General features: G+C 39.4%; 1 protein-coding gene across 1 annotated transcript; it reads left to right on the top strand.

The window, feature by feature from the left end:
* Positions 1 to 40945: 40945 nt before the first annotated feature.
* Positions 40946 to 69450, top strand: RAB11FIP2 (RAB11 family interacting protein 2; the record flags this gene model as incomplete). Its single annotated transcript, XM_080348058.1, has 5 exons — positions 40946 to 41298; positions 52289 to 52731; positions 53423 to 53885; positions 65641 to 65686; positions 69223 to 69450. 5 exons carry the CDS (start codon positions 40946 to 40948, stop codon positions 69448 to 69450), a joined length of 1533 nt encoding a protein of 510 aa, XP_080204184.1.
* Between the last annotated feature and the right edge of the window lie 2639 nt (positions 69451 to 72089).

The following is a 72089-nucleotide window of genomic DNA, read 5'->3' as shown; positions in this document are numbered from 1 at the left end:
GACATCCAAAGGATTTACCCAGACCAGAACAACCTGATGAATTAACTTGAAAGGGAATCTCCTTGGAAGCTTTCTTTCATCCTAGGGAAAGCAGGAGGGATCAGAAAAGGAGTTATGCACAGGTAGTATGATACTGAGCTCAAGCAATGGTTTAATGGTACAGGAGAGAAAAAAGAGGTTGATGGACTAAGGGTTCGTAAATAATATCCCCTGTGCATCCACCATGTATCCACACACACAAACATTCTCATATAAATTCGCCCACAATGCAATTTGAAAAAGAGGGTTTTTTTAGAACAGTGCACAGGACACAAACTCCTGAAAATTGTATTTTCTTTAAAAGAATTGAGATGATTTTTAAAAATAAATATGTATTCACAAGATGGATGCAGGTTCATCCTCCAATACACACATTTTTGTGGTTTTATTTTGACTTTTTTTAGTATTAGGTGGTTTTCAAATCTTCCTAGGACCTAAAATACATATTAATGAAAAAAAGCTACATTTAAAATCACTTGGGAAATGAATGAAGTTCAAGGAATTTTTAGTCATTCTCAGGGTATATATCTGAATTTACATTAAAATGTCGCTTTTCCAAGGTGCCTAGGCTGCAAGAGTGATCTAATGCTTCCTTCAGACATTCCTCTCATGTAGATTTGATACATGATTTGCATGGCGTTTGGGAGCTATTATCATCTCAATTGAAATGCTGTATTTTCTGTTATCACCCCCATTACTCATTCTGCAGAGGATGCTTTTGTAATATTTTTAGGTGAGAGAAACCTTGGTCTGGACTGGGGTTTTGGGTTTGTTTGTTTTTCTTTAACTTCTGATTTACCTTCACAACAACACCCAACAATATGCTAATACCCAATGCAACGCTAGCATAGCTCTACATCAGTTTTTTTAAAACCATGAGAAAGTGGGCACAATGCCTTACTCTGCGGTGTAAGGAATGAGGTGATACTCGACACGGTTGCAGACCCTGCTGCACCTTTCCACCTTGGAGCTTCAGACCATGGCTTTTCTTTGGCCAGCACTCAGCTCACTTTCTGGTTTAGACTGGGAAAAACCCCAGTATGACGCACTGACCAGGCACGGACTACTCTTGTGTCTTCTCCAGGCTCAGAAAACCACTGTCTTTGCCTGCAGGAGTCTGACATACCATATACCAAGCAGCCAACATAAAGCCAATGAGGTTTTTCCTTCAGCAGATGGACTCAGCACTTAGAGAAAAATTATTGTAAAGCAACGCTCTCTGTGTATGTTGATCCCACTGAAAAGCATTCTCTGCTAATCTCAATAGCCCTAATTTCTTCAGACATTCCAGAAGGATTTTGCATCTCAGTCTAGACACACTTCACCCTTCTGTTTTGAGAGAGAAAGCCTTTTGAAACTGCCACAGCTCCTTTGTTTTCCTGCTCTGAAGGGCTTTGGTGCTTGTGAACAAAATAGGACAGGCTAGGATGAAGGTGAAGTCTTCAAAGCTCACTGTTTCCCTCTATGTTTTTCAAGGTACAGGCTGTAAATATGGAGTTCCTAGTCTCTTTCTGCTTCTTGTTTCTTTAAGTTCCTTATTAAAGTCAATAAAAGCCTGCAATCGAGTTCTAGTTCCACCTCAGCTGCTCTGACATACTGAGAACGCCCCCTCATATTTCAGTTTCCTACAAATATTCTTTTTATTGTGCAAATTATTCATGTAATGTCTATACAGTGCATTAAGCATTATCCAGAGTCAAGACTAAAAAGGCATAATCACGTCCGTTTCCGTTTCCCTGTATGAACTCCTCTATTCAAGAATCAATCTTGTAGGGTATAAGTACCTTCTGCTGGGATTTCTGAGTATTTCTGATGTCAAACAGAATGAGAACTGATTATAATTGTTTTCTTTTGGTCACACAAGTGCTCACATATGGAAGACAAACAGTACTTTGAAAAGACAGAGCCTTTACAGAGTTAAGGAAGATATTGCCTGGTCTCAGTGGGCTGGTCCCATCATTGTGCTGTGGGTCATTTTGCAATAAGTCAGCAGCATCTTAGATGCAACAGCACTGCAATGCACTTCATTATTTTCTTACCTTTCCGTACAGTCCTCCTGAAAAATGTCACAAAGTGTGACTCATCACATCTGCATGAAGTTATGAAAAAAGTAAGCCTTGTTAACCTGCTGTTTGGAAACCAGAACACTTTTATCAGTTCATATAATTGCTAACCCCTTATTCACTGTTCAACACTGAAGGGTTCTTTGCCTCCTAAGATCCCACTAATTGCTGACAGATTTGATTTCTCTGTGACAGCAGGAGTCCTGTTTCTGGCCTTTACATCAAGTAATTGCTTTATTTTTCTCCCTCTGCTCTGAAAAACGGAATTCCCTTCTCCCCTGCTTGAACCTCTGTAATGACTTCTTTCTATGTTATTAAATCCTTGCCATTTAAATCACATTTAGAGATGTTTTGAATAACTGATTCCAATTATTAAGGCTCTTACTAAGGAGCAGCTGAAAACGCAAGTCATTACTTGCCCATAGACAAGCAGCTACACCTTGCAGCAAAGTCTCTGGTGGACTGTATTTTATTTCTACGCAGTAAGGTGCAATTTATACTCACAGGAGGCGGGTGTTCAACAAATATACAGCTGCTGGAGTTCTCATGACTTGTCGCTTGTGCAAAATAGAGATCCGATTTTATATTTATTTTATAAAGAGCGCTATTCCTTAAAGAAATCATCCGGTCCTTCCTGCAGTGGCTCAGGAAGCTTGCTTGGAACAACAGTAGAGATGAGCAGTTGACCGATAAATGACCCATGTAAGGTTACTATCAAGAGATCTAATAAAAAAGCATGGCAGGGTAAAAGGAAACATGACTACAGGTCGTACATTCCTTCCGTGAAGTATGACCAACTTCTGTTGTTCTTAACATTGTTTTTTACACAGGTCACGATTCCTTGAATGTACTAAGAACTTCCCAGCAATAACAGTTTAGTTCAGTTATTAATCATACTTGTAATCATTAGCGCCTTTGTAGAAAAAAAACTATGTGCCAAGAGATGATTATTTGACAAATTACTGCAGGGGCTCAGCATAATAGCTTTGCTGATACAATCAATGTTGAGCCATTACAAAAAAAAAGCAACTTCCAAACTGTTTATGAAAAACACTACCCTGTCAACGAAAGGGACGTGCAGTTGTCTTCACAAATGCAGACTCAGTTCCTTTGCATATACAGTTACCACCATGACACGTGTAAGCAGCTAATAAATTAAGATAATGCATAATAACAAAGGAATTTGCAGTTGTCTGTAATTCATGGGTTTATTAGGAGTGTGAATGCTGCAAAGTGAATTCTGGCTGAATTTGTACTGGAAGCCACTGCCTGATGTACTGGGAGTCTGTGTGCAGCTCCCATCTTCTGCTGGTACAGGCTGAACTGGCGCCTTGGAATCTGTACAAGAAATACATAATCCCTTCTGTATTTGGATATTAACTTTCTGGTACTTCCTTCAGTCTAGCCCTGATAATTAGCCCTGCTAATATACACAAAGGCCCTAGTTTACTTTTGACCAACAGGGTAAAGCTACCACCAAGTGGAATAAAAGGTATGCTGATAAAAGCACAGCCTGACCACTAAACTTGCATCAGTGGTCAGGCCTTCTGCCAGCACCGCTGAGCTGTAACAAGAATCTCTCCTTCTTACAGCCTCGGCAACACAGAAACCAGCACAAGTCCTTAGTTTTCAGACCCTACGGCTGCATATGGTCTGTGCAACAAAATTTACCTCTCAACGTGCAATGATTGTTTTAATGCAACACTATTTTGCTCAATAAGTAGATACATTCATGCCTTAATATTTTTATCGTATTTGTTCTGGAAAGTTATTTGGTGTAGTGTAAGCTGTTCCTATGTTTTGGTTGGAAGTATACTGTGCTGCTTCAGATTGCCTGGAAGTGTGAGCAGACCTGTATCTGTACGTTTCCTTATAGGAGCTGCTCTATTTTCACGTACAGATACATAACTATTCACTAAGGTCCAACTTTACTGAAATAGATGAGCATTTCCCCATTGTTTTCCTTAGGAAAAGATATGGATCCAGAACCTGACTGCCAGTACTAATATTGCCTCAAAAATACTACTTCATGCATATAAAATTATAGTTAATGAGCAAACTAAAGTAGGTGGGTTCATTTGGTATTCGGAGATAAGTTTCTTAAATGTGTAAATTAAAATAAAAGTAAATTTTTTATGAGTGTAAGGCAGCTGTATTCTCTTCTTTTGTGCTGATAATATTCACAACTTACCCTTCCTACGCATAGAAATAAAAGATTGAAAATACCTGCCATTGTTTTAAAGAAACAGCCCTATATCAAGAAAAGTAATAGCTGTGATGCTAATTTTGTTCCTATGAGCACAGAGCAATTCGCCTTGAGAAGTGTATGCAGTGCATTGTCTGGAAGGTCTCAGCCACCGGCTAATGAAGGGACTCACCTGCACATACCAAGCACAGCCTGAGATAGCTCAATGCTGAACGTCCTGCTTTCATGTGTTTTAATTAACCCCATTACTGGTTTTAATTAGAGATGCTTAAGAGAATTATGTCTGAGTTTTGATCTGCTCTTTCTAACCCAGCAGCATCCAAAGGGGTCTTACTTTTTTCTCTCCCGTAGAAATCACAAGTCAGCATTTCCAGAGGGCTGTTCATGCAATTTCTGTGTACGTGGGAAACAGCAGAAGGGTAAAATTTTCCCGCCTGCCCTGTGCAATGCCCGGGAAGGCAGCAGCCTGGAAGCCAGTGCCAGAGCTTGGCAGCAGCATCGTCATGCCCAGGCTCCCCAGTACACCAGCGTGGAGTGTTGCCAGCTCGGCACTGGAACCAGTTATGTAGCTGTACCTTGGGATACCTGAAATCAGCCCCATAAGGGCATTCCAAAACGTTTTAGAAAAGAGCAGCAACGTTATCAAAAGAGGCAGGATGTCAAAACTTCACTTTTGAAAATCTCCCCAGGAATCCCATCTATCTGCCTTTTTAGTCACTTTGAAGGTTGGTGATTAAATCCATACTTACAGTGTGATTCTCCCACACATGGGGAGCAATGGGAGCTTTGTCATCACCACTAATGGGGACAGGATTGCGAGGAATGAAATATGCAAGGAGTATGTGAGGGGGGGTGGAAATAGGCTTGAAAATCATGAAATGAAAAGAGCCAGCAGAGTTTTTAATTTTTGTTCATGCTTTAATTACTGAAAACGATAGAAGCCCTTTGCCATTTTTAAAACGGTTAAGTTTAAAAACGTCTGGGGTTGTTTGTTTGTTTCTTTTGGGAACGACTTACAATAACCAAGAGATATAAATCAACCCCATGGTTTTGCTTTTCTTTTCTTCTGCAGCCACAGCTTAAACAACCAAACAGCGGGGCAGCATCTCAGCAGCCCGAATCCACGCCGAGAGCTCTGGGAAGGCTGGTGCCGGGCAACGTGTGCCAGCGCTGTCAGGAGGGACCCAGAGATTTGCTGTGGTGGAGCTGTCTCACAACACACCCTCCAGGTTAGGGGGCCCACAGGGCCTCCCCAGGAGGCAAATTCCCTGTTGCTATTTTCTTGGGACCTTTCATTCCTTGGTTTAAAAAGGAGCGGTGCTAAATGTTGAAGTTAGCCCAGATTTTGTGGTTATTTTGAGTGAAACTCTTACTCCAGTTTAGCAGCTCCATAGGGCTTGGTTGAGAAATGTATTAGGTGGTGCACTTGAATCTTCTTGGGGAGACCTTATTGTGGCCTTTCCATACTTAAACCAGAGCTGTAAGAAAGATGAGGATAGACTTTTTAGAAGGGCCTGTTGCAATAGGACAAGGTGTGATGGCTTTAAACTAAAAGAGGGGAAATTCAGAGTAGACATGAGGAAGAAATTTTTTGCAATGAGGGTGGCAAAATACTGGCTCATGTTGCCCAGAGAGGTGGTGGATGAACCATCCCTGGAGACATCCCAGGCCAGGCTGGACGGGGCTCTGAGCCACCTGATCTGGGTGAAGATGTCCTTGCTCATGGCAGGGGTGGCACTGGGTGAGCTCTGAAAGTCCCTTCCATCCCAAACTATCCTATGATTCTATTATATTCCTCCATCTCCAGATCTCTCTTGCACCTTCCCTCTCTCCCGTATCAACATTGGCCTTTACCCTGCTCCTGTCTCTCATGGCATGAGAGCCCACAGTGCCCCCCAGTCCCCACAGATCCATCCCAAACCTGATCAAAGCATCCGCCTTGGGTACTGAAGGTAGAGCAGCTGTGCTGGGTGGGAGGCTGGTGTGGGCCAGCTGCTGCATGGACACTTACCCAGTGTGGTCGATGAAATCCTTCAGGATGTCATGGTTGTCTTGTCTCTACTGGTCACAGGGTCTGTCACAGACTGTGGTTTTCTCCAGGATCCTCAAAAATGGTTTTTCTTCAACCATCAGGCACAGAGCATTGATGAGCTGGCAGATGGTGAAAATCCACATCATTCTCTAAAGACAATTGAAGAAGTCCCAAAGCCATGGGACCTGTCATTGGACTCTTCATCCATCCCTTTGTTTTTAAAACGTTTGCTCCATCCACAAAACATGCCAGGTTGGCCAAGAAGCCCACTGGCACTGTTGGTGTGTGATATGTGAAACCACATCTTGCAGAGGCTTGTGCTTTACGCCGTGGTGCTGGCACAAGCTGCAGGAGGAGGCCAAGGCAGGACCAGGTCGCAGCTCCCTGGGCAGCTGGGCTTGTGGAGAAGATTTCTGCTGTTGTGTCTGCAGGAGATCGGCCTGCCTGCTTTCTCCCTTGGTGTTTCAGTTTTCTGTTTGTAAAATGCAAATAGTAGCTCTTCTGTGTCTCACAGGCATACTGTGAGGATAAATGTATTAAAGGTGTGCGGTAGTCAAGAGTCCACATCAGGGTAAAAAAAGGGAAGATAAATACGCCTGTAGACACCAAGTAGTCTCTTTCTTTGATTCTTTAATGCTTTTATGGTCAAAAAAGAAAGCTTGAGCTTTACAAAGGCTGTCTAGCAGTTCTAATATTAGCATCCTCACACCAGCTACTTCTCGTTGGCGATGTCTGTTTACATCTCTGCGTGATGCTGATGTTGTTGATAACATCTTCACATACGATAACCCAAACTACAAACCTGGTTTGTGCCTGACAGTGAAATGGTTTGAAAAAATGAAGCAAAACACAGTTCAGTCATCTGAGAACGTGAGGAGAGGAAGATGACACCAACATTTCTATGTTAAATGAAGAGACGTGGAAATATTTTCTTCATAGGAAGTGATTGAGGGAAGAATATTGTAACTTGATAGAGAATATTTAGTAGAAATGTCAGTGGATATTTTTTATTCCCTTGGCATTGGTTCAACGAAGCTAAGAGCATCTTGTGATAAATTTAACGAAAGCCATTGCTGGATGAGCCCCAGCTCTGGGAGTTGTTCCCTCCCTGCTGCCCATGGGACCAGGATGCAGCCTGGCTGTGCAAGGTTTTATTAATACATACCCTTAATGTGGCCATATTCATCTGTACTGCAGTGTGAGTGATTGTGCAATCAATCACCCACACCAGGGACGAAGTTAAGCTGCATGTACAACTTTACTGTTCTCCTTTCTTGCTTCTGGACTCTTACCCACACAATCACAGCTGCCTCAAAGGAGGGTTAGTGTGTTGTTTTGGGTTTTTTTTTCTACCCTGGAACATTTGACTAAATCACATTTGCAGATATTTCAAATTTTTCATTCACGTGACACCTGAGCTTTATTTACTTTTGAAATAAGTCATCTCATTAACAGAATTCATTATCCATTATTACTGTCATGTCATTCTCGTAATAAAAGGAATGACTGTAGAAGCATTCAGTGGCTTAGCTGGTAGCATAGTGAGCTATTATGCTGCAAACGTGCATTCACGCTGTACATTGGTATGCCAAGGCTGGCAGAGACTAGGAGCATCAATGAGGTAATAGTCTTAATCTCCAAGGGGAGGATTATGTTGTGCTGCACTGCAAATACCTCCTACTGTTAGCAGGATAATACTTCAGATGAAGCTATAAATTGTTCAACAAATAAGGACAGGTGCTGGGAAGAGGGTGTAGAAAAGCCCAGCAATGTTCCACCATTATCTTCAGATAAGAGGAGAAAAAACTGTTGCTCTCACCACTAAACTATTATCGCACTTTCTCTATTTAATTTGCCAGCATGGCATGGCCAGCCACTTAAAAATGAAGTGCATCTATAGCAGTTGGGTCTCTTCTTCACAGAAATGATATTTGCCTTTGTTGACTAAACAAATGCTGGTTGTAGATATGTGTGGCATGAAGTGATCATGGGCAGGGAGCCCCAGCTACACTGTCCCACCTCCCTGCATGACCCTTCTACTCCACAGAGTGCTATGACACATCCAACCCTGCCTAGACTATGCTTTTTCACCCTTTTCCTGTTCAGAAGAGCAGTTAGTGTTCATTGCTGAATGTGGCATGAAGAAGTTTGTAACGGCTCCTTTTCATGTTTTATAGGCCTGATATTCTAGGTTCACCTTCACTGGCGTGGGAAGTCACAGGCCACCAGTTGAAGGAGATGTATGTGTCTCCTTTTGGTAGTTTGCTTCCTATCCTGCAGCAGGTCCTGGCGTGAGAAGGAAAAAACAGATGAGAAATCTCATTTACTAGGAAAAAGAAACAAAAAAGGAGCACTTTCCCCAACATCTTTTGCCTTAGGATGTCAATAAACATCACAAAGGTGGGCAACTGGCATTAGTCCCATTTTACAGAGGATTGATAGGAGATAACCAATAAAAAGTATTTAAGCAGTGCTTGTGCTGGGATAAACTTTGTGCAGTGGCCACTGGAAGATGTTGCTCTATCACAAGGAAGCAGAGGAGAAGGCATTTAATGGCAACGTACAGACAACCAGTTCAGGGTAAAACGTGATCAGAGGTTTGCTCCTGATCACACACTGAGTTTTGCAGGCAGCGGTGATTTACCATGGCCACAGAACTCATCCCTACTATTATCTTGCCATTCTTCCCACTACTGCAAATTGTGCTTGGTCCAAAGCTGCATCCAACCACACGACAAAATAGTGGTGATTTTGAGTGGGAAGCAGCACTTTCAGCCCCCATATGCCCACCTGTAGTTAAGGGGCCTGTTCTTTGCCCAGACTACATCTCCTATGATGCACTGAAGACCTCCTTTCTCTCCATGTGAAACAATTTATTGAAATGTCCAAAGAAACGTTTCCAAATCCCTGGATCAACAATATTTAACATGTTTTGACTGTGGAATATTTCAGCATTTGCAAACATTGTCCTGTTTTGGGATTACAGCAAATGCTGAAATATTTATCTTGCCCACCAGACTGAAATACCTTTTAAAATTTTATCTAAGCTCAAATTTGTTTAGCCCAGAAAAATGGGAAGAGAGACCTCTTTTGGGCAAAATCTTAGCAACATGTGATTAAAAAAGAATTCAGATTGTGGGTCTGACTCTGCTCCCAGTCACGCTGATGGAGGCATTAAGTAATTCCCTCAATAGGAGTGGTCTTTCCTATGTGTAGAACCACGATAGCCCAGAAGAGGATTGAGCACACAAAGCAGTTAAAGATATAACTAGACAGGTTTGTCTGTCAGAAGCAATGGAACAGATGGAAATCTTGAGGCATTGGTTTAGTGTTGTTCCTTCCTCTTCAGAAGGTGTGGGCAGCAAGCAGCTATCACTTCTCCTTGCAGAAGGGTTGGCGTGCTACTCATTGCAAACTGATTTCATCATTTCCATGTCTGCATCTTCCTTTCCACAAATTAATAACTTTTTTTGTTGTCATTTTTCCCCCCTCCACACAGGTTTTTTTTGTTAGAAAATAAAATGGTTCTCATAGTAATTGCAACGTCTAGGGGAAAAAAAAAGTCTACCCCTTCTTAAGCCCTTTGCTTTGCAGATTTGTTTAATACTCCTCACCAAGTCATAGCAGCTTGTTATTATATAACTCAAACCCATTGTTTTCTTCAAGTTTCAGGTTGAAATTGTGCAACCTTGTGCCTGAGCATGTCCACTCCAGCATGTGAGTTCTGACTCGGCAGCTCAGAGAGGAACTGGGGTTTATCTTGAAGAAAGGGGAACTTTCCCAAGCCAGGACTAAACTGGATTTGCATTTACACCAGGTGTAAAGGGTCTTTATGGTGACTGTAAATTTAAAGCCACCTTAGCAGAAGCAAGAGAGGGTTTTGTAAGTCTCTAAGCAGAGCAGTTTGTCTCTAGTTACCCTGCGGCCAGGTGAGAGAAGCTCAGAGAAAAGCAAGAGCCAGTTAAAGACGCACTAGGATCTAAAAACCAATAGCAAACCCCAAACAAACACTGCTTTACCAATACTGCATCAAACTACCCAGTGCATTTCTGTCCTTCGGTTGGTTTTCTGCAGTCTGTGGAAAACTTCAGAAGTCTTTGCCACTCTGATTTAAGATATAGTGTTACTTAAAACCCCCTAACAGTCAACTAAATGTCAAAAGATGAAAAAAAGAAATCCATCAGCCTCTGTTTTTTATAAAAATATATCAATTTAATAACTTGGTTTAAAGAAAAACAGAATGATCATGTTAAAATACTGCCAAATTTATAAACTTTGACAGTCCCACATACTGAGATGAACAGGCAAATTTATTTAATAAGAAATAAAATACATTTTCTCCCTGCATTCATTGAAATAAAAAGACAGACACATCTGTCCCAAATTTCTTTTAAGGAACAGAATGGCTGCTAGTAACTGGAAAATAGTGCCTTTCTTTTGGCTTACCTCAAGATAAATTTACAGCTTCACTGTAACAGTATCAGAATTCAAAATGTAATCAGTTCAAGTAGAATGAGATCAAACACTTCTGTCCACATTAACTCTTTGATGTCACGATTGAGCATCTCAGAATGCAAGATGTGTATGTGAAATGCAAGAAAGTTTATGCGAATTCTTGCTGTTCTCAAAGTTGAAAAATCTGCGAGGTCTGTTACATGAGGTTTGTACGTTCCCATAGAAATGTGTGGTGAGTATTGTAGAAGCCTTCCCCAGCACAGGAGTTACACATTTACATAATTTTTGAGAGATGCAGTTCTTACCCTTGGCAAGATCTCACAACCTCATAGTCCAGTAGCTGCTTGGAGACTTAAACCAACATTCTCAGAGAGAAAAAAGTCCCAGGCGTACTTCAGTGCAAGGTGTTTGTGCACTTAGAATACTAACCCGTTTCAAAAGCATTTCAGGAAAAGGATTCTTCTGTTCTTCGCATCTGACCTCAGAGGAGGGACAGTCCACCCTCAGCCCAAAACAGCTCAGAAAATGTAAAACAGTATTTGCAGCTACACAAAAGACAGAGAACACAGTTGTCCTTCTCGAGCACAACAGGTAGAGCTATTACACGAAGTCTCCCTACACCTCCAGAGCAAAGGATTTATGCAACGTTCCATGTGAAATGGAAACTCTTCTTTCTGACATTTTGCTCTCCTCCTAGACCAGACATTTCTTTTGATCTAAAGCCTTTGGTCCTCTCTGTTTCCTTTGCTTCTCAGATGGTACCAAGGGGATACCAAGACAAACCGGCAGGGAATTGCAGTCAGCAATAGGACAAAGGGGCATGGGCTTAAGCTCTGCCAGGGGAAATTTAGGCTGGATATTAGAAAGAAATTCTTCACAGAGAGAGTGGTCAGGCATTGGAATGGCTGCCCAGGAAGGTGCTGGACTCACCGTCCCTGGAGGTTTTTAAACTGAGATTGGACATGGCACTTAGTGCCATGATCTAGTCAATGGACTGGAGTTGGACCAAGGGTTGGACTCAATGATCTCTGAGGTCTTTTCCAACCCAGTCAATTCTGTGATTCTCTGTGATTCTGTGATTCCTTATTTATGCAGTTAGAATCAGATCATGCAAGCCAAACAGGCAGAGAAACAATTATTTAGTTTTATGCAACATTCCCTCTATAAAGAGAGACCATATACTAGCCCCATATTTTGAGGACCTGGGCGCTAAGAACCTGAACTTTAAGAAAAGTTTCAAAAACTGAAGGCAGGAAAGGTGTGATAATACCTAGCTACGATGGTGAACATTCCTAATGAGGAGCAAGAAGGGGTTTACTAGGGGTAAATAAGGGTCATGTAAAGGGTCTATAGCTCCTCATTAGCACTGCCTGACCAAGTCCTTGTTTGTGGGTTGATGTGGTACAGCTGCAGCTGCCCAGCGGGGCTGGGCCGCCTGTGCCCTGGCACACGCTCAGCTTCTGCAGGCCAAAGAGCACTTTTTGGTCTAGCCTGAAACAGTTCTGCAAACACGGCAAGCTGTATGAGCAGAAATCATTCGATGCCAGTATAAGCTGTGCTTCCCTGAAAGCTTTTGCCAGTGTGAAGTGTTCTTAAAAACTGTAAAAATAAAAACCCCAAAAAATGTCACACCCTTAGCTGGCATCGGCATGCGTGCAGATGTTTTAAAGATATATTTGGCCCAGGTTTGCTTTTGCTGGATAAGACTGTACCAATGTAATTGAAGAATGTTATGTTAATAATAAATGTCATGTTTATTAACGTATTTAATAACATTAATAAACGGGAAGCTGTCAAACTGGTGTTACCCTGAGCAAAGACCATAATAACACTAAGTAGTAACTCCAGGGGACCACGTGAAAACAAGAACCTTTCTTCTGATGGAGGTACAAAGTACTGTAGCTGGAAAACAAAGCAATATCTCTCCTACCTTTGTGAAGAGGAACTTTGAAATAGGGAACGTTACTTAGATGGGGTCTAGAATGTACAATGAAAGCAGGGAAGGAAAAAGAAATGAGCATGTACTATAACAGGTCAAGGTCTTTGGGTTCCCAAAGGCTGTTTATTTGCTAAAAAAAGTGCTTTGCTGTCTATGAAACAGAGATATTGTATGCACTTGTTTATTGAGAAGCACCTAAAGTGATTTAACCTGCCACGGTGAAATGAAGACTTCCCAGAGGTAAAATTAGTGGCTCTGAATATACCTGGCTGGGACAAAGCACGTGTACTCCAGGGAGTATAGACAGGCCAGACTCTGCATCTGCCCAAGAAGTCGGAATACAAATCCTTGAAAACCAAAATTAAAAAGTAATTACCTGAATAGGGGTCAGAGAATCCATTTCTTTGAAGACAGCTTATTAGAACAAGAGAATATCAGACAGAGATGACAAGTATGACCTGCCATAATCCAACTAAACCACAGCTGCATATAAAAATGTACTGTTTTCTTCTTCAGAGCTGCCTGATTTCCAGAGCATTATTAGCACTGGAGTACAGCTTTGCTCTGTGGCAAACAAATGATCGCCTACCTTCTTCAGAACTGGCATATAATGAGGGCTATAAACCGGGGAGACTAAACAGCTGTGATTCAGAATAGACCATTTGTCTCACTGCATTTGCCAGTTGAGGTTTGGAGAGGGGAGGGTTTACATATATTTTAGCACCATAATTTTTCCTATTCAGACAGGACTGTTGTGTGTTGTTTTTTTTTTCCATAATTGCTTGCAGGTTAGAAGGACATTTGGACCCTGACCAGACAAAGCTCATGAGTATTTCCAAGTCAAGGGCTTGGAAGTCAATAGGATTACTCACCTATTTGAGAGCTCAAATGAGCGAGGGAGGCAAGGTTTGTAGGGAAAGGTAATGTGATTTATGAGGAAAACTGATATCACTGGAAAAAAATGGACAAGCTCTCATGGACACAAGCTCTAAGTGCGAGCCCTGTAAAAAGTGTTTGTTTCTGGTGCGGATCAATTACTTGGTTCACACCTTCTGTTGGTTTGAAACACCTCAGGGCCGGTTTCCTCCCATTCTGAGGCACTTGGCTGCGATGCCTTTTCCCACAGCCTCCTCAATGAGATCTGATCTGATCTGCTCTCTAGACCTACCTATCTGTTTTTTTCCAGGACACCTGAGGCACCTCCTGAATTATGTGCCTATAATTCAGGGGGATTTAGGACACCTGACATGTCATGTAATGTTACACAATTACATCCCAGATCCTGGCTTTCAACATCTAAAATCCAGCAAACCTAGACGAGGTGATTTCAGGCTGAGTTTCTTTGTGGTTCCATTATGGGGGTTTGGACAATGATTAGCTGTAACACAAAGCAAGTCTAAAAAACCTGGCTCTGAATTCTCTATATACTCAATCCTCTAATCCACCCCCACATAATCTGTTCTATCACACAGCCCTTGGTGTAGGTGTGTAGTTCAGATCTGATGACTGAACGCTATTATGTGAACACCCACACGGTGCTTGCAGACAGAACGGTGCTGCACAGCAGCCAAGCTCCAGCATCCTTACTCCCCAATACCCCTTCCCCCCCATCTTTTGTACACCCCAGTGCCAGGGAATCGCTTTCCACAGACCAGACTGGTGTCTGTGCTCCACTCCCTGATCTGAATTTGCTTTAGCAAGTGGAAGAAGGTTCTTGGGTTTGACATTAGCAGAGCAGCAGGCTCCCAGCTCCACAGGTGAGAGGGGAAAATATGATGTACTGTGCTTCGTATTGCGCAAACCCACGAGTCTTTGTGAAAATGAGCAAGAAAATAAGAGGACGGGAGATACAGATTTCAATTCATTGCACGTTCCCCAGATATTCCACTGCATTTGACATACGAGGTCTTCATCTACTCCAGATCCTGTTGGGTAGATTTAAACCCTACTAGAAGTTATGTTGGCAAGATAACTGCTCTTAAATGTACACACACAAGCATATTCTCGTTTCTTGTTTTTGAGGGAAAAATCACATCTTTTACTTGCATATAGTGCACATGCTTAGTTCCTTCCTCCCTCCATATAATTTATTTATGCTAGAACTACAACTTTCAAGCTAAATGTCTTCTTATGCCCATTTATAATTTCCAGCCTTCATATTATGTGCTAAATGCAGAGCTCCTGAAAGACAAAGGACTGGTGAACAAGTGTTACTGCCTGCCAGTAAAATAAGTTGTGCTGCAGAAACTTAGCGGGAAGCTTGTTGAGTACTTAAAAGAAAATACCAACAACCTCCACCCACCCAAATATTAATTGAACAACTTGGCCAAAAGCCTCGTATTCTTACATAAATCTACTTTATTATTAAGAAAAGGTGTACTATGGAAGATTCAGTCTCTAGAATGCAGCTTAAGAAGTCAGGAAACAGAAAAAGGGAGATTAGCAAAAGCAATGTCAGCGAGACATAGGACAATACAGGCCATAGATGTTATTTATCTACAGGAAAACCTTCTAGTTTGAAATCTAATTAAAAATTGTTACCAAATATCACATCATCTGATTCCAAAATCTGATTCATCAGCTCAGAACTTTTTCATATCACTGAGACTGCACAGGTGCATACAAAGGTATAATTTGAATTTGTTTCTTATGAAACAGCTCATAAGTGAAAAATACCCTGTTTTAGTTATTATCATACATATTTTTCTAGGTGCCCGTAACAGCAAAACGAGCTTAAGCCATTCACATCGTTAAAGCTTTGGGAGCTGACCAGGCTTGATACACAGGCTCTATGAGACCATAAAGAAAATGTCTGCGAGCAAATTCCTATCAAGAATGAATCAAAACTCTGTGTGAAAGGTAATTTCAGCATCTCTGGCCTAATGCAGTAATGCCAATTTAAGTATATAAGATAGGTCTCTTTCCAGTCTTGGCCTAGTTGAGTCAGCGTGACTTCTGAGGCAAAACAGAGGGCTCAGAGCAGGAGTCCGTGTGCACTAAGGAAAGAACAAATCACCCTCTGTCATAAATCAGCTTTATTCTTACAGCAGCCATCCTCAGAGGTTCCTTTCTTGAGCTCTTGGGGTAAAACCAAAGCCATCAAGCTCTTGTTTAGGCAGTTCTGAATCAGGCTGGCGTATTTTGTCCAACCACACACCACTGACCCAGAATCCCAGACAAATGACCAAAGTCTTTCTGTTCAGGTAACATTTCCAACATATTGTATTATAGGAAACCTAGGTGGGTATTAGTCCTTTTTTTTAACTATTTTTCCTAAGTAGTAACACATCCTCATTCTAAAAGTCGTGATTGCATCATTGAAGAGCTGGAGCTTGTGCCAGCTCTCTGGATTAGCAAATCAAAATAACAAAATTGTGAAATATCTTCCCACCACCATGAAAATAAATTAAAAAAGCAGGGGGAGGGGGCTTTCCCAGGCATTTGCAGTAATGATCTTGTTAATCAACTCTGGTTGTCTAGTAAGCAGAAAAGAACTAATTATATGACTTTATATGACTTCTTTTTTCTTTCTTTTTTTTTTTTTTTTAAATTTCAGAACAAGCAACATATGATAATTGTTGGTCCTGGAACCTTAAAATACAGAATATGCTATAATCCAAAGTTCATTATGACTTCGGGCACTGGTAATAATAATAATAAAGTATTACGCAGTCCTAATGAGCTTCACATCTAGAAGGTAAATACTTAAAAGCCATGGTACATCAGCAAATCCAGAGGCAGGAACAGAGATTATTAAGGTTTTAGGTGGAGGAACATTATGAATCTTGTTTCTAAATCAGCTCTAAATCTGATTGCAGAAGAGCTTGATTTCAAAAGAGATTTGTTTTTCAACAACATGGGAAGGACCTGCATTTCGGATACTTTCTACCACTTCTCTATTGGTATTCCACAGCAAAAAAAAAGAGCTTGAAAAGCATGAAGAATTAAACAAACAGAAGTTAAAAGCTTTGATCATGTAGTGGAAATAGGAAGCAGACAAGTGTGTTGTGTTTGCCTTTATTGTTTTTGCCTCAGACCAGGAAGGCTGAAATTCAAAGTCATTGTTTGGTGATTTTTTTTGTTTACACTTTCTACATAAAATGCTTTGACCATCTTGGTTCACTTCTTCATACGGAAGGACCCTCACTGCAAAAAGCAACCAGAAAACTGCTGTTGGGTGGTTAATATTATTAAATTACCCCCTTGCCCTTAAAGCCATGAATAGGATCTGAGACATAACTTTACATCAGTAATAACATATAATCTATAACTCTAGTTATCGAGTCTAACTACATTTACTCTATAACTCCAGTAAATTTATTATTGGTAACCAGTTAAGGGTTGCAATGGGATGTTGTGTCTCCTGAAGGGCCAGGCTGCATTTGGTCACCCACCCTGTGCCTTGCTTTGACCTGGAGCAGTGCAAACCTTGTGGAGGAAACGGTGAGAGATCATCTTCAGGGCACCCTGGATTTACTTCTTGGGAGTGTCAATGGTTTAACAGTCCTGCTGCAAATGAGATTTCAGTCATGGTCTACCCACGTTCCAGCCATTGGACTGCAGAAGAGAGGGACTAGGGGAAGACTCGCTCTTTGAAACACAGATTTGGGTTAGAAATTCATCATGTGGAACTGACTTTCCTACCAGTTGTGTTTCTGAATGTCTGTTTTAGCTGGTTTGGCTGCTGTGAATCCTCTTGTCAAGATGCTGCCTCTCCACAAACCCCAGGAGCAGCACAGGGCACCGAGCCCATTAGTCAGCACCAATATTCTCTTTCTATAATGCTTGACTTCGGCTGTAAGTTGTTTTCTGGGTTTAGCACTGACAGGAGACAAAGAGTGACCTGTCATCTTATAGAAATGAGCCTGCTCCTGCAGCAAGGGACTCTGGGGTGAATGTTCTGTAAAACTAAGGGTGGAAAAGACAAGAAGAGGAGAAAAGCATCCCAAAGAAGCCCCTAAATTGAGGGAAAGGTAACAGCTGGATTGATGTTCAAGTGCTTCATTTTGGGGTTTGCCGTGAATAATTAAGTGCAATTAATAAATAGTGCCCTGAAGATAGGATCAAACTGACTTTGGGTGTGGTGCTTAATCCTTCCTGAGATGGAGAGTAAGGCCAGCAGCCTATAATGGATTTAACTAATTCTTTTAATTGCAGCTTCATTTGCCTGATCTTTCTAAATGGTATTAATCTAGTGATTTGCAGAATAAGCACTTGGAAAAGACTTACCAAAATCACATTAGGATCTCAAAGATATATTTCTCTTCTAAGAATTTTTTTAGTGGCAGAAGAGATTTCATTGACAATGCAAATTCTATTAATTTGGCTAAGCATTCACAGTCTTTGTTGGTATAAAATAAGAATTTAAAATGTCATTAACAAATTCAACCTTTAGAATCAACGCTGGTATTGACAAATTCTGCAAGGTTCCTAATTAGTTATTTATAGATTAAATATTTTGCAAAGGACAAAACTGCAGCATTTTGCTCTCATTTCCATGCTGGGTATTGAAGCATTGCACAGATTTCTGCATCTCACGGAAGCATTCACAAGGAACAACTCCCATGTGCTGGCAACCACACTGGAAGACGACGAGATAACCACATTTCTTTATCCCAGTGTGCCTGGACAAAAACAAATCTGCACAAGAAGCCTTTAAGTTTAAGGAAATTGTAGGTAATAGAAGTTCTAGGTCACATCCTCAGGTTTTCCATATCAGATCTTCCCTTCGCTCCCACCACAAACCACCACTCAGGTGTTCAGTTCCCTTCTCTGAAGAGCTCCTGAAGTGGAACCTGGCACGGCTACAACCATTAATGAAATATTGAGATGTAGACGATCACCAACAGTTTTCTTCCTTGGGCACAAAATTATTCTCTGACAGTGGTTTGTTGAAGAAAAAACTAATGAAGTGCAGCTCATGTAAGAAGAAGTGAAACTTGATTAATGCTGTTGAGTTGCCAATTTTGACTCTTGAGCTATTTTGAGTTTGATCTCGTTCAGAAGTACTGCAGAGACAACATCGTTAGTGCTTTCACACATGCAAATAAGTGACGAAGTTCCCCCAGGCTCAGCAGTGCAGCTTTGACCAGCTAAGCCCAGCTTTGCTGGGCCTTTAGCTCATGGGAAAGAGCATTCTATCTTTTATTTACAAGCTACGAATAAGATATATAAAAACAATTTAATCAAACACAAGTAACATGGGCTGTCCAACCATGCACACAGCTGTGCTGGCTTAATGTACATTCTCACTGCTTGTCCTTTTCTTTCCTATGGTTTGCTGCCTGCATTGCTGTCTTTTGCCTTCAGTTAGACTGTAAGTTATTAGGAAAAGCTTTTTTTCCCCCTCTGTGTTTGTACAGCACCAAGCACAGTGAGACTCCAAGGGCCGCTCACCATACTGTACTATTAATAATTAAGAAGAGTCATTATTTTATTCTCATTATCAAATCAAAGAAATAACGCTGCTTCGAAGCTACACATGCTGCTGCAAGTAGCAAAGTGCTTGTGATACCCACGGCCCTTTTGCTGCTCTTAGCTAGCCACTAACTCACTTAATTTTGTGTAGTTTAGCACATTACAAGATTGTTCAAGAGTGCCATAAATGATGTCAGGCACCATCAGAAACCACTTCAGAAAATCATTGCCTGTAGCCAGATCAAAAGGTGAACACCTGGAAACTTGCAGTTCTGGGAAAGCAGAATAAATCTTTCTTCCCCCCCCTCTCTTTCTCTTCCTCTTGGAGATTTGTTTCTTTTTGCCTTAAAGAATTTGAAAGGTTTATTTACAGCTTTTCAAATGACCCCTAATCTATTTAGAAAAACATAGCATGGCAAATTCATCTCGGGTGTAACTCCATTTGTTGACTTAAGCAGCCTGTGCCAGAAGGGAGCCTGGCCCAGGAGTTCCTCTGCAGAGAAAAACAAAACATTTGAATACAACACTTAATTGCCTTGTTGAGTCCCATCACAGACTGTCCTGGAATATATTTATTAAAGGTAATTCTTTTATTTTGCTAAGATTGTATCAGTATCTGAAACTCACGGTATTAGCTTTAAACCTTGTCTCATTCCCCAGGCTATGCTGCTTGAGGCTGATAATTTTCACGGCACCTGACAACATTTAAAGAGACATTGTATTATGTAGTTTAGTGAAATCTAAGACCATAAATAACTGGGAAAGTTGCTTTATTCTGTCACATATCAGCAATATAATTAATTAAACAATTCATCAGGGTCAAATTTTGGGAAGCATTATAAAAAATTATTTATTGTAGCACTGCACACTTTATAGATCTGCAGGGAGCCTGTTGCAAAGACACGCAGACTCAATAAGTAATATTAAAATGATGTCTGGTACAGATAGTTTAATCAAAAGATAATTGGCTTTTTAAAGCTTACAAATTTCTGGCATTCTTCTCTTGGTCAGGTACATGTTGATTCACTGAGTCCCTGTTGTGATTTAACCCCAGATGGCAACGGAGCCCCATGCAGCCCCTCGCTCAGCCCCCTCTCAGCAAGATGGGGGGAGAGAATTGGAAGGGTAAAAGTGAGGAAACTTGTAGGTTGAGATAAACACAGTTTAATAGGTAAAAACTATGCACACAAGCAAAGCAAAACAAGGGATTCATTCACTAATTCCTGTTGTCAGGCGGGTATTCAGCCGTCTCCAGGAAAGCCGAGCTCCATCATGCGTAACGGTTACTTAGGAAGACAAATGCCATCACTCCGAAAATCCAAAACACGGCACTATACCAGCTACAAGGAAGAAAATTAACTGTGTCCCAGATGAAACCAGGACAGTCCCAAACCATGAACACAGAACACTCTTATGAACACAGAAAGCCCAGAAAAAGAGCCTGGGGCACAAAAAGTCACATCAAAATTGGTTGCTGCCACTTTCCATGTGATACTTCCATAAATATCCAGCAGAAATGTGGCTTTCAGAGCTCTCTCTGTATGTTGTATATGGAGCAGAGGCACGGGGAGAGTGGAAGAACATTGGGGGAAAGGGTTGGCAAAAAGGATAAGAGACAAAGCAGAAAGCAAGGAGAAAATTAAGAAGCGGCAAAGATTGAGATGTTTTGAAAAGCAGAAATCAGCAAGTGAGATTAGGAGGTAGAGACAGGGCCAAAGAATCAGTGGACAACAACCCTCTTCCCTGCATGGCTGTTGAGTGAATACGCCAAGTTATTGTATGAATCCTCGCTCGTCTGTCCCAAGAACCTATGATGAAATCAACAGAAAACTGGCGAATAACTTGTGTATGTTTAGGAAGAATCAGTTGCTTTGTTTTCATTTGGATGCTAATAACGTTGCGATGGAGTCGAGGTAAGCTGGGTTTTGGTTTTCTCAACTACACAAAGTTCTGGACAGTCATAATTATTTTACTGTGAAAGGGAAGCAATAAGCTCACGTTAAAATGTGGCATTTTTTGGTAGATTTGTAGATTTCCATCCCTTTTTTCTGACTTTAATATGTGAGTTGTGCATACTGTATTATTCTGGCCTTTCACCATGGCTTTAGTCATATAGATTAACAATTTATAAGAAAATCCTGAGGCCACAGAGCATATGCAAGCACATATCAAGCTGAACTAGAGACAGCCCCAAGAGGGAAATTTGTTTCGAAAAGGAAAATTACCTTCCACGTGCAAACAAACTGATTTGCAGAAAAAGAACTGATAAAACAGGATTTTTAAGTGAGCCATCCAAACCTTTTATCTCTTTAAAAGAAAAAAGGCCAACTTCTTGCTAAAGAAGCTGGTTGGGCACATGCACATGCATTACTGCTCAAAAAAAGTTGGTTTACTACATATGCTAATAATATATGTGTATTATTAGCTACTACATATGCTAATAATTTCAGTCAGGACTAAAATATTAAAGGGGGAAAACAATGTTCTGTAGAAGGCTGGTTTGATATATCCAAGAAACGTTTGAATTTATACACTGAGACAAAGAACACTTTTTCTCATATGAAACAACGGCAAGTAATTTAAAAGCAACGAATATAAACAGCACCAACCCCAAACAACTCTTTTGAGATAAAGTAAATGAAACGCCCACATTGTTTCTGTAAATGTTTCTGATCCAGCGTCACCAGGATTTTAAAACGGATTACATGAGAGCAAGATCGGGCTCTGTAGCAACTATGGTGCTACAGACTATGTTTTGATCTAGACATTAAAAGTCTGAAAACCTTTGTTTTCACTCTGGTGAGCTCTCCAGTGCAAAACAAACTTACAAACCTCTCAGTAACTCCAGGTTACAAACAATAAACCTAATCCGAAAAGAAACATTTATATCTTTCATGTTAACTGTAATAGCAGCTTTATTCAGTTAGACCTCTTAAAGCTTTTAATTAAGCGGATACTTGACACATAGTTTTTATTTTGTTTTTATAATAGATGTACCTTCCAAAAGTTTGAAGTGCTAAGTCATCTGAATATAGAGTAATATTTCTCAGTATTTGCCATATAGTTTGTACAAATTAGTATTGCATAATAAATAGATGTTTTAAATATTTGTTCGCAGAGGTCTTTCCTTGAACTTAAGCATAAGTTATCTAAACAGTTGAAAAAAGATTTATAGTTATGAAGAGGCCTATATGTCAGGCAAAGTTTTATGATATGTTCCATAATAAATTAGCAATAAATGGATACAGGTGACTGTGGAATTTATGGCCTTTAATGTTTTAATGCTTTGGTAAAGAAAAACCTATTATTAGGGTCCTAAAGGGTAATACAGGAATACCATCTACAAATTGTCAAATTAAATAGTTGTTGCCAGGTATTTGAACAGTGGAACATTTTGGCTTAACCAGCAGCAGGGGTAGACAGCAAAAATGTAACAGAAAACTGGATCATTTCAGAAGTACAAATGCAAATGTTATGCTGCAAACCTTAACCAGTGTGTCACCTCTGCTCCAGTCGGACTGAAAATGACAGGTCTGCTCCTTCACCATCTCGCATTTGAAAAATCTGTGATTATCCAAGTAATCTAAGGCTACTCGTAGGGCTCTGAATTACCCAAACAGGTGAAGGCTGCAGGATTCATCCCAGTTTAACTGATGGCTAAAGATGGTGCATGAAGCACACGGCTGAGACCTTTTCAAATGTTTCTATCCATGTTTGCTTGACTGCAGGAAATAACACACTGTGCGAAAGAAGTGGATTTCACTGTCCTAACACCATAACCTCGGGTAACGCTGGAAATTGCCCTAAAACGCTTTGGACAAATGCTGAAATGAAACAATGTACCTACCACAGCCACCTGCGAACCCTTTTGCAAACATTCTTGTGTGGTTAAACCCCACCAAAACACAAATATATGGATACAGCTGATGAGAATTTGACCAGAAGGGAACTCAAACCTTTGGGTCAAAACAGGGATGGTATTTGGTGGGGCAAAACAAGAGAGATTTGTCTTTGAATGCAAATCAGACCTGGCAGTAAGGAGTTAAGATCCCAAATCCACTTGGCACCACCTGCCCACTCATGGGAAGCAGCCTCCTATGGATGTAACACAGACTCCAGAAAATGGCCAAAATTACTTTTTAAGATTAGGCGTATCCAGGCCATTAGCACGATGTCTGCACATTAACACATCAGCACAAAGATAGGGCAAGTGGGAGGGGGAAAGAGTTACGCCAAAGTGCTCCGCGACTGCCGTCGGGGCAGTTCATCTCTAAAAGGAAACACATGTTATCCAGCCCTGCTCCTAATGGGGTTGGACAGTAATTAAAAAATATCTTTTATTTGGAGAGCTGGGTCTTGAAACTACCAACTCGCACCATTAATCTTCTTGATCTACTGCAAAGATCTGCGGCAAGGGTCAGTGAGCAGGATCTCTGCCATTCGTAGAGGGATGAGCACGCTGATGGGACGGTGAATTGCAAAACAGATATAGTCATTACACACAGTTATCAATTAATAGTGGTTGGGAAAGGGATTGTACGGTAACAATTACCTGAACGCATCACCATCTGTTCTCGTATCATTGAGCTGCCACTGGTAAATCACCTCAAAAACCACCAGCATCTCCTCAGAAATAAAATTTATGTGAGGCAATTGCACGGAGCAACTTGTTGGACTGAACGGGGAGCTGGAAGAAGGTATAGGGAAACACATCATTGCCTTCAGGCTGTCTAATTCAGAGACAGCAGGGAAAACCTACTGCTAAGCTGGAAAACTGGAGATGTGCTCAAGACATCTACAGGCCCACATGTGGATGGGTAAAATGGGTCATCTAAACTGCAAGCGCGACCACGTTAACTGTGCCATAACAGCTAAAGGAGCAAAGCCGACTTGTCTGTCTCATGCATTCACGCAGGTCTGCTCCAGCAAATCGTTATATCCATTTGATTTGCCCCAGCTGGGGAAACCTTCTGGTCTGAAGCACCTTGACATCCTCTACCAGTAAAACTAAGTCTGCAGAGGGGCTGCTACTGGTGTAACCAGGCAGAATTTGTGGTCAGGGGAAAATCTATCTGTAACCAGAACAGTCACACAACAGTGTCTCAGCAGAGGCTGGAGGGCAGTGTTTTTGGCAGCCTCCAACGCTGTCTCCGAAGATGTATCAGTTTAAGCTCTGTTGTCATTCAATTAATCTCCAGCACGGCTTCAGTAAAGAGATGCTCTCCACTCCAGATAGCTGGGATAATCGTTAATTAACCCATTAGTCTTACTCACTTCACAGTTCCTTTCCTTTCTCTGCTCCACTGTCGTGACACCACTAGATGTTTTTCCTTATTTTGACAGGGCTAAGAATCTACCTTTTTTATTTGTTTGTTTGGGTTTTTTTTTATTTTGTATTGTGTTTTGTGTGTGTGTGTGTTTGTTTGGTGTTGTGGGATTTGTGTGTGTGTTTTGGTTTGGTTTTTTGGGGTGTTGTGTTGGTATTGTTGTTGTTTTTTAAGAAGTCAGGATGTTTTTCAAAAGAATGTGAGGAACACCTGTGTTTTCATGTGGAAGCTGTTTTTATCTTCATGCTGTGAACCGCTAACTTCCAGATCACCTTCCCGTCCATATGTCTATCAGATGTGTTCATCTTGCGCTGGCTTGGCCAGGCTGCTTTATTTTCCCTGTGAACTATGAGCTTATCTGACCCTTAGCAATGCCTTTGGCAGGTGAGTTTCAAAGCTATGTGCTCTTCAGATAAATCTCAGATGCTGTGCTACAGGTATGACCGCTGTTCCCAAGAGTCTTCTGCTGTGCTCCGGCCCATGGGGCCACCAGTCCCTGCTCCCCAGGGCGCCTCACCAGCTCCAGCAGCGTCAAATACTATGGAAACTCTAAATAATTGCTGTGATTCCTTGTTATACATCACTTGCCCTACAAATAGTGTTGGTATCACTGTAGAAGATAGATTACTGAATGAAGATCCCATTATTATTTCCTTGAATCTTTCTCAGGACAGAAAAAACTGAGATGATTGTGTGAGCAAAGGACTGATTAGTTTAGCTTGAGCAAGCATCCCCATATCTGGCTTTGGGGTGTAATACAACCTTTCTGTTGTCTCTGAAGTATAATAACTCAGAAAATATAGGGGAAAAGACACCCTCAGATATTTTTTCTGCTTAGACAACAGAAGCTGGTAGACTTGGATCTAATCGTGATCCCTCTTAGGTTAATAGTGTTTTTATGACTGACTTCAGTAGCTATGAGGAAGAGTCCACATTCACAAATACTCCGGAAAGGTCGGTTCACAAGAACACTCAGCTTCTGGGGACAGGGAAAGAAAAACAATTACTATGTAATGACAGTTGATATCTTCTTCTAAATAAAAAGTTGAAAAAAAAATAGGACAGGTTTTCTTGTTCAAGCCAATCTTTATTTAATTTCCATATTTAACTTGCATACCTGCGTACGACTGCTACACAACACCTAAGGTTCTTCATTGTAACTACAGGCTTCTGAAATATGTTTTTCAGGCTATTCTGCCTCTTGTCTTGTATTCCACCATGATAAATCTTTAAACATATTATATAGCTACGTTTCCTGAGATTTCCAATGTATGGATATTTTAATGGCATCTACAGTACTGTTTAAATGAGCATAAAGAAATAAAATCTATGGATTTCCAATGCTTCGAAGTTTAAAAGCAGACTGAAAAATAAGGAAGTGAGGAACTGATGAGGTATAATGAGCTACAATTGCTTTTCATTTGGGATTTGCAAACATGGTTAAACCATTGGAATCTCTTCTTGCATTCAGACATGTTTTTAAGAGCTTTAAAGATTCTTTCTTTGTACAGATGCTGCGTGTTTGGAATGGTGTGAACCAAAGCCCTACTCTAGACTCTTCTGTTCCAGTCTGTGGCTGTGCATCATAACCCAAATTCTGCAGCTGAGGTCCCTCCCTGTTACATCCAGGATTGCCAATTATGTAATTGTATATACAGTGAGAAGACAGAAGGAAGGAGCTGCTGTTTGCACGATGAGGAGGAAGATGCTGAGACACAGCAGTGTTTGAAAGAGTTGCTGTACATGTACCACACTGATGGAAAAGAAACAAAAGAAAAAAGAGGAATGTCAATTCTTATGATTTTAGACACTTTGGGAGTTGGAGTCAGCATAGAAAGAAAAAAAGGCCAATGATATTGAAAAAAAAATGAAAAATAAAGCAAGACAGAGAAATGAATGAGTCAGCCTCAAGATCTGTGATGGTGATGATAGTTCCCACTCACTCAGTCACTGCTGCCAAAAAAATAAAGTGTCTTCTGATACCCAAAGAGAAACAGGTAAGAAAAGCACCAATAACTACAACTGTATCTGCAGAAAGATAAACTTGCACATGCAGCTTCCCTAGCAAGCAATGGTCTGAAAGGTCTGGATTACTGTCTGACTGCCTGGGTTACTATATTTATAGTCTATTTTTCATGTTAAATATTTCCAAGTTGGTGATAATGGATCATTTTTTCTTCTCCTCTCCTAAGGTGTGCAGCAAGCTGAGTTTTGTATCCAAATACACGTGTCTCATTTGATATTGGCTTAACAGCTACTTTCCCAAATACAATAATTCCCAGTCTCAACAGCATTTCTGCTGTGATTTATATAACAGCCAAGTTCAGGGACTTTTTTTGCTTTCTCTGACAATATCTCCTTGTCCCTCCCTTTTTTTTTTCTTCTTGTTTATTTCAACTCAAGACAGACTTGGGGACAAAAGTGGAAGTTATGCTAATGAAATTCTGTGTTTCCCGCTTAAAGATACTGGCATAATCTTTCAGTAACATGCTTATTGCAAATTTAAGCATGCAGGATCTCAATTCAAAATTATTCTCACTCTCAAAACTGAAACAAATACATAAAAATGTCTAGAACACCAATTTAAACCACAGCAGAGAGCACCACACCTTGAAATCAACTGTCAAGTTCAAATATAATCCTGAAATTCCACCACTAAAGACGCCGTGTGGTGAATCTAGCTCAGGATTTTGTCTGTAGATGCACTTTATCAAACACCCCAATGCTGGGACTGGGAGAACAAAGTGAGAGCAGAGTGACCTCCCCAGGAACTGAACCGACTGCAACCTGTCCGGAGCTGGACGTCTGGTTCTGGTTTTATTTCTACAAGGCTGAAGTTAAACTATATAAACTGTCATTTCACAGAAGAACGTACGCAGAGCCCTAACATTTGCACTGCCTGTCTTGCTGCCATCGTTAAGAGAACCTACTGCCTTGTAAAAATGTAACTACACGTGTTTCATAAAAATCGATATAAAAATAACAACACCAGGGTACTTACATCTTTCTGGAACAATTGAATTCTGAAACAAGCATCTCTGGTTCTTCCTCCCGCGAATGGATCAAATTACATTTCACTAGGTAATAAAGTGTGGTACAACTGCCTGCCCAATCTGTTTTCATCTTGTCTCATACAAAGTCTCAGATATACTTACTCATTATTCAACCTAATGGGCCTGCGTTTGGCATATATTGAATGCTAGCGCTCTCCGTGGAAGCTGCAGAGGTTAACTGCTCTAAACAGTCTCTTTCCTTCCTTTCTGGGCATGTTTTCACCATTAATAGTAGGAACAACAGAACTGAATACCATAATACCCTAGAATGAAGGTGCTGGTACAAATGACAGTGATGAAGTAATAGTAGCGGGTTTTTTTTGCTTTAATCTCTGATCATCCCAATGGAACTTGGCCCATACCTGGAAACATTTTGAAATGCGCCAGGGAAGGAATCTGCACCTGCCAAAATGCTTGCAGAATTGAAACTCCACGTTATGAAGCATTATTAGCATTCTTTATTCATTTTATTGGTAGCGTTTGTGTGATTGTGGCTACGCATGACAAAAATGAACACGGTCATGGAGACGTTACACCATTCGCTCAACTGTCATTTCAGTGCAGGAAAATAATCTTTCTAAATACAAACGACTTAATTTAAAGTTAATTATGAGCTAAATCATGGTCATTGTAGTCCTGTAAGTAGTCCTGCTGCAGCAAGTTAAAAACAAAATTAATTTTGAAAGCACAAGCTTGAAAAATATTTGTATGTAATTCGCAGGCTTTACAGCAAGGAATGACACAAATTGTTAATCATCCTGCACAAAACTGAATAAACCGTTGATACAGTTGAAATATTTGCTCTGGTTTTGCGCTATAATGTATTTCCAGTCCCTGCACTCAAAGTAGATCCATCACATTTTGATGTGGTTGGGCTCTTTTCAAGGTGTGAAATTGGTAAGAACCAACACCAAAGGGAAAAAACTGATTTTAATACTGTGATGTGCCACTTGAAGCAGTATTACCCTTTGGCTTTGAGCCAGCAAACTCCAGCGAGAACTATTTTATAGCACATGACTATAATAAAAGATATTTAAACATGGCCTAACAATGGATTAAACTAGTAAGACATAGTTTGTGTTAGATCCCAAGGATGAATATCAAAAATAGAGGCAATAGTTTTGAAACAACAGCCAGCAGTGAAAAGTTTACATCTAATATAAACCAGACGGTCCCCAAAATAATTTGTGGTTTATTTAATTCTTACCGTTCATCTTGTGTTCTTTTGAGTAAGCTAAAGTAAGACACCCGCCTGAAAACACCAGCTGGTTTAGATTTTGGTTCTGGATCTCTAGTGATCTGAAAAACTGTAATCGGCATCTGCAAGGGTGGGAGTCATTTCTGTACACAGGAAAAATATGGGTTTTCGGGAGGGGGGGGAAAGGCAGCTTATGAGAAGGTGCATTTTGGAGAAGAGAGAAAAACCAACCTCGCTAATATATTATAATAAATTACTGTTTTGTCATTATCTGGTTATATTTGCACAAACATCAATTGCATGTGAGGCCTGAAAAAGAATGTCTCATTGCCTTTAATATGCGCTGCAGTGCGCACCCATACAAAATCATTACTGTAACAAAACCAGCTGCGTGTAATAGAAAGCAAATGATTTACAATGTTACTATAAGAAACTACTTTATTTCATATTATCATAAAAAGAACAGCACTGGAAATTTGCATGACAAACACAAGAATCCAGGAAATTCCAAATCTAATTCGTTTTTACGTTTTAATAGGTATTAACTTACAGAGGTGAATTGTTAAGAGCATTTCTTGAAGAATATTTCCAGAGAGTTTAGCTGCAATATTGGAACTCGCATTTAGTGAAATGCAAGCTACTCCTGTAGATGAAGAAAATGCATATAAGCCTTAAATAGTGGATTCACTGCTAGATGTAAATATATATATTTGTTTTTATCACCATGCTATGGCTGAAGGTTCAGCTCTATCAGGGAATCTCTCAGGTCACCAGGACATCACTCCTCTGAACAAATATTGCTGGATTAGATGCTGTTCTTAAAATTTCAGTTCCATTATCAACGTGCACAGTTACTCTATTCAGTTATTGTGAAATTTTCACAAATAAACATAAGCAGTTTCAAACCCAAGTTCTGCCCGGTCATACAGAACAGTTGGGTTACTCAGGTGATTCAGCAGATTACGAAGAACCAGCTCCCATGAGTAAGGACGCAGAACTCGATCTCACACGTCACAGAACATGTTTTTGTGGTATTGAGGAAGGTAAGCCGATTTTGTGTGACTATCGAAGGAGATAACAGCTGTTACCAAAAAGGTGGCAGGCACGTAAAACAAAAACTAAAGTCTTGCACAAAGGAAGCTTTATAAGACCCAGGCAGGACTCAAACAAATGTTCAATGAAAGTCACTTTTATGGCTTTGCTTTGGTTTATCGCAAGGCAGTAATAAATGTGTCTCATTAAAAGCCAGTAAAAGAACACCACCTACACCACCAATTGCTGTAACTGCAGATATAGCAGATCTGGAATAGTTACCTAAAGACCCTCATTTCCTAGCATTTAATGCTTCCCTGTCCATATAAACTAGCTTTCTATGGATTTAAAGACTGTTGGATGCTAAAAGCAGCAGCTGTTGCTGGGAAAACGACACTTTCAAAGCCCCGTTTCTTTCTCAAGGTGAAGTTTGAGGGAGGTTGAATGAATATGGAGCTCTCCTTGGGTAAAAAAAAAAAGAAGCCAGAGGAGACCATGCCAACAGAAAGACAAGCAATTGCAATTCCCCTATTCGGGCTAGAGCGTAAGTGTTGTGCCTCAGCTTTATTGCTCAGCGGGTCAAATTCATTCCTGGTGAAATGGCAGTTCCCATGGTGAAGCCGCAAGAAAATTCTGAAACCTTCTGGCACCTGTCAAGAAACGGGGATGTGAAAGTGGGGGGAGGAACTGGCATGTAGAAGCTGGGATTAAGGGTGGGAGCCACCACATAAAAGGTTATTCTTGTTCTAGTTGTTAGAACTTTTTTATTGCGTAGAATTTACATACATGCTTATTAAGTGGTTTAAAAAAGAAGCCTGACAGATATTAAACAGCATGCCACACTCTTTATGCTGCTGCCATACAGATGTGTCCAAAGCATAAACAGACTTACAGTCAGCACTCGGTTGCTCTATGGGAGAGTATCTCTGTAGTAAAATTCTCCAAACTTTTCAGGACAATTAACTTGAGAACTGGAAAGTTTCTGCCCCCCCCGCCCCAGATTTGATCCTTTGCTTGATCTCTCACTGCTTTCCAATCATTCAGGGAAAATATATAGCAAGTGTTTTAATACCCTAGATCGAATTTCCTAAACCTAAGCTAGCAGTAGAATTACTAGGCCAGGGATTCTGGCACAAGAAGTACAGCTGTGTGTGAGCTGGTGGGAAAACTACTGGAATATCATGACTAGTCTTGGTGTTCACACTTCAAAGAAGCCATGGAAAATTGAAAATAGATCAGAAAAGAATGATCTCAAGATCTGGAATATCTGCCTTGTAGGGATAGATGTATGCAGCCTAATCTGTTTACTTTATCAAAAGAAAGGTTAAGAGACTCGATCGTGATATATTAATACCAACATGTGGAGAAGATTTGTAAAGGCTGTCTAATTTAGCATATAAAAATGAATCAAGACTGAGAAGATGAAAATGGTCAAATTCTGATTTTGAGTAAAGCAGATTGGATTAACAGTGAGGTTCATTAGTTATCAGGAAAATTTCTACAAAAGGATTGTGGGTTCTTCAACCCAGAAGCTTTTCAGTCAAGCCTGGATGGGTCTGACATCAGGAGACTGGGGTTGCTGGGAGAGGAATTTTGGCCAGGGCAAATTTGTTACTCATGATGATTCCTATGACCAAGTACATGCTGGTGTAGGTCAACCTTACTCAGTTGAACTAGTTGGCAAAAATCAGTGTTGGTATATGAACCATGGTAAAACTTACATCCTGGATGATCCCCTGTTCACAGGATCGCTGATGCTCTGGGAAGCCCTGTCAGCTGTGCTTGGCTTGGTGTGCAGCTCCCTCTTTCCTTCCCGATACACTCCGTGCCTGGACTTTTTGCAGAAAATACAAAAACGGAGCCAGGTAATTTGCTTTGTCCAATCCCACCGGTGCCAGCACAACCCAGCTGCTCTAATCTTCCTTCTACCTCTCTCCCTCTTTTCTCTCACTGGCTCCTAAATCTCAACTTGCTTGCAACTGGAGAGAAAGGTCTGGGAAACTGTCTTATTTGGGAACATATGCTGGATACCTAAATGCTAAAGTGAATCTCTGTTTCTGCGATCTTCATATTGTCTCTAGGGACAGAAGGACCCGGGCAGTGGCAGGACACTCTACAAAAGATCCTGAGATAAAATAACCAGCTAGAACATCTGATTGCCAAGGTGGAGCATTTAATTACAGGGCCTCTTCTATCACTGGGAATGAAGGTAGACATGCTGTTGCACTAGAATGGGGGAGAGAAAAAATGAGATTGAGCAGCAGCAAAGAAACAAAGGCGAAGCTGAAGGAAAACGAAATATGGAGATGATTTAAAATCACTTATGAGACCTGTGCCTGCTAATGCATTTTTTCAAATGATTATGACTTACATAAAATACATTCAGACATCTTCTTCTCATTAGAAATACTAAGTTGAAAAAGATATAACCAGTATCCCAGTGTGTTCCTCTTACATGAGCTTTTGAACCACAGCTACGAAGTTGCATCCAACATTGGTATGCCTTAACATCATATGTTGCTGGATGATAAGACATCTGTGTTCTTACATGGACAATCATATTTACTCCAACATCAGTGAGAGTGTTTCTAGAGAACAATTGCTGATGTGTTAGCATGGTTTCTATTTTTCTGTTGAGACTGGTACGCTTCATCTTTGATTTCATATTTTTCTAACAGATGGGAGTTTCAAAAGAGCTGTTATAGAGAGGTTTTACTGTTATTCACTGCTCTTTCACTGTTAGATAGCCAATGCTCTCAAACATCAATGGAAAAAAGAGGGAACGCCATTGGCTTAAGCCGTGAAGATGCACTGAAAACCCCAAGGTAATGACCAAAGTAAGAAAAAAACTCATTTTTGCCAAGAGTCGGTCCATTCAAAGTGGTGGATGAAGCAGCTCAGAGGGTGACACTGTTAGTATTGACTTTTTTAATGAGGCTCAACCAGAAAAAGCTCCGGTGTCAAACTTGCATAGCAATTCCTCTTTCAGGAGCAAAGACAAAGGATCGTGAAGCGCAAAGCCATATATATCCAACAAAAGGTTGTAACACCAGATAACTGTTTTCATTTTTATTTACTCAGACTCCAAAAAGACCTAAATCTGACTGTATGGCTTTGCTTTCATCCACAGGTACATTCTCCGAGCGCAATTCTAAAGCGATAGCGGACAAGCTGACAGAAGAGACTCAGCAGATTTCCAGTGCAGGGGAAAGGGCTTCAGAGCTGCAAATAATAATCAGAGGCTAAATTCTGCTCTCTGTCACACTGGAGAAAATTCAAAGTAATTACCCCACTGACTTCAGTGGAGTGATCCTAGATTTATATTACTGTAGATGACAGCAAAAATTGGACCCAATATAGAAATAATTTATCTAAGGCCTTAAGTGTAGTTGCACAATTCAATCTGTAAATAATGCCACTAATGCACATATGGCTAATTTACATTGAGACTATGAGAACATACCCAGTGCTGATTTCCAGGACGCCTGAAGCACTAAGCAATGCCAAAATAAATTTGCAGTATTCCCATAGCCCTTACAATACTTCCAGCTTTTGGTGTTGGGAAGAAGATGCACTACAGATATTTTGGAAAAGTGAAATTGTATCTGTTGTGTGACTAGGTATTGGATAATTCTTACAAAAGAGACATAGGAGGCTGCAAACAGCACTCCACGTCTACTTGCATGAGCTCTGCAAGCTCTCTCCTCTCAGTAAGTTGTTCTTATCTAATTTGTCTCTTACTGGGAGCAGAATTTTAGGAGCAGCTTGAGTTTTCTAAGAATAAACCAAGCTTCAAAGGAAGGAGGGTTGTAAGCAACACTGGAGAAGAGTGCTTGGAGTACATACGTTTAATGCACATAAAACTTAACTACAGCAATTTAATTTAGATTCCTTCTCTAATCACATATTTATATTAAGACCTCGCTGAAGCCAAATTGAAATTTATATTGCTAGGAGGCAAAGATGATATAAAATCTGAATTATTCATCAACTCAGCAAGAGAAAAAAATTCTCCCCAAAATACCAAATATTGTTCTGGGCTTTATACCAGCTCTGCAATGTGGGGTGAAGATTTAGAAAATCCATGTCACGGTTTAGCAGCACTTGTAAGGAGACATGTTAAGTCTGAGTCTAACAAATACATCTACACTCCTTCCTTCCTAAAATATTTTATGTTATATTAGTTTATTTTACTCTTTTGTATCATCAGAGAAGAAGGGTTCTCCTGTTACCAACATGCGGGAGGTGTTGAGACCCTGCAGTTAACTGCAGATTAATCACGGCTGACTCAGTGCTGCAGGTGGATTCCATTAGACCCTTCAACAAGAGAAAAGACATGGGGTAGTCCTCTGGTAGGAGAAAAAGCCCTGGGAAGAAATTTTGGGGGCAGCTAAGCCTGGGAAAAAGTCTTGAGAATGAGCAGGAAGTTTAAATGTGTTGTTTTAGTTAAGAAGACCAAACTTCAAGGAGAACTTTTGACTCTTTTTGAGGAGCACACTATGCTTTAAGGTGGGTAGATATTTTACCAGCTTATTGCAGCTGCTCATTTAGTACACAAAGCAATGATGGAAGTATAACAATTTAATCTTCTCACAAATAATTCCGTTGTGTCTGCCCTCATATGGCAGCCTGCTGGTGTTGAATGTGTAGGTCCTATAATGTATTTTGAAGTCCTAAGGAGGAAAAAGAAGCAGAAAATTTCAGACCTTCCATTATTAGAGCTTTTTTTTTTTAAGGTATAATTTTTTGGTATTTGCTGAGATTGTCCTTAAGAGAGCTGATAACTTTGGACGGTTTCTGAGGTAATGGTCTCGGCGATCCTCAGAGACCTATAAAAAGAGAGTAAATGTATGAGTTATTTAAACCCAGGAAAAATACCTCTGAAGAAATCTCATACTCACACAATGATAAAAAACTTCTTTTTTTTTCTAGTTAGTTCATTAGGAGACCAGAAAAAAAGGTCATAATTTTCAAGTTGTTTGTTTCTTTTGCTAATGTTTCTTAGGTTCTGTCAAGCATGAAAAAGCCTATTCTCTGCAGAGGTGGCCAAGTTATCCTTGACTCTCCTTTTATGCATTGGAAATGGACATGAATAATAAAAGTTGTTTGTGACCTTCAAGCATGGGACACATATTGAAAACAAGAAAAGAGTGTGAATATTTAAGTCTGAAAACAGCTGTCATGTAGCCAATTTCAATTTCTAACGTAACTCTTCAGTTTTGACCTGCCATTTGTGTTTCTATGATTTTTGGGTACTTCTCTAAGAGTCAGTTTTAGGAGAGCTAAAGGCAAATTTGAATTTAGCCCTTAGCATTCAGTTTTAGAAGAGTTGCATGTGACTGGTCCTGTCCTATGTATTGCTGAGGATAGTCTGAACCCAGTCAGGTCTATGGCCTTTCAGGGTGCCTGTATGTATCCCGTAGCTATTTCATGTTAGAAGTGCTCAAGGAGTTTGTGTGATGGGGACGCTTTGACAGAAGAGCAACGTTTTTTGCCTACTTCCCATTTGTGCAAAAGCTGCTGAGAGCTGGGTGTCCTCATGTCTTTAAAAGACTGAACTGAAATCTAACCCAGGCACCTGACTCACATCTTGAGACACAGGCAGTTTGGGTCAAATCTGGATGACTGGCAAGTTTAATTATAGCATTTGATGACTGTTTTACAGCATTTAGGCCTCTTTGAACTTCACAATGGATGACAGTGTTGAAAGGCTGTGAAACAAGTTCAGCTAAAAACGAACCAAAAAGATGACGCTTCCAACACTCCTAGTGGTACCTGGTGTTTATTTGAAGTCTGACACTGCACAAAATTTTAGTGTATCAGTGGCTCTGCGTTTCTGGTTGAAAAGTACCAAATTTCTGTCAAAACTATAGACAATTCCATGGGCATCTGCCTGATCTCAAGCCCTCACTCCCCTCTTTAAAGATACATTTCCTTTGTTATGTCTTGTATGATCCTGGTTATTGCTGTCATGTAAAAAAGCCACCAAAGATTGAGGCAGGGGAGACACAAATTGCATCCTAAGCAGAGGGGAGGATAAACCCATACCTGGCTGGAGAGAATACGGGCACAGAAGTGATGACAGTGGCTGTACCCAAGAGCTGGAGGATGAGATCCCACTTCTGAGATGTGCTGTAGGATTAATGTCAAAGGTAAAACAGAGCACACGGAGCAGGATGGTGCCAATTTCACCCAGCCTCAGAAAACCACGAATGCCTGGGGATGCAAAATTTGGGTTCGGGACAGAAACATGATGAATATTCATCTAGCTTTTCAATATTTACTTCAAAATACTTCCCGTTAATGGATTCTTCTCAAGCCAAGAGAGCAGACAAAAACAGTAGCTTGAGAAAAACTTTCCAATGCACAGTGGTGGGTTTGAGCCCAGCTATTTGATTTCTGCAATCAATTTAATCCTAGTGAATTCCTGGAGAAGTCACTAATTGAAAAAATAACAACAGCTAAGATAAAGTTAACAGACAACAATGCTCAGTCTCAAAATTTGCATAGTGTCTCCAGAAAACGTGCAATCGGGACAGTTGCAAAAGCTACTGGAAGTTAAGAGTCAGCTGGGCAAAAAGGAGTAATTTGTTACATTTTTGTGCAAAACCAGCCTGTACCTCACAACTGCATAATGTTCTAAACAAACACAGTGCCTGAGATCTGCCAACAAAGAATTATTCAGCAAGTAATTTCAAAGAAGCGATAGCGTTTTCACAAAAAATAACAAAATGCTTCCTACGTCATAAACAGAAAGCAGGGAGAAATTAATTCACCAGATTATCTGCCACGGTTTCCCACTGTAAGCACAACTGCTCTGATCCTCTTTAGCAAGTACGCAACTGGAAATGAGAAGCAGAAGATGGAACTGTCTCAGCAGCGCAGGCAAAGAGATTTTCTTGCATTTTCTTTGCAAGGGCAGCCAGAATATCAAGCCTGATGTTTAATCAGATGCACCGTTGGCTCAGGAGGGAGAACTGAGAGGCTATTTCAAATTGCTGAAATTGAAAATAATCCACCATAATTCTTGGAATTCCCTCTTCAAAAAACAATGTAGAACTCTTGGGCCAGAAATGCCTGGAATAATGTGTAATAGAGATAGATGGCACACATGAGGATTAAGGTTGTGTATTAAATACACCATAGATATCCACTGTTGTTCTGCGATAAACAGTTTTTAAACTCTCCCTCGTCACTGTATTGTGTTTTCTGTCCAAGTCCACCCACTCTGAGGATGTTCTATCACAAATTTTCCAGTCCTTGTTTTTGTTTCTTTTAGAGAGTTTTCAGTTCAAAATGTTACATTTGGAGCTTAAACTCAAAAGTAGCTCCTTTGAGTGCTATACTGGAGTAAAAAGGATTTCTCTCTGAGGACGGTAGCTCCTGTACCGTCCTCTGCATTGTCCTTTTCCCTGTCCTCCCACCACCTGTGTAGAGTTTGAGAAAGACAGCTGAGAAAAGCAAGCCCAGAATTCTCACTGCTGAAGAAAAAGCCATCAAAGCTGGAACATCTGGCCTCAGAAAGCGGTTCCTACATGTCTGATTTGCACTATCTGTACTGTGATCCTGGTGGCTGCTCCAACAGCCCCTCTTCTTGTAGATGATGTCCCTCTCTTCTCTCGTGCTGTTAGTTCACTTAGCTGTTCCTTCCTAAATAAAACTCTCAAAAGAACAAAACTTTTGGGATTAAGAAGCATTTTGCTGATGTGAGCTACCTAGAAGAAGGAATATGATGACCTTGATACATAAAAAACTGTAAGCCCTTTTCACAGAGAAAGCACGAATTACAGATCTTGGCAAAACTCAATCTAAGAAAAATTCCACCCTTTACCCAGGAGGCATCTGAGTTTTAATTATCTCTTTCAGAGTCCCTAGACTTTCCTTCTCTTGTATCTATTTTTGTCTGCTCATTCTAATCAGCCAAGGGACAGTGAAATGGGTATCTGTCCATTACTTCTGTCAGCTCCACAGTATCCTCCCCACGTGAACTGCTGTTTGGTTAGCGCCCACTTCAAATTCAGGCAGAAAAAATGGTTTCTCAAAGATTAGTCATCCTCATTAGCATTCCCACTGTACTGCTAAGGCGAAGTATTTAATATTAATGACCACTTATATTCCCGCGCTGTTTGTCCTGCATCCGCATTGTTTGGTCTCAACATGGGGAGGAAAGCAAAGCAACAGTACGGTCTTGTAACCAAAATGGTGCACAGAAAACAAAATGGATTTTCGAATATTCACTAAATCACGGAGAGCGATAAGCAAAACCTACAGTGCATACAGCCACTGAGTGGTGGCGGTGGTTTCGCAAGCGGGAATCTGAGTTGTTTCTGGATTATGCTCTAACATAGTGCCAGGGGACACTGTGTTGCTGGAGATATCATTATTTCTCCGAGATGTTTTGTCATTTATATCGCACGTTACATTCAATGAGACAACAATGTCCCTATTCCAAAGAGAGCGAAATCAAAAGGCTGGATTGCAACTTGACCCTAGAGGGGTCTAAGAGGGAATAAAATATATCTGGTGCACCTTTGAACGGGATTCACTTGGAGCGCAGGGCTGGGGGAGTTGAGGGCACATCTCCCCATCGCCTGCTCCACCAGCTGTGCAGAGAGTCATGAGAAAGGCTCTGCTCTCCTCACATGCCACATTGCACACAAGGAGTAGAGGCCTAATAATCTTCTTATTTTTGAAAGCAGGAAAGGCAGATTGGGTATTGTATGGATATATTGTATGCAGAGGTACTAAAGTTCTTCCCCTGTTTAGCTGCATGCATATGTATTCCAGTCAGATCCCATTTAAAAAGAGACAATAACGAGAAATGATAGAATATCAATAAAAGACAAGGAAAAAGCAAAATCCTGCCTGTTGTTAGAACCCATAAAACTTAGTTCCTAAGACACAGCATGCAAGACATGATGTTTGACTTAAATTTCTGATTAAATAAATACATTCTGCCTACTGGAAATTCATATCTTGTTTTGATTTGACGAGTGCATCATGATTGATTTCGATTTAGTGCAAGGAAGAATATTCTATTAAAACAGAATTTGTTTGTGGTAAAATCCATTTAAGAAATAATGTGATGTACAGCTGTCTCCCTGGTTTCCAACAAGAACCCCGTGGCTTTCCCCATGGCCTAAGTCTCCTGCAGAATGCTGTCACCAGAATCCTTCCAGGCTTTTCCAGCCTGAAATAACTGCTACTCTTTCCCCAAGAACAGCAGTTTGGCCTGGAAGCTTAATTGACAACTCATTGCAGAACATTTGGGAAAGATAGCTGAGGGGGGAAAGCGATTTTCAGGTGAGGGGGATGGTGATTTATCCAAAAAGTTGAATGTAGCCTTAATTTGACCATTAGTATCTCACCAATACAAACCATAGCACTCGTAACTCTTTAATCAATTATTACCCTAGATAATCCATTTACATCCTTTTGTCTACATACATTCCCAAGACATGTTTTAACGTTAGCATTTCCAACTGGGCCATCTACTTTCCAGCATCAACAAAAATCAGATACGGTGTGGAAGAGGAAAGCAGTGCCAGGACTGTGTTCATTATCACAGCATGCAGACAAATATCATTCCTCGTCAAAACTTAAGGGCTATTTAAGTATCGTGGTTACTTAAATTGTGTACAGAGATAATATGAGCTGGGACTCAGACTAATGACTCTGTAGACCAGTGATCCCCAACCTTTTCTGACCCCGGACAATAACTCGCTCAGCATTAAGTGTTGTGGGCAGCATCATACTTTATTCTCCCTAATGGCCTTCAGCTTTAACTTTTTAATTTCCTGTAGGTCTCAGCAGTATGAGAAGGTCTCTCAAGCTTTTTGTTGCTCACTAACCCGTGAGCCACGGGCTGGGGACTCATGAGTGAGGGGTGGTGGATGAAGTATTATCTGACTTGGCTGCTGATTTCCCTGCTCGTTATGGTGTGTGGGGGTGGGATATGGACCCTTGCAACCCTAATTGCACGTGGGCTTCTCTTCTTTTTTTGCAGAAACAAAGTCAATACCTGTGACTCTGCTCACAGGTGTGTACCGGCACACATACACATGTAGCCTCCAGGTGTACCATCAACAAAATTATGCACCTTCTAAACATCTGAGAATTATTTTCGCTTTCTCATTTAAATAGAATAGAATAATAGAATTGCCAGGGCAGGTGGTTGGGGTGGGAAATAAAGTAGTTGCTGAAGCGGCTGGCGGCAGGACGGGCTGACCGAGAGCTCCCTGCGGAGCAGCGTGAGTCCATGGCCACCCCTGCACCTCTAATGGCTAATATTAAATAATAATAACAATAGAGGTCTACAGCAGTTCCCTCCTCAGCTCCAGTAAAGATCTCTCTCCCTTACACAAAAAGTGGTGAATTAATTAACGCGCCGGGGCTTTGAGCGGGGAGGGGACCCCGAGGGCCCGGCTCCCCGTTACCCCCGGGGGAGCCCCGGCCTCTCCCCTCCGCCCGGGGGGGACCCCTCGGTGCTCTCGGCAGCGCCTGCCCCGGTGACCGGGACGGGAGGGGACGGGAGGGGAGGGGGCGAACCCTGCCCTCTGCCCTGTGACCGCCGCCGGCAGCATGGGGAAGGCGGAAGCGGCGGAGCCGGCCCGTCAGGCCGGGCGGCGGCGCGGGGGGAGCGCGGCGAGAGGCTGAGGCGGGCGGGAGAGACGGAGGGCAGCGCCGTGACGGCCGCGGCAGCCCGGCCCGACACCCCCACGGGGAGCGGCGCGGCGGCGACTCCCCCCGCAGGCGCTGCGCACCGAGCCGCGAGGGGCAGGGGGAGGCCGCCGGCGGCCTGCGGGGCCTTTCGGGCCGGGCCGCGCTGAGGGGGCCGCGGCGCTGCGGGCCGGGCCGGGTGTTGGAGAGGCCCTGCCCGGGGGATGCGCTGGGGGCGGCGGGGAGCCGGGCCGGGGGCAGCCGCGGGAGGGGAGCGGGGAGCCCGGCGGCGGGAGGGGCGTCGTGAGGGTGCTGCGGGGGGACCCCGCGGCCCCCGGGCATGGAGCCGCAGGTAGGGCTGCGCGGGGAGCGTGAGCAGCGCGGGGTGCCGCCCGCGGCCCGGGGCGCCGGGGGAAGGAGCGGGCTGAGCCCCTGACAGGTGTCTCCGCCGAAAGTGCCCTTGCGCAGCGTCTCGGAGACTTTGGGACTCGGTGTTTGTCGTTACTGCTGCTGCGATCTTCAAAGATGATGCTGGCAGAGCAAGCCCAGAAGTGGTTCCCGACTCACGTGCAGGTTACGGTCCTTCAAGCTAAAGGGCTGAAGCCAAAAGGTAAAAACGGCAGCAACGATGCCTACACCATCATACAGCTGGGCAAGGAGAAGTACTCCACCTCGGTGGCCGAGAAGACCCTGGATCCCATCTGGAAAGAAGAGGCCTCCTTCGAGCTCCCTGGATTACTCATGCAGGAGAATCCAGAAAAATACATCTTGTACCTGATCGTCATGCACAGGTCGCTGGTGGGGCTGGACAAGTTTTTGGGACAGGTGGCGATAAGTCTGAATGATATATTTGAGGACAAGCAAAGAAGGAAAACAGAGTAAGTGATGGTTAGTTTTTTCATTATAATTTGTGTTACTTGTACACTTGCACTTGGAGGAGGGAGTAGTAGCCTTATTATCAGCATATCTTGAAATTAAATTATTATGTTTCTTCTGTGATGTGTTCAAAGCCCCTAATTTACACAGTTATGTCATTGCGGCCTGACCTCTTCCAGAGAGAAGTTTGCTGTAATCACAGTCGTCGCCCTGCACAGGGAGGGACAGTCAATAACATCAGCATTTTTTGACAAATTCTTATGTGCATCACTCTTTATGGTCTGTTTTTCTAAAGGGTTTTTCTTAATTCTGCTTAGGGCCATATTATCCTTCAACCTGTACCTCGCTTTGCATCACCTATGAGACTCGGACTCCCTCGAAGCTTGGTGTCGTTCTCTTTATAAATGTTTTCCTTCAGTTACTGCAGGAGTCTTTAAATATTTTATATTTATGCTTTAGCGGTCAACAGACTGTGGCTTCGCGAAGGTTTACCACAGCAGCACAGTGTTTTTCTGGTCCTTAGGCCGCGATGCTGCAGGCTGCTCTGTGCAGCAGGCCTCACCAGAGAGGACTGAAGAGACATTTCTGCTGTTGCAGTAGCCTCCATGGTTACCTACATAAGCCTTTGTCAAATCATATTGCTGTTTGCCAGCAAATTCTGGCACTGGAATGCAAGAATAAAAAAGAAGCATCACAGGAGTTTATTAGGCTGACCTGCAAATGTATCTAACTCTGGGTTTTTCAACTAAATTAGTAAAATTGTAACAATTTCTCATGAGGACATGGTTGCACAGAGATGTTGGGTACCAGTGTAATTTATCCTCCAAAGAGTATGGGAATAAACTGTAGGTGTAAGAGTATTGCCGGCGTGCTTGTGACCATGTGATTTCTGTTTGCTTTAGCAGTGCTTGACCCACAGAATTGGTCCAGGAACAGCATGGACACCTCCAAGTTAGGGATATGTAGGCAGTGATGTATGAGCGCTTCCTGCAGTGGTAAAAATTGCCTGCCTCAGGTGCCTTTCCTCCTTCAGTGCTTCTCCAGTGGAGCAGAAAGGCTCCTGTGCCCAAACCTCAGGTGTTAGAATCTGGTATTTCTTCTGTTGGTGACGGTGGGTCTATGGTAGGATGCTGGGCTTTGCATCAGAGTGAGCAGTTGGCGCCATTGTCCATCGCTGACTGGGCTGGGGAGGCGGGAACCTCCAGCAAAGTCAGAGTGGGCAGTTGGGGGCAGAAATCAGTACAGGAACACCAGCCAGGTCCAGTTTACCACACAACTGTTTCTGCAGAAACCATCTCAAAACTTGGTCCTGCTTATGTGCAGTGGCTGAGGGTGAAGGAGCAGCTGTCCTTGCCCTGGTATTTGGCTATTTTTGTGAATTAATTTTTAGCAAAACAGTCTGTTCACCAACCATGTAATAGGAAATCGCGTGTTCATGCAGAATCTTATATGCATTCATGGTCTGAAGCAGTATACTTCTTAATCGCTGATCTTTTTCAGGACAAACCAGTTATCTTGATGCAATACATGGTAATGCTTGTAGCCTTAGGGTCTTAATTTCTGTTTACACTTACTCAAGAAGTGCTCTTTAGAGATGCATCTTAAATATTCTTTAATCATCAGTTGTAATTGCCTTGCAAGTCATAGGCAACTGCTCTAGCTTAAATGCTTAGCTGCTCTACAGAAAAAAAAGGTGAATTAATCAAATAGAAATGCTACTAACTGCAAAAACTTTGTAAGTCTGGGTAGAAATATGTATTTAGAAGCTGGAGGAAAATATGTTAATTATTCATGTATTACTGTGACTAACAAAACTTCTTTTTGAGGAGCCATCCGCTTTTGCACCAATTCTAGTAAAAGTAGTACTGAAGTCTTAAAAAATTACTGCAAAAATTTGCAAGTGAGGTAATTGACATAGTCCTTGCGCTAGTTAAATTAACATTTGTATCTCCTTGGTATTTTTATGTGGAGTTGTGCTCAGCTTCGTAAGCGTTCTTTATTTTTTCATTTCTTTCTCTGAAGTGAGAGAGAGGAACTTGCACCATGTTCCCAAGGCCACCGCTGAAGTGACCAGGGCTCCCCAAGAAAGCCGCTGCAGAACAGGGGGAAGCTTTTCCAAACAGCTCACGTCCTATTTTCGAAAGTTACTTGAGCGTTTAAGATTAAAAGTTGGTGGGTGTTAGGCTTCTGGAGCTGAACAGCTGTACTTGTAAAATCTTACATACATGTAAAAGTGTGGATAGGCGGTTAGTGGGATTTTTGGCAGCACGTACTTAATGTCAATTTAAATTCTTATGAGATAGGAGCCACAGAAAGCAGCCCGCTGCTTAGAACCTAGAAAATGCCCTGTTTGAAAGTCACTTCTGAAAAAAACAATTCAAAGTCCTTAAGTGTTTAGATGTTTTGGAAAAGTTACCGGGGTTATCTGCTCATGTGCCTTCGTGGAATGCGGGTGTGATGTTGCTGACTCCGTGGAGCTGGAAATGTGGATGCAATATTTGTGTGTGCATGTGGGAGGAGGGCAAACTTTCAAGAGTATATTTGCAAATGCGATTTTAAACAAAATGCTCTTTCTTACTCTCCATTTATTAAATCCTTTTTGATACAAAATATTCCGAGTCCTGTGTTGGCAGTAAACTAAGAGTAATATATTTGGACCCAAAGACCTTTGAGCCGTGACTGTGGTGTGGGAACTGAGATACCCAGTGCTTTTCAAGACCAAGTCCAATGTCTTTATTACCAAAGCATTCTGATGGTTGAAAGCTATATTCATTGTTTCAGAAACACTAATCTGTTTTATTAAGCAATGTTTTTACTTTCAAATATGTTCAACAGGCTTGTGGTGTTATTAAATCCAGAGTTATTTTCTCATGTTGATGTAACCTTAACATTTCTTGCTTTGTTTGGGGATGAATGAGATCCAGTTATTTGATGAAGTGTCTATTGGTAATATTTCTACTTTTTAATATATTTAATAGCTTCCTCTTTCCAACACAGCTGTACATATGGTGCTGTAAGAGACAGACTCAAGAGTCACCAGGGTATTGCAAAAAAGATATTTAATATTCTGCACAATGCTGAACCCTGTCAGCAATTCCCTAGTGCTTTTTTAGTAAGGAGGTACGAGAAGTGAAGGCTACCAGCTGATTTTGAATTCCTAGGAAGACTGTGGGGTGTGTGACATTCAGCTCTTTGCATTTTTTTTTTTCCAATTTAATATTTTATACTTTGGAAGAAATAAGTTTAAAAAAATCACTGCAGCTTCAGAAACATTATATTTGGGAAAAACAATCCCTTTTTTCTCTATAGTTTTTTTTTGTTACTTGTCACATCTTAAGAAAAAAACTCTCAGCAGTTAAGTTTCAGGCAGAGGCCTCGTGATAGGATTTGTGGGTCTTGTGTTCTAATAAACTTGCTCCGGCACAAGATTTAATGAAATGAAACAGTATATATTCTCTAATTTGATAGTGAAAATTTTGCACACACCATCACACAACGTTATTTCGTTTTCTTTCTGAAACTGATGATTTTTCGAATTCTTAAAAGTGAGAAGTCCTGGAACTGTGAGATCCAGATGTGGCTCAGATGGTCCCTTACAAGGTCTCTTCCAGATACTTCAGCCAGAGCATCTGCAGGATCCGAGTTCATTTTCTTGTTCTGTTGGTGCAAAAGTGCCCATCACACTCTGCTAGCTCTGTAAATTTATGTCTCTGGCATCTCTGCTGTAGTTGGAAATGCTTGGGCTTTTTTTTTACTTCTGCTCTTTTGTCCAGAGTTGAAAACAAGGATCCAGATGCTGAGAGATTTTACTGAGGTTTTTTTAACAGTTCAGAAAGCTCGGGAGATGCTGCTTTGTTGGAAGTATATTTAACATAAGTTTTCAGATCTTGGATTTCTGACATGGTTTTATTTTTTGCAGTAAAATCCTGTGTTTTTTATTTTTAAATTCATCCTGAGAAATACATGACATTTTTTTGTCTGCTGTTGCAGAAAAAATATGCCTCTTTTGCTCTTGTAGTTTAAATGTAAATGAATGTGTTGTATTAAAGCACATATACGTTTTTGTAATCATTTCAATTCTGTTATAGTTGCCTTAATGCTGCTGATGATCTGACTGCGAAACATCAAAACAAATTTTTGAATGATGATGGAATTAAAAATATTCAGTTACTGGCATGTCTTAATTTACTGAAGTATTTTTTCAGTAGTTTTTCTTAACAACTGTGCTTATTTATTTATTATTAATTTATTTTCTTGTGTGCTAAATGAACACGGCCATAGAAGAACAAATTTCTTTTAGCTTTCACCATGATGTTACTTATTCTTGTTACTTTGTCCTTGTTACTCTCTAATTCCACACTATTTATTGTCCATTTCTTTATTAGCTTTTCCGGAGAGCTGATTTTATTATACGTTCAGCTGATTTAAGATACAACACTTGTCCAGAATGTTATAAATTTGACCAGGGCGGGTGATTGTAGAGTTTTTATTTCTTAGGGAAATTTTGTTGGAGGAGGTATTTTTTTATTTGTGACTTATACCCTTTCTCCTTGGTTTCTTTAATACCTCAACACCCCTCCAATTGCAGCAGTGCTGTACAAAATGTTTACTTGAGAATAGTCCTGTGAAGGAATCTTGGCCTGATCTGAGATGCTTCTCCTCTATTTACATCGATCCTATAAAATAGTCTAAAACAGCTTCTCAGCAACAAACAGAATTAAGGATTGACCGCGATCAGTGTGTTGTACACACTTATTCCTTAGTGCTGCTGAGCTTCCTGGAAATTGTGGGTCTTCCTCCAAATGAAGGTGAATTCCTTCTTGGCAGCCTCTCGCTTGTGCAGGGACAAGCAAGAGACAGATGCTCGAGTTGGTACCTTCAAATACAATGTGAATTAGGAACAAGCAAACAACTAGTAAACAGATAGTCTATATCATGGGCTCAGTGCTTGTTAATGAACAGTGCCTTTTTAAAAATAATTCTATGAAACAACACTTTATAGCTATTACTTGCTATTTTTGAGTCTTAAATTTTGTTTAAACCAGAAAACTGCATTTTAGATTATTTTACATGATTAAATAGTAGTGGAAGCGGCAGGCTGGAACAGAAATTATCAAAATGTTGTGGTTGAAGTAAGAGACAAAACTTGTTCCACTCCAGTCAAAAGTGGGAAGAGGAATAACTCAGAAATTTGTTAAAGGCACAGAAATCATGAGCCTGGAGGATCCTTACAGGTTTGTGTTGCTGCTTTCATGGTCCACTCAGTAAATGTAATAAAAAAGAAAGAAAATTAGTAGTGAGGAACAGAAGAGAAAGATGTTTATGGGGAAAACAAAAAGTTGTGCCCAGTTGTAGCTTTATGGGAACATAGCAATATTTTCAAATTATCTAGTAATATTCCCAGCATTTACACTTTGACAACAAATGCAAGCACATCCTCTAAATAAGTCATAATTCTGAGTCAGTCTGAGTGCCATCTGGATTGAAATATTTCTCTGTTTTCTGTGTATACATCCATGCTTGTACACACAGTTAACTGGCCTTACTTCTCTTACCTTCAGTTATTTTGTTTCTAAGATAAAAGTTTTCACACATAGTTTTTAGCCAAAACAATAAGTGAACTAAGACCACGTTAATTACTTTGATTCCAGTTGATGTTAGTTAAACCCTTAGGAAGAGTGTTGTGATGTGTCAGTTCCCACGTGTTTTGCGGTGTTACATGTCCCTCTGTAATATTTATTTTTAAACTCTACTTTGTATATCTCATTTCAGTTGGCTTCCAGAAAGTAATAGTATTCCTCTTTGCAAATGTCATCACTTATTTTAATAAATAATCTGTTTTCTTCTGCATTTCTCTTCTTATACAATGTAGACTATGGTCAGCCCCTTGCCTTAGTTTTCCTACTTATTGACTTGAAGGGCAGTCTCTTGATACGGTGTCTGAGTGATTTATCACAAAACATACTTCTGCATTTTTCAAAGTGCATTTGCTGCTAATGAAAATTTTAGTTCTGGGCTTTGGATGTTGTTTTTTATCCATTACCTGTGGACATTTGTGTTAGTGGAATTTCATGAAGCACATTTCTTCAGCGTGTCCAGCTTGAACATAGTAATCTGAGATGAAAAGTACTTCTCTTCCCTGACAGCTGATGGGCATGTTCTGTCAGTGTGATTTTGGTAGTTTTAGGAGGTAGGAAATTCTCCCCATCCTTGTGTAGCAGATTGAAGCTGCTTAGCTGATTTTTCTTGTAAAATCAAGGTTAGAAGCCTTGTGGATGCTGTGATGATTTTGCGGCTTTTTGCACGATTCCTTCAGTAATTCATGAATTGAAACCAAGATTTTGCAAAAGTCTTTGGGTCCAATCTAATGATTTCATCAAAGCAAAATCAGATCAGTTCAGTAGATATTTGCGGGTAGGGTGAAGGCAGAGCGGTGTATTTGAGAAGCAGCGAAATGAGTGAGGAAATTCTTCTAGTAATTTCCATCTTCTGCACCGACAAGAAGATGGAGTCAGAAGGTCATCTGTCATGCACAGGTTTAATGCGCCAGCTAGAAGACATCTGATTCATGTTGAAATTAGTAGACAAGTATCCCAGTGGTTTTGGAGGGCATTAAAGTTTTAAGTATATGATTAAAATGTAATTAAAATTACATAGTGGTATTTCTTACTCATACTATTTTTCTTACCCATACTGTCAACCTGGCCTGCTCACTCTTACATGGTGAGCAGAACAGGTTGAGGGATGCTGAGGCTTAGAACTGTCGAATTCCATGGCAGATTTGGAGCATAAGACATCACAACATCAGGTTCCTGCAATTAGGAGAAATGAGATATTGTTTTCAAAATATTTATTGAATGCAGGATGAAGGGTGCAATGAGAATAGTCTAGAGGAGCTAAAGTGAGTTGGAAAACCACATTCATGGGAAGAAAATGAAATCAGGAAAAGAAGAGGAGAACAGGTGAAGAAATTGTGTTGGAAATATGTTTGTGGATCACTAGCTGTTTAGATGGAATAGGCAGGCCAGAATTTTGTAACTTGCTCATTAATAGTAATTTTGTTTTCTCCTTCACTCTTCCTGTCTACTTTTTTTTAAGGTAAAGTGTTCAATATTGCTGGTAGTGTGCAATTTACTTTAATAGTGTGCAAAAGATGGTTACTGTCTTTCAGAGAAATAAAGGAGTTTGCTAATTGTAGGTATGGCCAAAGCTGAGTAGTCTGCTCATGGTTAGACAATAGCCGTGTTTCTTTAAACTGAGGTTTAGTTTTTCAGGGCTGACTGGGCAGCAGGATTTTTCAGCCTTGAATGTTGATGCTCTGTTTACGTGTTCCAAAAAATTGTGAGCATACAGAGTGGCAATTTATATAATACTTACAAAATAAAAACTATCAGAAACCTGTGCAAGACAGGTGAAGCCCGTTAGCGCACTCAAAAACAGATGAGAAAAAGAAGCAAGGGTTGTTCTGATGGAAACCATAGGGTAAAAGTCGAAATTAGAGGGTGTACGGAGGACGTTGTCCTACAGAACATTTGAAGGTGAGAGCAAGAAGCATGAATGTGATTCGGAAGGCAATGGCACTTCCTTTGAAGTTGGGAAAATTTGCCAGACTTTGTACAAGGTCTGTTTAAATAAGGACTGTCTGCAAGACTGGATGTAATATTTGGTATTAAATAAAAGGGCATCTGCTCTCATAAAAGCCACCCTGTTTTGTTCGTGTATGTTATTGGCTATTTTCCTACTTTGTACAGGCTTTCTATAGAATAAGCTCATGGCAGCCTGACAAATGGAGCATTTATTGTGGCTAAAAGTACTGTAAACAAAACCAAAATAGCAAGTTTTATTGGCTTTTATAATACATTACAATTTTTTAAATTGGCAGCGGTATAGTGGAATTTAGTATTTTAGGACCCAAATGTTGTTATCTGAAAACAGTGGACTTCATTTTCCAATTCTTTTTTCTATTATATACAGCGCTGTTTTTTTCTATTTGTTGCTCACGCCCATGTGTTGTAGAAACAGATTCTAATAAGAAACATTTACAGAGCCAGTTGCTCATTCACGTGCAGCTCCACACAAATGCATTGCCTGTATTTGTTCTCATCTGTTAAAAAAAAAAAAAGTAATTATTTGCCTTTGAATTTGAAGAAAATCATTATTTGAGTCTGCTTCTCATATTGTCTTGTTATGAGCTGAAGCATATGGAACCTTCATTATGACTAAAACAAGATAAACTCTCCAAGGTAACAAAGAAACCTCCTTGAAATGCCTACGAAAATTAAATATCCGTGTTTTATACAAAGATTTGATCCAGCAATCATTATTCAAATAGGAATTCCACTGAAGTCCAGAGGAATTTTGCTGGGGTAAAGAGTTGATGGTTAAATATTGTTGGAACCAGTAGTAAGGCTGGGCCTGGTCCCAGCAGGCCCTGTCCCTTCATGGCTGTGGTACCTTCCTGTGGCAAGGCGAGTTTCTTTGTTTTCCCAGCTGAACTTATTATTAGTATGAATTTCTTCAAACTCTACCTTGAAAACTAATGTCCAGGCTGCAAAAGTAATGAGGATTAGTTGCGTGCTGGAGTTCTCCTTCAGAGCTGGCGAATGTCAAAGTAGTGTGTGGAGATATGCCATTAGGAGAGTGCTGGTAGTGGCACAGGGTGGTTGTTGATTCATGATAAAAATATTAATAATTGAGTTAAGCTTTAAAAGAAAATACTTTCTTTATATTGTGCTACAAGTCTGCAAGCATCATATATCAGTTATTTTTTTTTTTGCTGATTCCTAAGTATGATAGAAACATGAAAATTTAGCAGTTTTATCAGAAATAGAGTATTAATGTTTGAGACCTGTGAGGGGAGGGAAAGAGGGAGAAGAAGAATATATTTTATTACAGCGCAGGCTGAGCCATTAAATTTCAGTGTCAAAACCAGAGATCCTCTGCCTATTAACCCTCTTAAAACACTCATAAGCCTTATTTATATTTATGTTTATGTTAGTATCTAAGGAATCATAAGGACTTTCTCAGTTTCAGGGAGTGTTTTGGCTTGGAGGTTTTTTTCTGCACAGGCAAGATCTGTCAGGTTGAGATTTATAAGCAAGGGCTTGCTCATTATGGCTATGTATTCTTATTTTTTTTGGAGAATATATGAACACGTTTTATTTTAAAGAAAGTAGGCTATCTTATCTTCCAGGATTTGTGATGTATCACAAAAAGAGATTTACTCATAGTTCTGTTGTGTGTGTTTTCTGTAATGACTCTATAGATGAATTAAAGAGTTTCTGGAATCAGTTACCAAGAAGTGAAACATTATTAACTACAAGGAAAAATGATCCATCTTCTTCAGGCACATAACGTATTTCAGGTTTTGTGTTTCATTTAAAATACATAAATGGAATTACAGCAGAACAAAAACTGTGCTGCTAAAGGTTTAATTGTCCTCCTACCAGTTTGAACTTCTGGATCTACTGGTCTGGATTCATGTTGTCCAAGACAGAGAAGGTCTTATATTTCTCCATTATTCTGGTTTAGTAAAAAACATCTTGGACATCACAAACCAACAAAAAAAGTTACAATACTCTTTATCCTTTTGGTATTTCTTTGGCAGATCACTTTTACAAATACAGGGTGTTTCAAGAAGGTGGACCCAATTTCAAAGTAATTTCAATTTGAAATTGGGTCCATCTTTTTGAAACACCCTGTATTTTCTTGGCTCAAAAAATAGTACCCCTGCCTGAAAATTTGATTTCAGCTGTCACCTTCGGAAATATTTATGAAATCTGAAAGGAAATGGAGGGTTATTTTTCTCCTTTCCTGACCTTGTTTGCCGTATTTGGCAGTATTGAATAATGTATGTGCATCTGTGCTGATAAGCAATTTCATTTCTTAGTCTCCAGTTCAAAAGTTACTTCGTGGTGATAATACACTGTTGTGTTAGCACGTTGTATTACCGCGCATTTCTCCTGACAGTGGCTTTAGAGCAATTCTTTGGAGCTGGTGAATCTGAAATATGCCCTTGTGCCCTTTTTGAAATGGGAAAAGGCTGTTGGTGATGGATGTGGGGAAGTATTTGTCTCTTGGTCATTTGTTCAGGTGAAGCCATAGAAGGGAGATTGAGCAGTAATTCTGCAGATGCTTCCATGGGACAGCAGAGCAAAATAGGGAATGAATAAGACGCTTCGATAATCATAAAGCCTTTTTTGGACCTGGCAAGGAAGGACACTTGGCGTTTTGAAACAGATGATCACAGCTTCGATCTCTTTTCAATGAGTGGGGGTTTATGTCATGGTTCCAGAGGCTGTGGAGGTGTTTCTGAAGTTAGCCGTCCCTTCTTCTGCAGGTCACCGGTAGGACTGTTAGATACACCTACACGTTCTGCCACTGATGCTTGTGGAGTCAACAGCAGGAGGGGTTGCAGTTGCAGAACCAAAATGATAATTGACTATTCAGGGGTCTCAGATATTTCTGTGATAGTGCAGTTGACACAAATCGTAAGCAGTGGTTAGAAGGAGAGGGCATAGAGGAAAAATGTTTGCTAGCATATAAGCCTGAGCATAATCAAAGGAGAAAAAGTTAGTAGATGAATTATTTGCTGCGTAGTATACATTCAGGTAATATAAATCACTGCTTGGAAAGTAAAATATCTTCTTTTAAATAGCAAAATAAAATACATTCATATTTATAGTTAACATTAGATACAAATTCTCCTTTGTAAGCAGATAGGAACCCATTAACTTCGATGAAGTTTTAGTGAGCACCATGGAATCGACTTTGATTCTTGAAACAGGTGAAGAGTGCAGAGAGCTTATTGCTTAGTTAATTTTCTCTTCAAAAGCAAGTACAGACAAAAAAGTTTATCAATACATGAGTGTATCAACTTTTGGTATAGAATTTGGTTTAAATATTTTATGTTACATGAGCCAAGTACATTAACCAACTAACCAAAGTTTAGCCTCCAGAAAACACAACTGACTTTTTTTTTCCTCCTTTAAGGTGGTTTCGCCTGGAGTCCAGACAAGGAAAGAGAACTAAAGATAGAGGAGAAATAAAGGTCAATATTCAGTTTATGAGGAATAACATGACAGCAAGTATGTTTGATTTGTCAATGAAGGACAAAACGAAATCCCCTTTTGCTAAACTAAAAGACAAAATGAAGGGTCGAAAAAATGACGGGACGTTTTCGGATACATCCTCTGCAATCATCCCAAGTACTCACATACCTGATGCAAACATGGAGGTATGTAGTGGTGAAGTACAAATGAAATCAAAACCAAAAAAGCCTTTCCTTTTGGGGCCTCAGCGGTTGTCCTCGGCTCATTCGATGTCAGATTTAACGGGACCGCACGTCTCCTCAGAAAAAGTGAAGTCCAGCACAGTTGGCTACCCTTATCTTTTCAGGCGTCAGCTGGAATCTTTTGGTTCGGTTGATGAAGGCGGTAAGTAAAACTCACGACCATTATCATGACAGTTCGCTGCCATTGGAGCATTCAAGGGTCTGTTTCTTTAGGTTATGAAGCAATTTAAAGGCCAAAAAGTTAAGAATTATCGCAGGCCTGGTTTCTTTTTTACACTTCCATTCGTTGATGGTAACTCATAAGCACTGTTTCTGAGCATAAGAAATAGCTCATATTAATCATAATTTATGATAATTTAGCATTTTTCTGATATCCTCATTTGAGTGTCTTATAGAAGCATTGCATTCTAGAAGGAGCTATAGGCAAAACAACATCTTGTAAAAAAAAATGCTGTTTAAAAAGTTGAAAACTATCACCAAAGCTTTAAACCAGATTTATACAAAAAACTGAAAACACTTTGCGTTGTTCAAAGTTATTGTTCAGCAACAGACTAGTGTTGCTTTCTGGAATGGCACGCTAGTCACAGCTGTTTTCTTTGTAGAACTTAGTTTTCACACAGTTTGCTGTAGTGTCTATCCATAAACATTTCTGAATCGCAAAGTCAAGGCCACAGCTGTTCAGTTTTTTAAAAAATACCTTCGTTAATCAGCGATGTTTTGAACTGAGACTTAATTGCAAAGCTTCTAGACCTGAGGTAAAATGGGTTCTCTGCCTGCCATAAAATATGAAATAGTATCTCGTTGATAACATACTAATGACAGATTGTTTGCAGGGAGTCTAAAATCTCCACACAGAAGGACATTAAGTGTTGATACTTCCAAACTGAACCAGCTTGACAGCACAGGTGATGAAACTGCACTTGAAGCCCAAAATGACCCATTTACCAATGTGAGTGCTTCGTTACCCCAAAAATTTGCTACGTTGCCAAGACAAAAGAACCCGTTTGAAGAAAGCCCAGCAACATGGGATCAAAACATAAGTCTGTTCTCCAGACCTGTCGACATCAGAAAAGAAATTAGAAAAGAGAAAAAAGAGAAAGTTAGTCTTTTTGAAAGAGTGACTGGAAAAAAAGATAGCAAGAGGTCAGATAAACTCAGCAATGGGGGATCAGAGAGTTCGACTGACTTGAAATCGCCGAGTGCGTTTGGTGAAACTCATCAGGAGAGTTTTGATTGTGAATCGACTAATCCGTTTGTGACGAACTTCAAGCCTACAAGCACGTTGCCATCTTCAAGGTAGGTTTTTGCTGTGCTTTGATCTGATATCTTGAACATGTTATATAATTGAAAATGTGAAGTTTGGAGGAACACAGTCTGTGTGCTTTATATACATTTATATCATTGCTTATCTGTTTCTAAGTAAAAGTTATGAACTTCTTATATAGTTTGATCTTTTCTCACTTCATTTTGAAGTTACATTTATATTACTAATATGTACTGTGAATGCTCTTGGGTACTTGTATTTGTGGAGCACCTTGTTCTTGCTTCAGAATGGGTTCTTCCCAAAAGTCTTCTGCTTTCACTGAACACTCATTGCTAATTATTATGCTGCCCTAAGTCAGGGTTTTAGAGAGAAAAGTTTCAACTCTAAGGGAAAGATGAAACAGAATAAATAAAAGGGTGGAGAAAATGGGAGTAATGAAAACAACAGATGTCACCGTTTGGGAAGAAAATAGATTTAGATTCTATACATTGGAGCACAAGAATTAAAACCCATTCTGTTTCTAAATGGGAACACTCACATGGGCACTTATCATGCTTGGATTTGTTTGGCTCACTAGAGCTTTGCTCAGTTCTGATGTGTTTAAGTTGTTGCACAAGGCAGCAGTTTATGTGGTAAGCAGAGCGAATTAAGTTACTGGTCTCTCTCTTTCTCTCTCTCTCCACATATACATCCTCCCCATATACTGTTCCCAGTAGGTAAACATTTAAGCAAATAATTATTTAATGTATATTGATTTGCATTCTTATTTTTTTCCGTGTATTAATAAAAGAAATTAACAATACTTTTTTTTTTTTTCAAGATACTGATTAATTTCTATTCAATGACTTAAATTTGGTAGTAATTAAATTAAAAAATTGAAACTTCTCCGAAACGTCTCCAAACTGGAATTTTAAGGTTGTAAAGCAAATGACTGTTTCGAATGAAAGGCATGATTCTAACAAATTTGCCTTTTCCCTGTCTATTAAATCCTTAATTAATAACACAGTAATATTTTTTTTAAAGGTAATTTGTTTCTTGTTATCTTGTTCTTTAAGATTTTGGAACAGATTGATTGCATTGTATCCCAGCTCAGATTTACTCGTAGGTTAGAATGCATGCACTCCTGATTTAAACTTATAATCATTTTCCCAACAAAACTAATCATGGATATGAATTAGATAAATGAACTGAAATGGAACTGCTGTAGAAAAGTTTGGTTGCTAGAAGCTCATACAGACATCAATGAATTATCTTCTTAGTGTCTTCTACAAGTCAACTCAGTTCCTAGTGTCTTAAATAACATGTTTACAGACAGAGCCTTAGATTATTATTTATTTAATAAAGGATTTCTCTAGATTAGAGTAAGGTTAGGATGTGGCTTGGTTTGTCAGAAGTTAAACTTCCATTTAAATAAGCTCCTTTAAAGAGAAGCAATTTAAATAACAATTAAAATTACATAGCATTTAATTTTTTTTAAATGAAAAAATGTATTCAGGCAGATGGTAGATACAAGTAGTGAAATCTTTTGAAGTTCTTGAATGCAGCAGATCTTGATAAATATAAATCTTTAACGGTAATCACGATGGACTTTTTTTCTCTTTATTTTGTAATTAAAAAGCTCATCACAGTGCCCATTCAGAAGGGCTCTCGTTATTTGTTCCCCCTCTTTATATGAGTCTCTTTTACTAGTTCTTGACTTTTATGTAAACATAAACTTTTGATAAGGCAAATAGATATTCTGTTATTTTCAAAAAGCCCAAAATAGTAAACATTCTGATTTTTTTTTTCTATAAGACAGCTGTTTATGGAATAATATCTAGCATGCAATAATTTAAATTAGAAGCTCTAGGTTTTTATGTGGTCCAGTATTATGTCCTGTGAGAACCTTTTAGAATAACGTCACTTTCTTTCAAATGGGTATTGTACAATGCTTTTCTTTTGAAGTGAAAACTAATACAAAATGTGCATATTTAATAAGTTTACAGTTTAAGTTTACCTTTTATCTGCAGAGGATTTGTTGAATAGAATCCGTTTTTAATTTTTTGAACCAGTAACACTGTGAAGAAAGAACTGTATAAAACTGTGGGCACAGAATGTTTGAGGTTGGGTAACAAATTCCGTACGCAGGGAATTTAGACGTTGAGTTGCTTTTTATTCACTCAACATGCTATTAAGCTCTTTTGGATGTTTCTGCAAGTAAAGCAGGCAGCATCGTTTTATTAAGGTGTGTCTGAAATCCATGTTCTGCTGTGGATGAGGAGTTTGCTTTGCAGGTGGATCTCCCAATTAAGCCCCACTTAGCTAAGCCTTGCTTTGAGTGACGGAACAGTCTGGGATGTGTGAACTGGATTCCTGTCTGAGGAAACTCAACTGGAAGATGTATTCCAGGGCTTCCAGTCCGTGGGACCGGGCTGGAGATTGTGCAATGTGGAAGAAAAGAATATAAACCCCACGGCAACCCTCTTCCCTCACCCTCCAAAGAAAATGACCAAACCAAACTCCATATGCAGAGTGCCAAGGTCAGGTTCTCAGCACTGGTGAAGCCATGTCTGTAAAGGTAGTGGGAGTCTGTTCAGTGACTTAGAGCTTTGAGTCAGGCTCAAGTCTATCCTAATTACTCGTGTTTGGTGAATTTGACTCATGGGCAGGTCAGCAGCTCGTGACCGCATTGCTCGCTGCCGGCTGAACAGCCCTTCACCCATCCAGGCGTTAAGAGCGAACTGGCTGTATGCATACCCTGTCACTAATTACTCCTATTTACTAATTAAAAGAATGAAGATAAATACATCTTCCACGTGTTTCTCGGTTGCTGGTACAGAAAATGAAGTGGTTCAGCAATAGCTATGAGATTTTTTTTTTCCTAAAAGCAAGAAGTACACCTGGTTTATTTGATATTTCTTATTTATTTTTATTACTATTATTTATTATTGTTATTTCAAGAAGGTTTAAGAAGTATTTGGGAGAAGCAAACCAAAACTTGCCTGGTTTGTATATAGTACTACTTGCCAGGAAATCACAAAATGGGGACCCCAAATTTCTACTAATCTCAGCTCTGGCAAAGGTTGTTCAGTGGCTTTGACTAAATCACTTAGTCTCCGTGCTCCTGATCTGCAATATGGGGATGATATTTTATTGCCTCTTACAAATGCTGAGTGGATAAATCAGTATTTTTAAAGGATTTTATAGAGACAGTATTACATAAGTGTTAAGATTGGGGGTTTTTATTATATAGACACTTATGAGCTGATTTCTTGACAATTTCAAAATGCTGCAGTTTTATAGTGAAACAAAAACCACTGCTTTTGTAAATATTACAAAGTTCATAAGTTTCGAGGATTTATATCATACTGCCAATGAAGAATTTTTAAGCGCACAATATATCTAGTGTTTGTAACCAGCATTTACCAGCAAAACCAATAGTTTTGTCTCTGTGCTTCTTAATCCACTGCTTTGAAACTTTTACCTAATAGCATCTTAAAATGCATTTATTCTCACAATTAGTGCTGCTGTCATGGCTCTTGAGGTTAATTTGCTGTCAGGAGCCACGTAGATTTTGTATTGAGCACAGTTAAAAAAACTGAGGGTACTCCTGGTAAGCAACGATTATTTTGTGCTATGACCAAACCTTGTGCATCATTTCTCTGAATTGTTTGTGTTTAGGAAAATGCACTACAGTAGGTTAATAAACTGATGTGAAAATTTCTCAATTTACACTACTTGACAAGTGCTAAAAGAAAAGCATCTTTAATTTTAATGTGTTATTAGGACCTTTTTAGAGAGATTGTACAAGTTATTAACAAGGTCCTCTGAGACAGGAGACGGGTAATTAACAAGACCTACAGAAAGAGAGTTTGAGTAATTAACAGGATCTTCGGCACTGGACACAGGGAAACAAATAGTCCAATACTTAAAGCTGACAGGTTGTTACTGATCAAATTCCAGATCTGGGAAACTGAACTGATGGGTGTTTGGGAGTCTTCTAAGAAACATTATGTATACTATATGTATATATATACGCACAATGTAAGTGTGTGTCTTTTAAAGTAGCACTTCCATGACCGAAGTATTGTTAAATTTAGAGAAAAGGGAATAGAGCTTGTGCCTGCGTAATGGTTATACTTTATCTCAAGTTCTTGCAATAAATATGTTACATTCTAAGCACTATGCAGGATGGAATAAAGAAAGAAAGAAACATGTATCTTACTAGGATGCAGTGTAATAATTATGAATAATGCTCATTTTATAACGTCAGTTATTGGTCAATAGGAGCATAAAATACAAGAATATTAATTTTTTCTGTGTTCTTTTACTTGCAACTCAAAAATACCCCCAAAAACAAAACAAAAAAGCCTCCACACCACCCAAAACCCCTTAAACTAATTTCTTGGATATTTTCACTTTTTCTGTCATTATTTTGTTCAGCGTCTCTCCCCAATAGTGTCATCACTTGTGGCTGTTAGAGCTGCCTCACTCTCCAATGTTGCCTGTTCCAAACAAATCAATATCTGCAGTTTCATCTTTCCCCATGGATGGCACGTTTGAAATAAGCAATGTCTCTACATTTTGATACGACCATTACTAGATTTGGGCAGGAAAATAAAGACATGAGCCGCAATGAAAACGTGAGGCTCTCGAGAACCATGATGTGTTCAGATCACATTAAAGCGTTAAATCCAAAGAACAGCTGATGTCTTTTACATTTCAGCAAATGTTACAATTTTGTATGTGTGCTGGTCGATTAGTTAGAGAAGCGATTGCAAAGTCATAGTGTAAGTCGGTGACTTTGTAGGTTACTGCCTGTCAGTTGAGCTGTTAGCAGAGCAGGTACCTGGCTCTAGTCAACTGCAGTTGTCAAGTAAAATCTGTTCACTTACACCTCAGTGAAGGTAAGTTATTAGTGCAATAACTTGAACATCAGCAAAGATAAATGTCTATTAAATGTTTTCACTCTCGTCTGTTACATACGATGTGCCGGAGACACATTTACTGGCCACGGGGTCCATTGGAATGGATCCCAGAAGTCGCCTGATCAGAGCAGAATGGCTGTGTAGTTCTGTACCAGCAGAATGGCTGTGTAGTTCTGTACCAGCAGGTCATCCTTTTCCAGTACACAATACAACTCACTATTTGTAATCTTCATATACCTTGTTCAGAAATGTAGAACTCTAACAAGTTTATTACTGTGCTTGCTAGAGTAATAAAGTCTGTTGCAACATTTTAACGTATATTTCTCTGTTAGTCAAAAAATGACATCCGGTGAACTACGCTATTTTCAGAATTCTGTTTCCTCAGTCAGTGTTAGCATGTGTTATTTTAACAGCATCCTCCTGCCTTGCTTTCCTTGAAATGAAAGGCTTTTTTCAGTTTCATACTGAAATTAGACTGCACTTATCTCTAATCAACTATTATCTATAGTCTAGGTAGAATATTGATAGACTATGGCAGTGCGTTAATTATACTGTAGACTGTTAATAGTTTTAATTTAGGGGGGTGAAGGTGTCAATAGAGTATTATTTCAACAGAAAACATACATTACAGGTATATGAGAGGTAAAGAGAAACTACAGAACAAGCAGAAGTCACGCAAGGTTGTCTGTCCTGCCAGAACTGTTATCATCTGATTTAGAAAGATCAGTGCATGTGATGAGAGAACAATGAGATATTTGCAAAGCTACTAAAAAGCAAGAGTCACAGAGCATTTGGGACATTAAGAGCGTGGGTTGGAGCAATCGATTCTTAGAGAGATGTTGTAGAAATGTATAGTATTAATAGACTCCTCACCAGCAATCACTTATTCCTAATTAGCTGTCTGGTTTAGGAACTTTGTTTTGAAAGTTCGTCCTGCTGGCTACATGACAAGGTGTTTTTCAAGCTTTTGTTGTCTGTTGGTGCACATTAGGGTGTGTGAAAACTCTTCTGAGTGGCTGCACGAGGCATATTATCTGTCCCAAGGAGGAACGCACTGCCTGTTCTATTTTCTTTTAAAAAAATAATTAAATAGTATCTTTATTAATAAATGCTGAAGCTATGTAAAATTGATGAACTATTTTTTCCTGTTTCATTATAAAGAATTAAGAATTAATACTATTTTTTTAAAGCATTCAAAATGGTTCTGGAAGTTTCTGTATAAAATTTTACTTTAGGGTTGTTGGGTTTTTTGGTTGCCTTATAGATCTCTACCAGTAGAGTCTTCTAGTGGATGTGCTGGTCCAACTTCTAGTATAACAGTTCTTTTGGGTTTTTTTTAAGAATAAAACTTTGTTGTTTTGTTAACCATAGCACAACTACCTAGGAAAACAGGGAATATTTAGATGCTTAAAAATATTAACTTTTTATGCAAAACTGTTGGTGTTTGTTTCCAGAAACTTAAATTGAAATTCAGTTGAGTTCCCTGCATGAAATCATTTTTGATTATAGAATGCCATGCAAATCCTGAATAATAATGAATTTGTATGAGTAACATGTCCAGTGGTGTGCAAGTACAAGTGCCATTCTTTTCAGATAGTTCTATTTTGGAAGGAGAAGGCCAGCATACCCTGTGTGCCTCTGCTTCCCTGGATGGGACTCCAGCAGTACCAGATACCTCAGAACTGGTCACCAGCCTATTTGGGATCCAAATTAATGTCTGTTTTCAAAATGAAGTTGTTTATACATAACGCCCACATTTTGTTAAATTCTTTGAGCTGTTTAAACTGAAAGTTTCTGTGCTTCCATATAGTTACATTTTCATGTACCTACTGCGCTAAATTGGAAATATATGTGAGCCAAAAGGGAAGAGGCTGTGTCCTTGAAGTGCAAATTGTTCATAACCATTTTGAGCACCGTATCCTGAGACTGTAACTTGTTTTATCTTGTGGAACCTTCTGCCATCTTTAAAGGGCTGCACAGAAAGTACCTGTATACTCGTGAACAGACCATTTCCAGAGGAGTCTGTGTAAAGAATATATAGCTTGAGAACAAATGATTTGCAAGAAAAGTGAGTCTGACATTGAAAGTTTTGGTCCAGTTTCTTAACTCTTGGCATGAGACTTTATAGTAATATTAACAAAATGGAGCAGTAACAACAAAACCTGATACTCTTTTTGTGTCCTCCTGGGGTTACACAGACTCCAGAAGGCCTTGGAGCATGGCTTGAGAGCAGGACAATTTATATAGTGAAGCGTCTTAAGTGATCTTCCCCAGAATCTGATTGGGAAATGAATGGTAATATGCTTACTCCATTCTTGTTCAGCTGCCAGACGTGACAGTCATTCCTTCTCAGAATATAAAGTGATGTCTGCATTGCCAGGCACAGCAGGCTACTAACGTTCTATGGAAAGCAAAGTTTCTGAATTTCATTAACTGGATCTGATTTCATTAATTTCTTTTGTTTTTTTCTAGTACATTGGTACTAACTTATACTGCATCCTAATATTTCAAGGTTTTGATACGTGTTGTGAGAATCCAAAAATGTGCAAGCAATGTAATAAGAATCAGTCCAAAGACCAAGAAGTAGGAATAGGAGTAATATTTCAACTCTAATGGAAAAAGAACATGGTAGAGCTTTGCTAATAACTTGTACATAGGTGTTCCATATTAATGGAAAAAAACTGAAAGCTCACACCAAGCACGTAGGTATTATGGTTATTTTACAAGATGTCAGGCTAACAAAGAAGATTTCAGTACTTTGAATAGTAAAGATTAATGTAAATGTGGTACTTTTAGTTTCTAATAGTATAGAGTACAATGATCATATAACTAATACGAGTAGCTAAAAGTAAGTAAAAAAGCTCTTGCTCCTTAAGAAAATAGGCTTTCCATACAGCATAATTTAGGAGTCTGATTCCCATTCATTATGTTGTCAGAGTAAATGGCTCAGGCACTAAAATGTTTAAATCAGTTATAGGAAAGATTTTTTAAACATTGTTTTAATCTCTAGGCATTTAGAAGCTAAATATTTAAGCAGCCACTAGACCTAATGTTTCAATTTTTAACTACCATTAAACATCAAAGGCAAAATTACAAACTCCACTCATAAACTTGAGCTTGTGATACATCCTAAATTCAACTCGGCTGTGTTGAAGTCTCTATACAAACTGCAAATAATCAGCACACAATGTATTTAGGTGCCTCATAAAAGGTAGACGTTATGAAAAAATAAGTTTCATGTAGTTCTAATGAAATGTATTTAAATAGGGGAAAATAACAAAGGGTAAAAAGCAGGCTTGTTATGATTATGAAGTAGTCGTCCAAACACTGAGCAGTATCAGCATTATACTATGTCTGTCTCCATTATTAGTGTATTCGGTTTTCATTTCTCATCTCTTTTTCTCCCCCCAGCAACATGGAAATAAGGAAATGTTCTTATCTCAGATGAGCTGGAATTTAAATTCAAGCTAATGAAACCCCAGAAATTCAAACTTTACTATTCAGTAAAAATGTCCATGTAAAGAAATTTTTGCGATAAAATATTGGATATGTATTTAAAATGATTTTAAAATATCTGCTGCAAAATAACTGGTAAGGAAACTGAATTGAATTCCCAGATGAGCGAAATGGGGGGACACAACTAATTGCTGTGCTAACTGAAGAAATATATTCTACCTACAGTGGGGTGGGGAGAATGTACAAGTTGGGTGACTTGCTTGGGCAGTGTCACCTGCATCATCCTGGTGCTGATGTGATTTACCTCCCTTTTACTGGTTCCTAACTTTCTTGAAGGTGATTGGAGTGAATAGTGAATGAAAGTTTATTAGTTGTGAGAGACAAACTGTCAAAAGTCATTATGGGACCCGAGATGTCACCTTGAGGCACATGAGGCTCCATAGTGGTGGAGCCGGGGGCTTCTCGCCATGTCTGGGTAAGTGGAAGAGGTAGCAAATGACTTGATTCCTTGAGATGATGAAGGACACAGAAGCAAGAAGGTAAATGAGCTCTTTTCAGTGAGTAAAAAGAGGAGCAGACAAGTTCATTTGTTCAGGTTGGAATGTATATCCAGTCAGGTGGTGTTAGACTCGGATATAACACCACCTGGGACTTGCACTGTGTGTTAATGACGATGAACCAGAGAAACCCGGTTTGACTTTAGTTTTCAGCGTGAGTTGGCAGAAAGTCCATTTGTTAGAACAGAAACATCTTTTTACTCATAAACTGAGCAAATTTATTTTGGGCATAATTGAGAAACAATGATTATAAAATCTCACAATGCCATTTTTTTTTATATAATCGCTGCTCACAGAAAAATGCACTGAAAGCTACAAGAAATTTTTGCCTAAGCTGTGAACATAGTTTTTTCACACTTCCATGGCAAAAATTCCCTCCAGTTTCTCAAACCCTGGGGAAAAAACAGAGATGGGCATCTGGGCTGTGATCCTAGAGGCGTGTTTTCCAACAGCTATGATGAGTAATCAAGTGAGATATTAACTTCAGGTGTGTAAAGTTAGGGATTAAATGTAAATTAAAAAATACACGCTCTCATGCATTTCTGTACACCATGCGTGCTGCTCCCCTAACTGTATGTATTCATAGTTTTACAGTATGTTTTATGGAGATATTACTTGGTCCTGGGACTGTGAATTATAAGTGGGACAATGGGAGCCTGTGTCTGCTCACACTCACCTCGGGCTGGCAGAAATCCCCACAGGGCTCAGCTCCCACCTTACTTAGCAGACAACCTGATTTAAAATGAATTTATATGCAGTCTCAGCACCTGTTCCTTCCTTGAGCAGCAGTATATTTTCCACATATCTCTTTAAAATAAGGGTATTCCTGGTGCTTGGGTTTTTATTGGGGGATATTGCTTAATAGTTTTTCATTTTATTTTTGTGAGTATATTTGAATTGTTTCACGTGGAATACACGGATGTGCTCTTTTGTAATTGCAGCTACAATGTTTGCAATGTTGCAGAAATGATGGCAGGTTTTTTTTAGCTAAAAAGATAAATTAGTCCGTATTGCCAGGGATTTGTATTTCTAATTTTCCAAGACCAGTTTTCATAGTCAGAAGTGCTTCTCTTTTAAGCTGCTGCTATGAAAGAGAGTCCCAGAACTTATTTCACAGAAACTATAAAGTCATTCAAGGCAATGAAAGATCTCGCTGCTTTAACCTTTCAGAAAGTCACTCAGTTGAGCAGTCAGGCCGTATTATTCTATATCTTGTCTAACATGAGGAAACAGTCCCAAAAGAAAGATATCCCAAATTAACGCCACACTTCCTTAAATAGAGACATTCTTGGTTTTCACCAAGCTAATTCGATCCAGTTCAGTTAACTCATTTTTTTTTTGTGCTGGGATCACAAAAGGCAGCCATGAATGAAGCGAGTTCATCATGTGTTTGACACATCAGTGTGAAACTCAAAGGCGGCCGTGAGGGAGGGTTCCTGCCTTTGGCTTTTCAGACAATACCCGGTGAAAGGGGCCCCTCATTCAAAACTGGGCTCCAGCAAACTGGGCAGGCTGCTGCGGATCACTGTTACAAACAGGTATAATGGGAATTAGCCAGAACTTGATTCATCAGACACCTCTTGAGTTCGAGTTGTGACTGTTGGTGTAATCCAATCTTTATCTAATACGCTCAGCCCAGCAGATGGTCCGCGGGACTTCTGTATGAGCAAAAGGCTGCCTGCTTTGGAAATAGAAAATAATGTGCAGAATCAAAAATATTAATGTAAAAAAAAAAAAGAAGAAAAGGTTTCTACACTTAATGTAGTATACATTTGTAAATAATGTCCCTTCCATTTTTATACCGTGAGATATATGGTGTATAAATTCAGATAACAAAGAGTGATGGACGGTCACATAATACATGTTTTGTACCGTAAGCTACCTTTAAAAATAAAAGAAGTAAACATTTTGGTAACTTTTAGCATTATTCTCAGTCAACAAACGCCACCCTTGACAGCCAGTACGTGCAGTCTCACTAAATAGTGGATTCAGTGATGTGAAAAGATGGTGTCTGCTGTGATGCTACCGAGTAAATGTTATTTGAGCTGTATCCAAATTCTGAATGCATTTTCAGAGAGTCAGTTTTCTCTCCAGACTGGCTGTACCAACTACATAAGAACGTAACAGCATTGATTTTTCGGGATATTTGCTAATAATTACGTCAAGTTGAGGGACCAGTGGAGCATTTCTGAGGCCTGACACTCTGACAGCGGCTACTTTTATCAATATCAACTGCACGTCTGCAGTGGAAGAAGGAAAAACACCTCAACAAAATCATGAAGTAGCTTTGCTTTCTGGATATGTGGGTTTGTAAAATAATAGATTATTGACTCAATTTTAAGTACGACGCAAATGTTGCTGATAGAAATGGCTTTTCAGCCCTCTCTTAAGCTGGTGATCCCACTGGAATTTGTAAAGGACCTTGTATTTCTAGCAGCTGCTGTGAAAGCTGGGAATAGATGTTAGTTTGTGGGGGTTTTGTTGTTCTTTAACAATCTCATTCCTGGAACATGTTTCCGGAATATTTAATTTCAAGTATCTCTTTTTGCTTAGAAGCTCAAGGTAAGTCTAGAGATAAGAGAGCACCTAGTGAAGCCCAATCCATAATATCCTTTATTGCATTTCTTATTTACTTACTCAAATTTTATGACAAAAAGAATACGAGAAATACAAAAAATTGTGAACAAAGAATAATGACAATTTTCATTAACTGTGAATATTTTCTTATTTTTCAACAAATCGAGAAAATAAATCATATTAAACATTTTATAGCTATGTACCTAATTCATTAGCGTCTTCTAGCAGCAGATGCTTTGGTCAGATAAATATGCACTTTTAATTTTTGTGGTTTTGTTTATTTCCTACAGTTTTAATACGAAACCTTCCGGCATTGAGGACCTCAGGAAAACAATGGTGAGTTACACAGTGGCATGGAAAGCCATTGGTACATGTCAGCCAAGTGATGCTTGACACAATATAAGCTATTATTCTTGTCTAACCTCTTACAAGGAAACATTGAGGGGTTTTTCTTTTGAGATATCCAGAAAATCTAATGAGAAAATTACGGGCTTAATATAAATTTGGAAATAAAGAAGAGCTTTGTGCTCAATGTGATGTAGAGAAAAAGGGGAAAATTAGATATTTGTACAGAAAATTAAGAAAATCCCTGTTGCTTTGGGGTATTTCAGATGATTCTAGAGAAGTGATAGTCAGGTGAGGAGTTCTGCATCAGGCAGGGATGTGTTGGTTGATCTAACAGGAGTTTCCTATCGCGACAGTCAAAAGGAAAGTGATGAGCAGATTCATGGCAGGATTGAGAACATAAATAAATTAACAGCCTCTCAGAAAACACTACAAATAGAAATACTAGAAGTTATGATTCAAAATATATTTTGACTCTAAAAGTACCTAGAATAAATCGTGTACTAAGAAAAGACAGAAAACCCCCACGTATTTCCTATGCAGTGTCTTTGTTTGAAGGAAAATGTGGTCTTGCTAGAATTTGTTCTGTGAATAGATGAGATCTTTAAAAGGGGGTTTGTTTTCAATCTTTAAAATATATAAAAAACAATTTCCACAAGCAAATATGACTTTGTACTGTTTGTTTTTTGCTGGTTTATGTAAATGACTTGTAATAACATTTGATGTTATTGTAAATGCCCAAGTTTTTATAATGTAAGTAACTGGTGGGAGATGTCAGAGTATATGAAGGCTGCCTTTGATCAGATAGTGAACTGAATTCTACCAGGCGGTTACTTAATCTCTGACAAAAAGCGACATCAAAAAATTGATTTAACTTAGCAGCTATTGTCTGTAATGTAACCATAATTACAGTTTCTATGTGCTTGCAAATGTACCACCGCAAATCGTGTAATTTATTGCTGGTAAAAGCATCGGTTTAATTCTTTTAAGAAATAAGATGTGAATTGTTTTATTTAAAGGATTTAAAGGTGATAAAAGAAATCCTTGATGATTTTTCTTTTGGAATACCAGCTATCCTAAATGTCAGTTGTGGGATTATGAGGTGGTGCACATTTAATACAAAATACAAATTAGGAGGAGGAGAAGCTATATCTCAGCGATAGTTTTGAATGAAACCATTTGAATATATTTTTTTAATATTCACGATTGCTTTCTAAGGTATTTGAAGTAATTTATTCTTAGGTTCTGCAGTAATAACCCTCACTGAGTTATTATATTTCTTCCTTGTGCATCACATTTAGTAATTATGTTTGTATGTCTTCTACTCTGGTGCCAACACCTGTCTCTGAAAGCAGCGTTTAAATGGGAGCAGTAGCCAGTTGAAAGGGCAGCGTGAGCTCTTTAAGGCCTAATTAAGAACTGAAGGGAAGATGAATAAGTAGGACAAAAGATGTGAAAGTAGCTTAGATGATATTCCCAGAGCAGAATTCCTCATTAGAACAATAAAGAGATGATCAGAGATTGCCAGGCCTTCATTTTATCTGACTGTGTTTCCTCTGGCTGTCAGCATGTACCCCAATAGGATTTTGTGGCTGAGACAATCATCCTTTGCATAGCTTATTGTTTAGAATCTTTTTTTCTTAATAATTCATTATAAGATTAATGTTTTGTATGAAAATTTTAGTAGCTGGTTATGTGAAGATATAATTGTTCCTTATACATGTAAGTATCACTTATTTGCTCAAACCGAACATTTAAAATCTCCAGAACTTTAATGATATTTATTTTTAAGTACTCACAACCTTTAACTAGAATTTTCTGTAATTAATGTGGCAGGTTATTCCCCCACAAAGATCCATATAGAGCATGCGTATGGCAAAACATCTTTAAAGTATACGTGCGACAAACAACTCTCCAGTAAACTTTATATAATAATTAAAGACATTCATTGGATCTTAATTCCTGTTCCTTTGCCATACCAGAAAAATAGGAAGACCCTATATTTTAGACATGGAATTGTTAATGTTGTCTTTTCCAACATGTACAAAAATTGAGTACCATAAACAGAAAATTTTACTTCTTTCTTGTAGAACAAAATGCGCTAATGATATAATGACCACAAAGTGAAGTTATTTTCGATGCTTGCTGGAAATCAATTACTAACCAATTTATAAATTTCATCACATCAGGCATTTTAATGAAGTGGGAGTTATTGATCACTTTCAATATTGTAACTTGATACTACAGTTTAAAATACTGGATACGTATACATAAACGTGACATTAAATATCTCAAATGTAGTGAGAAACCCTTAAAAGCACGTATTGTCAAGATCAACTCTTAGAATATAATTGATGGAGAGAGGCTTATTGATTTGCTGTATGTCAGCCTGTTTGCAGTGCCCCATCACTTCTAAATAGGTTTATTTGAAAACTTCAGCCACCTGCATATTTTAATGATTCATTGTGTGCCAATGTGTGAATACGGAGCTGTAGGAAAGAAAAGGAATGAAGCAGGAAAAGGAATGAGTTTGACTTTGTTCTGTGATGCGCTTCCTTCACCATTTTTAATGACAGGTTTCTACTGTAAGCAAGATATTTTGTGTTATTCTGCCTGTTAGAGGTGCAGGATTTGAGAGGTTAGATTATTTTACATAGAGTATCCGTATCTTTTTAATGTCTCCACTGCTGAATCAGCTAAAACTTACTGCTTTGCACGTTTAACAGCGTTAATACTTTTATAAACCAACTCTCACAATCTTTTTCTCCGTTGTACATCTCCAAATGTAATCTGGTTCGTTAAGGTCACAGCTAATTCTTCTTGACATAGAATAAGTTTATAGTGTTTTGAATGTTAAGGGGACTAATTTGTCCATGTCTGTTAATACCCACGCTTATTGAGTCATCGGAAATCATTACAGAAACAATTCTGGTTTACCTGTTGCTTCGTTCTAGGCCCCTCTTGCTTTAAAGCAAGCAAGCAAAATCTTTTAGTAGTACATCCCAAGTGCTCTGGTGCAAATAAGGTGCAGCCTTTAACATCACCTGAAATTTAAAATTGCAGATTTTATTATATGATTCAGAAGCCAAAGCCCAGAGAACCACTCCTGACTAAAAACAGAATATGAAAGACAGATGAGGGCTGATGTCATTGAAAGCTAAGTCAATGTTTTGCCATGGTATGCTCAGAAGGCAAGAGCTCAGGAAATTTACAGTAGGACTTGAATTCTCAGGGCTTTCTCTTGTTCTGCTATAATTAAAGTTACTACACAGTCAGTTTCCCAAAGCGAACCTGCTAACTGTTGTTGTGGTTACTGCTCATATGATCATTAACTGTGTATACATCTCTCTGAGAACTGTATTTTTTCTGAGATGACAGTGTGGGAAACTTATTTTAAACTGAGCACCCTGTCTCCAGTTGTCAAGAGTCTTTGCACATGAGAAACATGAAAAGTGATAGCCCATCAACTTGCTCAGAACACTGAACTATTTAATAACATCTGGTGGTTTTTTTGACCTTATCTGTAGGATGGAAATCCTTTCGACGCCGCTGCAGGATATCGTAACCTTACGTACGAAGAGGTTTTGCAGGAGCTGGTGAAGCATAAAGAGCAACTTAAGAAGAAGGACACTCATATTCGGGAGCTTGAGGATTACATTGATAATCTTCTTGTACGAGTGATGGAAGAAACACCCAGTATTCTCAGAGTGCCATATGAACCTTCTCGAAAAGCTGGCAAGTTTTCCAAAAGTTAAGACACTGATGCTTGGTGGTGCTTCCTGCTGAATACATCAGTGGAAGGAATTCCCACTTTGACATTTTGACTTCTCTTCATTCCTTTTCTCCTAAGAAATTCCAGGAATCGAGGGAGAACAGGACTATGTTGTGGGGGTATTTTTGTTTGTTTTTTACTCCAAACACTAGCAGAGACTGCCAAAAGTAGTATTCTGTTAGATTACCTAAATATTTTTCTTTTCTTTTTGAAAACACCTTTAGGTACAGAATACTTACGGTAGAGTAAATAATACACATTAAATATGTCCATGCAGTTTATATAATAGCTTAGTGTTCACCATGTGGCAGTTTCAGCTGGGAAGCCTGTGCCGTTATGAATGTTTTCTTGAATGATTATTGGTATTATGCGAACATATCAATTCTGATACTACAGCATGCCATCGAGAACACTGTTTTCGAGCCAGTGCAGTACGCTTTACTAGACCTAAGTGTGCTTTGTCGCAATGGAATGTAGTTTGTTCAACACATATTAGAGGAAAACAGTGATGCACAATCTTTGCGGAGTAAATGCTGTATTCTGTATGATGTGCTTTTTCTATGACAATGTGAAAAATACCTTGCCATGTTGGTAATGGCACATGCTGGAATCAGTTATTTTACACTTCAAGGCTGAATTTTGTGAATAATGACTGAACTTTGGTATTGAGCTCATGACATGAGGTTGCTTTGAGGATCTTTTTGTATGAAGTTATTGCATGCCTTTTTATATGTTAAAGTACTTTGAGCAGTGTTAATAGAATGGGACTGGAGAAAAGTATGGAATAAATTATAAATACTTTGTTCAGTCACAGTCTGCTACAGTGAAAATGTAGGAGGCGTGATCAGACTGACTTACATAGATATGGTACTTAAGAAAATGGAGAACTGACTCAATTTAAGGTTGAGTTTTACATTATATATATATGTCTTAAGTTTTTTAAATCTTATGACAACAAAGTATATGCCTTTAGAGATAGGCTATGTTGCTTAAACACATATAGAGTACTTAGAAAGGCTTTTCATTAAAAAAAAGTAATCAGTATTTGTTGTAAGGATGTCTAAAAGTCAGTTTTCATGGAGGCAAATGAAAGAAGAATGTAGTAAATGTCTTCCTGATCATTTAATAATTGTTTGTAAAATGACAGATGAGAAAGGTATCAATTATTCAATAAATCGGCAAAATACAGTGATGAACATATAATACGCAAATAGTGTAGAAGAATAATCCTCACAATGTTAACATAAATAGACTTTAATTTTCTTCATAAGAGCCTCATTTGGATAGTCTGTTGCTGCAAAACAGTGAGATGATATTAACAAAAAAAATACAGAGAATATTTTTTGATTTGGATTTAAAAAACCCGACTGTCTTCTCCTCTGCTTTTTCTACACCTGATCTGTTTTTCTTCTTACAGCACCATAAAATGGCTGTTGCTGAGGAGGAAGAAAAGTTTGAAATTAAATTCCAATGTGGTGTTGTTGTTAAAGATCCAAATATGTTTTCAGTTTTAAAACTGTGAAAATTAGTATTATCTTGAATAATTATATTCTAGAAAAGCTGAAAAAGATCTATCTGAATGCTTTTGACAATGTTAGTGTTGTGTGACAGTACAGAACTAGTCTTGTTAAAAATATTTCTTTGCACAGTTGCTCTCAGATTTAGTTTACTCTCCTCCTTCTCCTTCTCCTTCCCCTTCCCCTTCATTCCTTCCCCTTCATTCCTTCCCCTTCATTCCTTCCCCTTCATTCCTTCCCCTTCATTCCTTCCCCTTCTTTCTCCTTCTTTCTCCTTCTCCTTCTTTCTCCTTCTCCTTCTTTCTCCTTCTCCTTCTTTCTCCTTCTCCTTCTTTCTCCTTCTCCTCTCTTTTATAATATTGCCCTCTTTTTTTAGGAGCTACCTCCAATCTCCCTAGCACAATATCCCTAAAATTTGTGCAGTTTGAGTGTTCCCAACCCAAGACAGGGATCCCGTAGCATAGATGATTGTGCCTGGATGGAGCCGGAATGGTTCAAGCCCTTCCTCATCATAGCGCTCTGTGTTTAGATGTTCCTAGCCCAGAAACGGGCCCACTTCACCAAGTTATCTCCTTCTGACAACACAAGGATTTGTCAAGTTTGGTACCTCGTAAGCCACATGAATGTTCTTTTGACCCACTTAAGATCTAAATGACTGTAAATTTGTTGTAATATATTCAAAGTGCCAAAGGTTATGTCCTAAGTTACGGTACGTTTACTGTTGGAAGTTAAGTTTTGCACTCAATTAGATTTTAATTTCCTAATTACACCAAGATGTATTTCAGTTACTCAGTATTTCCATAGAGGTTCTTAAGCAGTTTCAAATGTTTGGCCAAAGCAAGTGGTTTTCTCATATTGTCAATGAGGAAATGTTGTGCAATTGTTTTGAATTCCACGATCATTTTCAAACTAACTGGTATGAGACCATCTGTAGCATCTACGATGATTAAATCACACACACCAATGGGGTTTAACAAGTAAACTAACCAGAGAACACGCTCCAATGACTTCTCACTTGCAAGCCAACTTATAATTATTAAAATGAAACTCTACTATATTTAGCACCTCTGAAATCACTTCTTTTAGAATGTAAATGTAGAGTATC

Source organism: Nesoenas mayeri (assembly GCF_963082525.1).
Source record: "Nesoenas mayeri genome assembly, chromosome: 7".
Taxonomy (NCBI): domain Eukaryota; kingdom Metazoa; phylum Chordata; class Aves; order Columbiformes; family Columbidae; genus Nesoenas; species Nesoenas mayeri.
The sequence above is the reverse complement of the archived record's forward strand: the minus strand, read 5'-3'. Positions and strand labels throughout refer to the sequence as shown.